Genomic DNA, 71,818 nt, shown 5'->3' with positions numbered 1-71,818 from the left:
TAAAACTGATTCAGGCAGCCGTGCGTCTCCCGCTCTACAGCCGTCTAACAAATTCCCATCTCAAAGGTAAACACCCAGAGCCCAGAGTGGTTGCCTGGGTAGCAGGGAGCGTTGTTTGGCCGATCCTGGGCCTGGGAAAGCAGGCTCCATGCAGAAAGAAGCTATCTGTGTGATAGGACGAGTCTTATTGAGCGGTGGGCTAAAGATTCGACTGTAATGCCGCTGCGTTGGAATGGTGAAAAATTCACGCGCGGGTGAAAGACGCCACTGCTCGGCATGTCATTCCGCTCCATCTGACTTCTGCGCGGGCTGCTCGACACCCCCTGTACTCGCCCTAGTCCGTCGCTGAGAGGGGGCGGGGTGTAAATTGTCTGCTACTCTAATGAGCGAGCGCTCGTCAGTGTGTATTTACACACACTCTACACACACGCACACACAGAGAGAGAGAGAGAGAGAGAGAGAGAGATCTGTGGAAAACGCAGGCCTTCACAATATGTATGTACTGCATATAACTATCCTCATGCATACATGGTGCTCCTCACTCACGCATGTCCCCTGGTTTGCTTATCTGTTTGGCAGCATTCATATGAGTGTGTGTATATGTCTCCAGGTGAAGCGAGGTGGTTCGTGTGTGTGTGTATCTAGTATGCATGCTGAATCCCAAGAAGCTGACCTGTCAGTCATAAGAGAGTTGGAGAGCTTGTTGGCCTCTGATAAGTGCGTTTATGGAAAAGGCCTGCTCACCTTTATCTGCCCATTGCAGCTCAGTTTGCCAATACAGGGATTGAGCTGAAGGTGTGTGTGTGTGTGTGTGTGTGTGTGTGCGCGCGCGCGGGGGTGAGGTGTGTGAGATAAAAGACGTGCCCCTCCGCCTTACCTGGCTTGCGTGAGCCACCCCCCCCCCCATCCCACCCCCACAGCACCAGAGCAACACCACCAAGACCGTCCGCCAGGCTGTGACCCGATCTGACCTGCTCGCGGCCGGTGCCGCTGGGATGACCACGACACCCGGGATAAAATGGTTCCCTTATCTACCAGCACCGCCGGAGGGTCCGGGTGGCAGGCGCATCGCCGGTGCAGAAAGTGGAACAGGGGCAGCGTCCCCCCGGTGAAATCATTCCGACGGCAGCTGTGTGGAGGGTTTCTGCCTAGCTAGTTTTAATTTGCTTATTTTACTCCATATTGTGGAACAGTCCTCTCTGCACATTCTGCACAACCTCTGATTATTTCTCTAATGAAGGTTTATACACAGCCTTTGCGCATAGCAGGTTTCGAACGTGTAAAATATTCCATGGTCACGTAGGTTCTAGTGGAGTATGCCTTTCGTTCCCCAGGTTATGTGGAGAGTCCCAGAAAACAGTGCGTGTATTTTTCTCTGTCTGTGTGTTTGATGAAAACCCTGGCACCACAGAGAACATCTATTACACGCCCACTCAACTGTCTGTCTGTCTGTCTCTGTTCCTTCCTCTGTTTGTTCACTCACTTATGGTGTTTTCCTTCTCATTATCCACAGGAGATAATGACAATATTTCTCTCTATCACTGCCTCATCGGATCTCTCTCTCTCTCTCTCTCGCTCTCTCTCTCTCTCGCTCTCTCTCTCTCTCTCTCTCTCTCTCTCTCTCTCTCTCTCTCTCTCTCTCTCTCTCTCTTTTTATCTGGACACCGGCTACGGTAGCGGCACCGTAAGCAGTGAAGAATCACAACTCACAATCACGGCCCCGATCCGCCGTCAGGCTGCTGTGCTGTTCGAGGGTTGCGGGGAGACACCACAAGCGAAAAGTATGCTGGCATCCGCCCCTTCGCGGCGGAGCAACGTGGCCGTGTTTCATGTTCTCTGACTGGGGAATTTAATTTATGGGCATGACGGTGTGCGTGAGAGAGCCTTAGACACACATACGCACGCATACACAGAGAAGCAGACGGAAACGCACAAAAGCCCTGGCAAGTGTCCACAAAATAAAGTGACACACACAAACGTGCGCGCGTACACGCTACACACGCTTCACAAAGTGCACACGCAGAGGCTTCGCAAATCTGATGTTAATTCTGGCACGCATCTCCAGCGATTAAACATCAGGTAATTTTCTTTCTTTTCTTTACGTCGCCATGTCTTTTACTCCGCTCTCCCTTTCCCTCGACAGCCCCGGTCTTCCGCTGGCTCCCGTTTAGGAAAGGCCCATTCATTTTAACACTCTTCATTTTTTCTTTAATCCTTAGCTTAACCCTGACCATTTAAATATTCACGAAATATTCAAACGAAAGGGTGCACGTTTGCACGTCCGACCTTGTCGTAATCCGCGGCTGTAATCTGCTGTATGCGCGGCGCTACAGTCGGCGGCGCTGGGGAGAGGCGACGCTCCCGCGCTCCCCGCCCGGGTTCCGGCACCACGGAAGGGAAAGAAATGGCGGAGAAATGAGCGTGGAAGAGGGATGAGTTAAAACTCGGGGAAGCCGTTAATTAAGACGTGAAGGCGTTCAGGCAGCGAAGGAGCTGTGGTAGACGGGAAACTGTAGGTTTAGAAATCCGCACCGGGAGACAGAGATGGGGGCAGGTTGTCAGAAACAAAACAGAGATGTGAGTTTTATTCCCAGGGTAGACGTAGTCAATCTCTCTGGATCCGAGAGAACCATATTAAAATAGAATTATATAACGTCGGAAGAAGCCAGGGACGGACTGTGACCGGCCTTTCTTTTGCGTCCATGATTGTTCTTTCCCTTGGCTCTCCCTGCCCTGTTATTTTTCATCACCCCCCCCCCCCTCCCCCACACACACACACACACACACACACGCACTCACACACACCTCCACTCCATCCCCCCTCCCCGGGTTGGCTCACAGAGCGGGTGCCTTTGGGAGAGGCTGACGCGCCAGGGGCCGGAGCGAGCGCCCACGTCTTCGGAGGCGGAAGGCAGAGAGGACGGGGTGCTCCCCGCAAGCAGCCATATGGATGCCGGACGGCTTGTCAGGAGGAGAGGGGGGGGGGATGGGATCGCTCCCGCCAGGCGGAGAAAAGCAGGGGAGGTGCTGAGGCGGCGAGAGAACAGCATTCCCGAGGAAGCACTGGGAGCCTCTCAGCGGGGAGACGCGCGGACACGTTTCAACTGAGATAGTAAAACAACCTCGGGAAAAACTGGGAGAGATGAAGAGAGAGTGAGTGGGGGGGGGGGGGGCTTTCTTAGCTGAAAGACAACCCACTAGCATTGTTATGACACTGCTTTTGAAATCTCTGTACACAACTGAAGCTCCAGCACTGTGATTATCCAATCTGTTTGACGTGCTCCCTTTTCAGAGGGCAGCTTTTCTTGTGCTTTTATAGTTCAAGAAGCTTTGATCCAGCTGGATAAAGAGGTAAATCCCAAACCCATAAAAACCCAGTGAGAACATATTTAAGATATTAGGAGATCAGCCGCTATAAATAAATAAATAAAATAAAATAAAATAAAAGGATTATGGGATTTTTTTTTTCTGGTCCAGTATCGGTTTTTCATTCCAGCGCAGTGGCATTTCCAAGGAACTTAAGTTACGTTCGCATGAAATGACCCGCCACAAAAACGGCATTGTCCGTTGTGCCGAGGATCGTGTGAACATGGGCCGGGCCGGGCCACGCGGGCGTAGTGTGTTGCCCGGGGCTGCTTTCACCGCTGCCTTCGGGTCTTCCCGACGTCGAGGGCGTCCCATCGAACACGAAGCCGTGCTCATGTTTAATGGCCGACTGCCGCAGGACAGAGCTCAGGTTTGGAGCGTGCCTCTTACTCTCGCCGGTACACGTCTCTCCCATTCTGTCTCTCTCTTGATCATTTGTGTCTCACAGAGGCTCCTTCTCTTAGCAGAATAAGACTGACTCCTTATTAAGAATTAACTTTAAGCTTTACATACCTAATTATGGCAGGGTGGGGAAAAACAGAAGCTGATATGAACATGTTTACCATTTTGGCGTGGAGATCGTATAAACAACAACAACATCACATCAGAAGGATAATAAAGACTGGTTAGTTTTGGTGTCCTAATGGGCCGGTAGAAGGTAGCAGGAATCCTCCAGCAACCTTAACAACGGTGTCAGGGCCGACCTATTTTGGGCCAGACCTTTAGAGCCTTCTGGGGTCACGATAAATATGAGAGGAAGCAGAAGACAATAGGGGCTTCTTCCTTTGTTTTCTCAGCAGTGCCATCGATTATGTGCCACGTAGCCTCTCCAAGGCAGCCCGGCACAGATCGCCCGGTGCAAGAACCCTGAGCCAGGCCGGGCCAGAGGGGGGGAGTCCAGGCTTCCTCGCTGTCTTCAGGACACAGGACCGCGGGGGCCTGGCAAGGCGGTCTAGGACACTGGGCTCTCGACCAGCAAACATGGCCCCCGATTCGCAGACCTCGGATAAACCCCGCCCCCCCCGAAGTAGGTCACTGCTGAGGAGAGCTGACCTGCCGAAATGCAAAATTCCAATTCTTTATCCCCCCCACCCCGTTCGATGTCATTGTTTTGCTAACGAACAGGCTAAAAATAAAAGACAACCGAGAGAACAAGAGGCGGAAACGGGTGGAAAGAAAGATGGTGGGTGGAGGCCGGCTGGCGAGTGCGAAGGAAAGTTGGATGAGGCCACGACTCCTGGATTCCTGCGCTGCGTGTAGGATTGTTGTAGTTTGGGTTGAGGATGTGTGACGTGAGCCTCATCTTCAGGCAGGGTGTTACAGCAGGAAACCCAGGGAGGCCTCCACACAGCCCAGCCGCGCCCCCAGTGGGACGCTGGGTAATCCCTCTGAGACGCGACCTGGAGAGGATGTAATCGAAGCCGGCTTGACAGGAGCAAAGGAATGCAAGATTGGGGATTTGAGAAAAGGGTGAGGATGTGTGTGTGTGTGTGTGTGTGTGTGTGTGTGTGTGTGTGAGTGTATGTGTGTGTTTGGAGGAGGGGGGGTATGCATACACAGGAAATGGCAGATGGTTCATTTCCTGTGGGTAAGACAGGGGTAAGGCAGCTAAAGACAAAACCAGCATGGAAGTTGGACTCTTGGGGAGGTAGGCCAAAGCACCAAGAGCAGAGGAACACACACACACACACAGACATACACACTAACACATGTGGACGCACACGCATACGCACGCACACACACAAACACGCGTGTGCACACACACAGAAAAGCCAGGGAGCTGCCTGTAGGGCTGTCTGTGTCGCTCTTTTCTGACTTCCCCAGAGCTCAAAGGCTATGCCGTTGCTTGGATGTCTGTCTCCCAGGGAGAGAGGGCTGATGAGAGACAGGAACACCGAACAAGGGGAGAGACGTGGTGCGATAGAAATGCCGGCTTAAAATTCGTGAATAGTATTCTGATATTTTTGCTTCCATCTATATGCAGCTCGTCCCTTTGATGTCCCCGGTAAAACAACATGCCGGAAGGCTGGATAAGGCACGCTCCAGGGTTTGGCATCTACGCGGGTTCGGATGTTGTAGACGTGGGTGCAACTGGCCCGAGCTGGTCCCTGCTGACACATTGCTGGTGACCACAAACACTGCACGCTCATCACTGATTGCAAACAACAAAGCACACACTTAGAATCACCACACATCATCTGACACTAAGTCAGCAATGTATACTTCTCCCCACCACACACTCGTCACCACCCACGCTCATAACCATGCAAACATCACAGCACACTCCACAACACGATGACTACTAACACACCCCAGGCACACCTACCACCGCACGCCAGGGTTTAATATAAGCACGGGCCTCATAGCTCAGGGCCAGTACCAAAGTAAGTCAGTTGATTGCTCAGTCGCTGTGATAGTGTTTTGCCAATCAGCCAATCAGAGTCACGAGTCAGTTTACTTGTGAAGCTAAGTGATTGAAATAGTTTCTCAAAACGTTCACTGATTTTAAAAGACAAATGCTAGCATAGCTAGCTGCAGTTCGTGGCGTACTATTAAATCGCACTTAACTAGCTAGAGCGCTGAGTGCTAGGCCTCATTAACTCTCCCTGAGATGAGAATACTTGTCCGTGTTTTGACACATGCCGTGTTCTTCATTTCAGAGGACTGTCGATAGGCAGCGACATGTTAAAGGAAGTTTAGCAAGATAGTGGAGATTCAAAACTTATAAAACGTAATAGGGATGTTTGTGTGTGTGTATGTGTGTATGTGTGTGTGTGTGTTTGTCAAAACCAGGAATGTTAGGGTTTAATCAGAAATCAAAAGAGGACCTTTTACAGGTCAAAAATGCACAAACGTGAAATGCAAGGTTCTCCTCTGACTCATCATCATAGCAACAGACAAAAGCGACATTCAATTCTGTCCGGTTAAGGCACGTATCCGTTCATTTCCCCCCAATTTCCCTGCATTTCCAGGAAAATCAGACATTTCAACGCGATTGCATGACTCTCATCAGTGAATCTGAGTGCCATGTGTAGAATGATTTAACTTTTAAACGACATTTTAGGAATAAACTGCATTCTATCGTTTAGGTAATATAACCCAAGTGAGACATTATTCTGCAAGATGTTATGAATTTTGATCTACGATGATTATGTAACACATTGCTCATGGGACTTCCTGCAACTACAACAAACCTCATCTTGTATAATGTATACATGGTTAATAAATTAACGGTTTTATGGAAGTCTTTTTTTGCTGTTTTGTTTCCCCAGGCCTGTAAAAATATTCAATGAGCTAGTAAAACTGTGATTTACTGGGCCGGGTAGCCACCGGAGGAAAAATGTTATATTGGGCACTGCCACACACTCCTCAACACCACACACACTCTCCTCATCACTATGCAACCAATGCCACACACTCATGACCATATGTATTCATAGCCATCACATGCTGACTGCCATTTCCTCCACACAGTTGCCACACGCTCTTAACCCCCACCACACACACACTCACACACACACACACACAGGCATGCACACTCATCACCACACGCGCTCATAACCACCACACAACATCGACCACCACTTTTGGTGCCACACATATGGCACGACACACTTTTCATCACTCACTCCTCACAACACACACACACATACGCACACACGCACGCATGCACGCTCATCACCACTACGCAATCACCTCCACACACTCATCACACTTGGCAGCACTGCAGTGGAGATTTCTTTTTTGGCTGGATATTTTTCGCTTGGTCAGTTAAATATATGACTTCTGCTTCTTCTGTCCGCCCACATCGGAGACAGGCGCTGGGCTTTATCAGCCTCAGAGTAATGACCGCAGGTCAAACCAACTCTGTCCGTGTAATTGCATTGCTCGGGACAGGAAAGGCACACACTATCTGAGTACTTACGAACTGACTCACACCAGAGGCTCTGCACACTCACTAGATCACTTAGATGTCGGAGTCCAGCAGAAACTAATCCGTCCGCTCCCTTTTGGCAGTCCAGCTTTGTGTTCTCGCCCTCGCCCGCTTCATGTTTTTTGAGGTCAGACGAGACACCGAACCAAATCTGAGCTTGAATATAACCATTGTCTGTTCACATGTGACCGCATGAGAGGTGGAGGCGTGGGTGGGGTTTGGGGGGGACGTAGCCTCACAGCTTGTCCCAGCACAGCGCTGCGGTCCCCCCTGGGCGCGCATCGCTCCTGTGTAATCACCCGTATCGGGGCGGGAGCATCCCTCAGGGGCCGTAGCAGCCACGGAAATGACCGAGGATGCAGGGCGTGATGGCGATGACTGTCATCTCTCTTTATTGCCCTTGCCGTGGCCAGCGGGGAGACGTTAAAAATCGATCGCGGGCTGCCACGCCCCCCCCCCCACCCCAACCACCACCCCCACCCAACCACTACAGCCGACACCCTCATCCCGGCACCCTGCAGAAGAAACTGCAGCAGCTACAGGGGTGGAGAGAGGAGGCAGAGCCCAGGGAGAAGAGAGAGAGAGAGTGGCAAAGAGCAGAGTGAAAAAAGAGAGAGAGGGATAAAACAGGCGTTGGGAGAGAAAGGAAAGACAGAGAGGGGGGTATGTTGGTGGAGCGAGATAGGGAGCATCCAATTCCTCCCCGCTGTCGCCGTAATCTGACGGCGGGGCTGCCGCCCTGATCCGTATCGGACGGCGCTTTTAATTGATCTGGGCCGCGGTGTGTGTGCGCGTAGGCGGGGATTAGGACTTATCACTGCCGACGGGAGGGGCTTCGGCAAGGATCACAATCGCTGATGATCACACCCTGTCACCCTTGTCGAAATGGATCCCGAGTGTGGTGCATGTGCGTGCGTGCGTGCGTGTGTGTGTGTGTGTGTGTGTGTGTGTGTGTCAGACTAGCAAGGTAAAAAGCTTTCAGCTGAGTCATTAATCCCCTCCGTGTGTGGTGTGTGCGTGTGTGTGTTTGCACGTGTGTGTGTGTGTGTGAGAGAGTGTGCGCACGCACACGTATACGCCCATCCCACAGGCTATTTGTGGTCCTCGGAGGACCGGTGCTCTGCCTTTAATCACCGCCTCTTATGTTGTCCTGATTTATGAGAGCGGCACTCGATCTCTAGTCCTGGAAAAGACCGGCTCGAGACCCACACCTGACCGGGGGGGTGTGTGTGTGTGTGTGATTGGAGCCCACCAGGGCTGCGTGCTGACAGGGGGTCACCTGAGCCGCTCATGCCTCACTCCTCCAGTCCATCCCAGCAAGTCGGATTCGCTCAGTCGGATTTTAACCTCCCAGTTGCAGTACGAGGTACCGGAACGCGCGCACAAGAGCCTCGGGCCCATTACAGTGAGCCTTCTCTCCGTTCCCGTGTGAAGATGCCCGTGGTGGTGATCAGGGACAGTACAGGGGCCGAACTGCGGCGACGCTCGGCGGGTCCCGCTGGTGCCGATTGGCACGACAGCTCCTGCCTCTACCCTGTCAGTGAGATTCGATTCACGTCTAGAATGCTTTTCAGAGAGTTCTTCCTATGTAGTAGAATGCCAGCTCTACTTCAAACAGTAGAGATAGAGAGAGAGAGAGAGAGAGAGAGAGAGAAAGAGGGATGGAGAAAAACAACTATGGCAATGGAAGCCAGTTGGTTAAGCTTCAAAGCACGCAAGGCCACGGTGTTCCTGCTGGAGAAAGATGGCAAATCCCTCCCTCCCCTGCGAGGTACGGGATGGTAGGGATTTCCTGTGAGGAGCGCGAAGGCTGCGCGGGGGCGGCCGGGGGAACAGAGGTTCACTTAACAGTGCGGCGCTCTGTATCAAAGAGAGCGCAGCCAGACACAGACCGGCGCGGCTGGACCGAGATGACTGACACGTCCCCCGAGCTCTGGCAGGGCCTTTCTGCTTCGGCTCCGTCTTGCTCTTCCTTTGTGTTTTTTCTTTCCTTCCTGTCTTTGGCTCATCATTTAAATGAGTCGTTTGGAGGAGAAGCAAAAATCGCTTAGCGGGGGTGGGGTGTATGCCCTCTTTCACTACCCCCGCCCACCCCTGAAGCTATCCTCATTCAGACCGTGATGGACAGTACACCACAGCGCTAAAGCCTTTTGAATCACGCGGTTCAGTCCCCGGAGCCAACCCCCCCGCCCCCTTGATGTTTGTGGTCTCCTGAGTTTTCAGCATGTAACCCAGAGGGTAACGGACTGTACCATTACCCCGCGGGTGGGTAGATGTGGACGGAGGGGAGGGTAGTTAAATGGGAGCTGCTCACAGAAGACAGTCATGTCTGACATTTAGTTAAGACGTAAACTGAGAAAGGTAAACATTAAAGACATATTCCACATCCCCTTCTGTCAGAGGAGCTCACGTCGAACAAAGTGCTCCGACTGTTTGATCACGGATCCCTGGTAGCAGCAGGGGCTGGTCACCGAATCACGATCGACAAGCTATTGATCCTCAAACACTGCAGATAATTCAATTAAAACTACCTTATGACTCCCGGTATGACGCATTAGGGCTCGGCAGACCAATCACAAGCCTTTATTACTACATGGCATATTACTACATGGCCTTCCACTCATGTACACACACACACACACACACACACACACACTCCAGACATGCCCTCTTTCTGTGACATGCGAGTGTGCACGTGCTGCGAATGTCCTGCTATAAAAACACATTTCTGGGCGCGCGAAGGCATCCGTGCACGCCGATGTTTGCCATTTTCTCTCTGCTCCATGGCTTCCATCCACACAGCAAGATTGATTTTGAGAGCCCTGACTGTGTTTGCCCTCTTCCATAAGGAATATGTATTATTCAGCAGCCAGTTTTTCCCCTTCTTCTTCTGCTTCTTCTTTTCATAAATGCATGCTCACACTATTACTGGCCAATGGAGCAAAATCAGGCGGAAAGAGAGGATGGGGAACTGTTAGAGGCAGTCTTTTGTGCCGCGCACACGCGCGCGCGTGTGTGTCTGTGTGTGTGTGTCTTCTTCCCCACTGAGAGCAGTGAATTTGGAGTTGTGGTTGCAGAGAGAACGGAACAGACTGCAGCATTGCAGGATGCTGCCAACTGGACAATCAGTCGCCCCATTCCGGCCTGGCCCCTCTCTGTCCCCTCTGCTCCTAATGTCCACAGCAAGCCAGCTGCTCAGGGAAATATACAGGGCAGAGCCGCATAAACACACCCCCACACACACACACACACACACACACACACACACACACACACACACTCGCACACAAACTCAGAGTCCCAGGCTTTGTCTCGAAGCCAAACAGGGAATGCCTAGGCATTTAGGCATTTAGGTGAGCATCTTTTGTGTGTGTGTGTGTGTGTGTGTGTGTGTGTGTGTGTGGTTGAGAGCATGTGTATGCGTCCATGTGCGTGCTCAAGCGTTGATAATCGTAGCATTTTTTTGTGCATCCATGCAACTAGACTTCGACTAGATCACAATAGCGATTCGCCTGTTTGTGCTTTGGTTCAAGTGCTTGGGGTCTGTGCACGCATGCGCAAATGCGGCCAAGCGTTTGTGTGTGTCCTGGGGGGCTTCCACCCGATCCAGAGCGCCGCGAAAATCAACCGTCCCGTGGGGACGGCACAACCGTCGACGCGGCTACGCCCGCACGCCCACGCAAGCAGATGGCCGAGCAGATGATCCTCGCTCGCCCCGCGTCCCCAACACACCCTCCGCATTTCTTTCCTGCCGCCTGCTTCCAGGCCTGTCCCTCGGCCCAGGCCTGCTGCTCTGTCTCCGCCCCGCGCGGGACGAACACCAGGAGCCAGCCCAGGGCCGCGGGAAGGGCCCGGCGCGAAGGAGCCCTCGGGGAACCCCCCCAAACAACCCGACCTTCCTGAATGGCACTTGAAAAAGCTAGGGGTGTGCAAAAGATAAAACAAACAATTACACATCCAAACTTGTCCGGCGGTAAGCCTCTCAAAGTTCTTAACTCTGTATTGATCAAAGGGAGCAGCAAATCCATGAGTTGTTCTGGGCTACTGATCGTGACTGAGGAGCCAGTCGATGGGAGTCCGCCGTGATCTATGCGGCTTCCTGCCGTGCCGATAAACGAGGCGCCTGATTAGCCGTGGGATGAGAGCGGGAACGTCACGGGGCTTTTTTGATCACCGAGTGCTTCCTTCTGGAGATGAGGGTGTCCGTCTTAGATCCTTGTCAGGAGATGGTTTTTGGTTTGGCTGCTTGCCCAGGCCGAGAAGCCCAAAATATGGCCGTCATCTGTAGGCATGCTTAATGAGACTGCAGATGTGATGAGAGAGCAGTTTTTTGGCGATTGGAGTGGCCATGAGAGTGACCAGAAACACCACAGCTCTCTATCTCCAGAGACTGGGAGTCAGAGATTGCAATGTTGGATGTTCTGGATTGTTACCAATCAAGAATTGCTTCCAAACTACATGCACAAGCACAAACACACACTCAAAAGCACACACACAAACATGTACACAAACACGCATACACGTATGCACACATGAAGAGAGCACCACTATGCGTTCTCCCACCAGTCTGAGAAGATCTGGCAGCTCTCTGCCATGACACCCAACGCCTAGGTTGATCTTCAGAAGTGACTCGGCCACCTGCCATGTTCACACTCACGCTTCCGTGTGGAAGTGCGAGCGTATAACCCTGAAAGAAGCCTGCTAGGTTTCTCCGCCTTAAAGATCACAGAGGAAGATCCGAATGGCTATTGGGAACGCTGCCGCATCTAATTACAGGAGTGGAGTTTGCAAGACCCAGCAGTCTTCCACGGCAGCCTCCAGATGGATCGGCGCCAGAGCGTCAGGAAGAGTGACAGCAGCCAAACTCCGGTCGGAGCTGTTTATTATCACAGCGACAAAAGTCGGGCCGATGCAATCCAAACCATTTCAACTGTTTTGCAGCCGGAGGACACAATAAAATGGAAATAAAAGTAAGAGCCATTGGCTTTGTTGAAAGAGAATTGAGCAGAAAGTTTCCCCATCTGGAGGGCTCAACGCATACTCATTAAAATTATATACTTATTTATATATTCATGTATATTTATGTATTGTGTTATTCTAGATGCATATTCAGAACGCTTATAATTAAACATTAATATATGCATTGTAGATAGTGTAAAGTAGTATAACAGGCATATAGATGGCTGGACGTCACATGGGTGTCTGAATGTCACGTGACTGTGTCCCAACTCTGAACTGCATCATTTGTTAAGCAGGTTGAGAATGTCCAGTCCTCGTAGTCTGGTTTGTATCAATCATTAACCTCTATGCCCACTTTGTCCACAATCCTGTGCAGTTAGGCATCAGCCATCACGGTGTCCTATCATGGACTTGAGCCTGGGGTCTGGGCCCTGGGGTCTGTCTGTGATTGATGAACTCTGTCAAGAGCGGGGACGGCTCTGAAAAGTCATCGTTCAAGTTGTTTTTTTCTGCAGTCCGTCCTGCCTCTGACTCCGAAGACGCAGCAGGGTAGGGCCGGACGAACACCTTTAAGCTCACGTTTCCCCGAGCTTCAGGCGCCCCGGTCTGCTGCAAACGCATCCATCAATCACGGTTGACAGCCCCGCTCCCCTTTGATCTCTTTCTCTCTCTTTCTCTCTCTCCCTCCCTCCCCCTCTCACTCGCCCTTAGACGTGGACAGAGAGGCCTCAGTGCCCTCCGAAACGTCGGACGCCCACGAGCGTGGCCCGGGGACCCCGTTGCCGCGGCGATCGCGGAGGGGACGGCCGTGACCCCTCGACCCGCCCAACGTGAGCTCGGGATAATGAGGCGGCAAGGAAGAACGCTCGAGGTGGATCTGGTGCAGCCTACCCATGTCATAATGAGCAGCGCCAGTGCTGGACAGACTCTTAAGCATGGCAATGAAAAGCGGAGGGGACAGGAAACATAACAAAAAGAATTCTCCGCATTACGAGGAGCTGGTGGGGAACGTTGGAAGAAGGAGCAACGGCTCCTGACGTATTGAGGTCACGGCTTGTGTGGTCTCCCTGCTGCAACTCTGACCCCTCAGCATTAAGGACGAGATTCGTTATAGGGAAGAGGACAGGAGATGCCTCTGTCGCCATGGAAGGTGACTCGCTGAGGGAGAAGCCGCCGTAAACATCCGAACGGTCTCACCTTCCGACACATGCTAAGGCTATCACTTGTTATACACCCACGCGCGGACCGACTTTTCGCGTCTGCTGCTAACAATGAGGACACGTCGCGCAGGGCTGGGATTTCAAGCATGGCCAGCTTGTCATTCTCCGCCTCCACGCAGGACAAAGGGAGGGAGAGGGAGCTATAACGTAACTGAAGGAGGAAGGAAGGAACCGTGCGTTTGTGCATGCCCGCACGTGTGGCGGAACAGGGTGTGTGGCAAGGAGAATGTTCGCTTCGGAGCAGTGGGACTTGTCAGTCCCAGAGCGCTGTCAGCCGCGGACTCCGGTGACAGCTGTGTCACACCCTGGGTGAGCTGCCTCGTCCCCCGCCCCTGTGAACATTACAGCGATCACTGTCTTCAGCCGCACGGAGAAGCCGCCCGGGACCCGTGCCTCCAAGCTAGGGATGTGGACGGACACCTCTCTCACTCAGCCACAGAACCCACGACGCACGAGCTCAGAGAGGAAAGCCTATTTTTTCCCACATGCAATATTCAATAGGTTTAGCGGACTACTAGGAATAGATTGGTAAATAAACTGAGAGCGCAATTAACTGGAGTTCTGCAGGGCTATGTCTTGGGACCGGCTTTTGTCATGCTTTGCAGGACTGCAGCTTATTGGCATTCATTGCAAATGGCATTGGCAGGCTTGATTTTTGCGGTACTTGCCAGTCTCCAGCAGTCACAAAGGGACAAATGCTAGTGAATAGAAGTGAAGTGAATAAGGGAAAGAACCCAGACCCCCCCCGGCAGAAGCTGTGTCAGCAGCAGGGCTCCGATTTCTGGGATAAGAAGCCCGGACTCCTTCTGAAAGATACTAAACAGGATCCAGTTTTCTAGGCTTTGCAGGCTAAGCACATACATGAAGACATTTGTCTGAGCCCCAGTATCAAAATGCCATTTGACCTGGCACCAACCGTTAGATTAAGAATCTACAGGAGGAAGTCATCATTCTAATGCACGTTTTATAGATTGGCAGAGACCACAACGTGATGGTCCTGAAGGGTCTTGGGTTGCGCTTTTTCACAGCATGGACTTTTTTTTAATGTGTCATGGAGCCACCTCTTTTGAATTATTTCCATTTTTTGAAAAACTTGGTGATTATTATTTTTAACTCAGTTCATGTCTTCCTTTTTTTTTTTAAATACATTTTCTGAAATTGTATCACAATTCATCAAAGTGTATTTTTTTACTTTAAGCCCACATGCAAAAAAAACTCAAATTCAGTTCAGCAAAAGGTGTCTCAGTTTATAAACTTTGTTTATAATGGAACTTTGCCTTCAAAACAGGAATAAATCAACTACATAGTCACTAATAATGACCACCAATGAGATACTGAATTATACTGCACTGACCGCCCCACCCCCCTACACACACACACACACACAAACACACATACTTTTTTGTACAGTTGTTACTAATTACAGTTGTTAACATATTTGCTAACAGTGTTTTCAGTAGATAGCACTAGTGTCTAGTTTATGGTCAGGCATGACCATGTGTTTACCTGACTTGGGTGTTTTGAAGGTGAAGCTTCATTAAGAACAAAGTTTAACAATTTTTGAGTCAACAGTCTGCTTTGCCTGAGATGTTTTTTTGTTTTTTTTTCCAAACTGATTTTGAGGTTCTGGATTTGTGTCTAAGGTTTTAAAAAATGTGATATAACCACAGAATATGAATGTTTTAGCAATTTTAAAACAACTTTAAGACACGACGTAGGTTAAAATTCTAAATTAAATGAAAATAAAATAAATCACTAAGTTCACTTTTTGATTCATTTATGTATAATTTTTTGCTTTGCTTGCCAGTCTGCTGGTCATTTATTTATCCAGGTTAGTCCAACTGAGACTGCGGTCACTTTTACAATGAAACCCTGCGCAAGTTGCTAAAATCATTATTCAAAAAAGCTAGAAAGAGTCGGTGATCGTGTTCTTTCATTCTGGCATTTCAAGAGACAAGAGGGAGTGGATTTTAAAATGGGTGAGCCTCGATCAAACACAATTGTTCCAGGTCCTCGCCGTTGTTTCTTCCCGTTGTGTCCAAATAAAGGTTAACAACGTTAACTGACAATCTACCAAGCCGAGAGACACTAAGTGAAACGCAAGCAGTCAGACCTGGCCAACTGTGAACGACCCATTTCGCTGACAAGATACCATTAATTAGCATTAGCATATCGCCGAGACACGCACTAACAGGAAGCGCAGTCTCCTTAATAACCTGCGTGGGTGACATTTGAGGTTTACCGCTTTCCCATCTGCAGTGCATTGTCTTCCAATTAGCCAACAGAAAAGGTGTGTATTGAGGAGCTGACTGAGACAGAGGAGGATTGATAAGCAAACCTACGCCATCGGGGGGTCCCCTCGCAGGGCAGTGAGACTGCGTGGGGGTCGCAGGGGCCAGCCTCCACAACATACCCTTCACACTCGCGCACACACACACACACACACACACACACACTCATTCACCTTCATTGAGCTGGAGCTCTCTCAGAGCCTGATAATAGCCATCCTCGGTGGGGCCGTGATTGCATCAAGCCTTTGATCTGACCGCTAATCGCTGATGACAGACAGGCTACCGAAGGTGCCACTTCCTTGCTCGATGCGGGGGCCTCTTTTCCTGTTCCCCCACAGAGAGAGAGAGAGTGAAATAGAGAGCGAAAGAGAAAGGGAGAGAGAGCGCGAGAGAGAGCATAGAGGCATGGGCTTTAGCAAGCTCGATTTAATCAGGTTCCTCACGGGAGTCCAGATAAATCCACATTAGCCCAGCCCAGGATTAACGAGAGAGGAGAGATCGGGCGTAAACTCGTTAAGGTGATAGTGAGCTAGAGAGGCAGCGACTCTGGGGCTATCTCGCCAGTGTAAAACACGCACATGCATGAGCACATTTATGCTGGTGCAGAAATTGCACTGATGGAATTTTATTTTATAGACACAGATTAATATCAGGTTGCTCGCGCACCTTTACAGCATGCATATGCTTTTAAGAGTGTCATAAAACTGAGATTATGAACTAAGCGAAACATACTGATTCAGCAGGCACATGAACGCAGAATCAAGTTGATAACTATTTTGTGTTGTGGTTTTTTTTGTTTTTTTTTTGCTCATTAATATTTTGCTTGCTTGCTCATACATTTAATAACACAGAGACAACAATAGCCTCAAAACCGCTAGAGTGCACACTCTCTCTCTCACAAACACACACACACACACACACACACACAGCTCATACACGCCATGTGGCATCTGTGCTGAGAGGCTGATGAGTGAAATAATCCTATGTCACACTCACTTAAACCTACGCAAATGGATGCTTAAAGAACCCCGGAGCCTGTCACTGTCCATTACCTTCCCTTGCCTCTCCTAGACTCCATCTGCGTTTCTCCTGGTGCCGAGGCCCTGCGGGAGGTCGGGTCCCCCCCACCACCCCACCACACCCCGACTGTCCCCGAGCATCCGCACGCTGTTCGGCTGAGGTGAGCACAATATCTGAGTCGCAGCAGGTTTGAGCGCCAGTGCAGGGCGCTCGCTGCTAACCGCGTTAACAGGTTTCAGCTGGGACCAAGGTCCGCCATCTCCCCAGTACACCAATCAGTCTCTCTCTCTCCGGTTCCTTCTTCTCTTTGACTGAACAGAGCGAACTGCTGGTTCTGTCCTTTCCCTACTACTGCTTGAGCTGACCCCCCCCACACACACACATACACACACACACACACACACGACCCCACTGTTGGTTGGACACTGATGAATACTGAGTTGTTGACAAAAGGAAACCTATGGACCTATGGACCAAACTGCTGGCATGCAGTAATCAGGGTGTTTGGATTTGGGAATGGGAGTGAACATGTACACCCTCTGACACACACGTGCATACACACGCGCATAGAACAGCAAAGGTCACTCCTTTTTATTTCCGACTTCAACAATGGCCTTTTTTGGTCATACCACAGTGGATCATAAACTGGCTAATTTATCATGTCATGATAGGACACAACTGGCTTCGCTTTTGTACGAGGAAATGTGATATTGTGCTGTGACAAGAAAGAACTGCTGCTAATTTAGGGGTCTTGCTATTTGGCGACCATGCACATATGCTCCATGTTATATGCCACGTCAAAAATGAAAATGAGGTCTTATTTTTGATGCACTCAAGTCTTTCGTGATTCATTTTGCAGGCCAGGACGGGCTGCTTACATCAGTCAGACCTACAAAGCTGGTGGTCAACGTTAACTTATTCGCTTCAGCGCAATTTCATGTGATCGTTTATCAAAGTCGCTGATCTCTCGTGGTTCGCGGCACCGATCGCTCTTATTTTTTTACAGACTCAGCTCGCGGCGGCCGCTTAATTTGTGCGCGCTCTTTAATGCGTCGCGTTATGCGGAACGACCGACGCCTCCAGCGCCGCGTGCTGCGTGCGCTGTACCTGCGCGTGGCTCCTGCAAATTGCTCAGCACTGCGCGCTGACTCTTGACACCACAGGAACAGAACGAGCGCCTAATCCGAATACCCGCCGTCGGCATACCAATATTTAGCGCTGAGCTCGAACTCTTATCTTGCCCTCGCGGTGGACTAAGTGTTCTCGGACCGACTTGCGCGAGAGAAGATGGACGTCTCTTTACCCTGTGTTGACGGACAGTCGCTTTATTGGTGGTGGTTGCAGGGTTTGGGTGTAACATAGCTCGGCGGTGTAGGGTGCAATGAAGTGAAGGCCTGTAAATGGAGCGCGACTCTGTGGAGAAACGGCTGAAGCCAAAGACGGCTGTCTGCTCAGCCCTGATCACACACCGCAGAGAGCTACAGGAGAGAGAGAGAGAGAGAGAGAGAGAGAGAGAGAGAGAGAGAGAGAGAGAGAGAGAGAGAGAGAGAGAGAGAGAGAGAGAGAGAGAGAGAGAGAGAGAGAGAGAGAGAGAGAGAGAGAGAGAGAGAGAGAGAGAGAGAGACTGATCACACACCGCAGAGAGCTACAGGAGAGAGAGAGAGAGAGAGAGAGAGAGAGAGAGAGAGAGAGAGAGAGACTGATCACACACCGCAGAGAGCTACAGGAGAGAGAGAGAGAGAGAGAGAGAGAGAGAGAGCGCGTGCGTGCCTGTGTTTGAGTTGAGCCACAAGACATAGCACATCCTGGAAGGAAACAGAGAAACTCAGCAAAACGAACAACAGCTATTATCAGTATGCTAATAATATAATAGTACAGTCATTTTTAAAAAGCACTCCCCACATGCCTGCTCCTATTAGCCGCACACTTATTGGCCCCACAGCTTCTGTCAACTTAATAGACATGTTATAGATGTCATAAATGTATAACTCTTGAAACTCCTATTGTGGGTTCAGAATCTCAGAGGTGTACATTAGTAAAGAGAAGCATGGCCTTTCGGGTAGTTATGCCCAACGCTCTGCTAATGAGCTTTTCTGACTCACTAGCAGAGCTGCCGGTTTTCATGGCGTAAGCCCTTAGACCAAACACCCCAGACAGCACTGGATTTTATAGTACCAGTGCCATTTCCAGTGTGGCTAAGTTTGTGTCAATTAAATTGCATTTAAAATTGTAAACAGAGTGTGTGTGTTTGGTGTGATGTGCACGTATGGGTATGTATTCCCTGTGATACACACAATTAAAGAACGTGAAACAGTAGGGAAATTCCTCTTTTTCAGAAGACAGACCGGCGTTTTCATAAATACCTCTACCTCTTCCTGTGAGAGTCCAAGGTTATCGCTGATCCGGGAGGTCAAGGAACAGAGACGGAAGGCTTCCCAGTGACAACCTGCTTTTGGAATGTAAGCAACATCTGGACGGAACCCAGGAACAGACTACATCCTTCAATCCTAAACCCCATCCCAGCCCGTGTCATGGAGCCTTTGATCCAGATGCGCCCGAATGAAAAGGGACCGGTTAAATAAAAAGAGCCGGTAAGGCCGTCAACGGGCTCGGACCTGATTTTTGCTGTTTTCCAAGGCATAAGTCACTTCCTGTGCTCTTCATAAGGCCTTGAGGAAAATCCAAACTACTTTAGAATGTGGCATGTTTCCTAAACAGAGGAGCGGATCCTCAAAGAGTGTCATTGGAAAACCCCAGGACAGCTGCAAGCTCTGACAGCTCTGTACCCAGCAGCTCTGTACACCGCGGTGTCCCGGAGGACGCTGTTTGCGGGCTTGTGTGTGTTGATGTTGCTGAGGAAATGGGCAACCACTGTTGTACAACAAAAAACCTCCCCCGACCTTTTCGGAACAGGTGATGAAAAACAGAAAAGAGCCCCTTTCCTCTACTGTCTGAGCCTCTACCGCTGAGACAGAGGGCCCAGTGTTGCCAAGCAGACCCACATGCAGCAACTCAATCACCATGCAGCCATCCATGGAAACAGGCAGCTGCGAGTGTTTTTGTGTGTGTGTGTGTGTGTGTGTGTGTGTGTGTGTGTGTGCGTGTGCGTGTGCGTGTCCATCAAGTGCGGCCCACTCTGCCATCGGTCAGAGGACTGACACATCATCACCTGTTGGAGCGGGTGTGTGCCGCTGGAGAGCGCGCACTTGGCAGGTGTGTGCACTCGTGTCACTCTTCCGACCCTCGAACAGACGGCTGCCACCACCTCCAGAGTGGCTGCAAGCCTGCGCAATGCTAAAACTGAAAGCAGGAAAAGCATAAACGAAACATTAAAAAAACGCCCTCGCACTCAAATCTCCGAAGTTGATTTGCTTTATGACTGCTTATGGAAAGGTGTGCAATTTTTGGTTTTTGTTCTAGTTCTTGGTTTGTTTGGTTTTTTTGTTGTTGTTTTTTTTGCAGCTAATATACGGCTTTTACTGCCGTGTCACCGAGAATGTGTCTACTGAAGAACATGAAAGGTGACAAACAAACTTTGATACTTTTTTTTGTCAATATTTGATTGTTTTTGTTGCAGCAGTTGTGTTCAGTTCTAACATTATGGTGGATTGTGCATCTTGTATATATATAGAGCTTTATACTGTGTTGTTAGGCAGCTGTTTCATTATATAAAATGTATATATGCTTTCCGTGTGAGGTGGCTATCAATAGCAGTATACTGGTGCTGACGTTCAGAAACTCGCTTTCAGCACTGAATGATACCCAATGAATATCAGACTCTCTCGCTCTCTCTCTCTCTCTCTCTCTCTCTCTCTCTCTCTCTCTCTCTCTCTCTCTCTCTATATATATATATATATATATATATATATATATATATATATATATATATACACACACACACATATATATGTGTGTGTGTGTGTGTGTGTGTGTGTGTGTGTGTGTGTGTGTGTAAGAATCTCTTTCTGCTCACTCTTCTTCTAGTTTTCTTTCCCCCAGTGCCTTCTTATACACAAACGATGTGAGTTGCATAATCCTCCCCCACACCCACCAATCCCCAATAATGCCATCATGAACTGTATAGTTATTTACTCTGTAGCTCAGTGTGTTGGAGCTCCTGTACCCTCACAAACAGCCAGGTCCCCTACTGTACCAAAACTGGGACAGATCATGTCAACATATGACAACAGTATTATTATTTAATTGTAGACATGTGTCAGATGGCATTATTTGCATGTGAAAAGAAAATCTTGAGAGTCACGTGAGAGAAACAGTTGACAGGGAGAAACAGACAGTTTTATGTCTACAAGCCATTGCAGTATGTAAGATTTGTGGACTCCTTGGTTTTAAATGCACTTTGCTTCACTTGCTGCTTGCTACCCCAGTGAGTATTCCTATGGCAGAATCTAAAGTTTGATCCAGCATTGCAGGTTAGTAATATTAGCCAGCCAAACAGACTTCTTCGTTACAAAGGTTCAGTAGCACATGTCTGTTACTGCAGTATGAGATTTAGGTATCTTGTGCAGGTAGGGGCAGTCAGGGCCAAACATAACTTTGCCTAGGGCCCTGAGAAGATTAGGGCCAGCACTGCTCTCTCTCTCTCTCTCTCTCTCTCTCTCTCTCTCTCTCTCTCTCTCTCTCTCTGTAAGGGGTTTGTCTTTCTCTCCCTCCATGCCTTGGCTGCAGCATGTCTGAGTCTTATGTAACACCCCCCCACCCCCCGGGCACATCTACCTTTTTACGCAGAGACAGCTTGACAAATAAGTGATGACTGCTCACATTTTTAATTTAGGAGACTGATGAAAAATTAACCATGGCGATGCAAGACCTTGATTTAAAAAACAACCCACCCACTCTGCTCTGCCCCGCCATCACTAATCCCTCTGCTCTCGTTGGCGCTCCGTCTGACTGAAGCCAGATCAATGCGTGGCCAGTGGCGAGCCCAAAGAGCTGAGCCAACGGCGGGAGACAGACCGGGTAGGTAGGCTGCTCGTTGGACTGCTCAAACGTACTTTTGTAGCACCATCCACACACACACATACACCACCATCCAGAATGACTCCTGTGGCCATCCTTCATCTTTAGCCTGGCTGACCATTAAGAGTGCTGGATCAGAGCTAAGCAGAACCGATGCTTCCATCTGGGTCAACGTCAAAGACGACGAGTGCACACACCTTTTGGTTTTTTTATTCCTCCTATTCCAGCTACATACTGCATTGAGCGTGTGTGTGTGTGTGGGGGGGGAGTGTAAGGAATACAGAGAGGGAGAGAGAGAGAGAGAGAGAGAGAGAGAGAGAGAGAGGGAGGGAGAGAGAGAGAGAGAGAGAGAGAGAGAGGGAGAGCCTAACTTTTGTGTATTGGCAGTTGCGATTTGAATGATGTGGATTGAGCATATTGCGCTGCTCTTGGAGTACCCGTTTGTAACATGCCACAGGCGTTATTTTACAGTTTATATGTGTGTGTGTGTGTGTGTTTGTGTGTGTGTGTGTGTGTATGTGTGTGTGTGTGTGTGTGTGTGTATGCGAGTGCGATTAAATGTGCCTACCCAGGCTGGCTCACGGCACAGATCTAGGACTCTTAAGAGTCCTCCTTAACCGCCGGTTCTGACTGGAGACCCTCGAGGGCTGGCTCGGGCGGCCCGGGCCAGTGGGTGACCTTTCCGGGCTGCCGCTGTCCCGCCTCCAGCCTCCCCGCCCCAGGGTGTCCCCCACAGGCATCAGTGAGCGTGGGTTACCCAGACCCATTCGGGTTGCTCTGGTTGTTTTTAGCACTGAGCAAAGAGCAGGGCCTCTGGGGTAGTTCAACCTGACGTGCTGAGGGTGCAGTAGCCTCCCCACCGCCGGCCCACCTCTGCCCACACCCATCTTCCTCCAACCAGCTGTTCTTCATCAATTTTTCTCATTGCCACAGCTGCAAACGTGAATAATCCATGATTTCGCCGGTCGAGAAGGTGGGCTCGCTCCAGCTCCCGCTTCTCTGCTCTCTCTTTCCCCTGCCCCCTGAGGCAGAATTTCAGCAGGCTTCACTCATTGTTTAACACGCCGGTTTCTCCAGACAGAACGTGCCAGGACTGTGCCAGGAGATGGGGGGGGTGGAGGACAGCGTATCGGCCCATCACAAACAGGAGCGGAGGAAACGCACAGAGCAGGGCTCTTTTACCCTCAGCACACACTCACACGCTTAGGAAAAACATGTAGAGGAAGAACGTAGGACAGAGGAAAAGAAAGAAAGAAACAGGAGAGAAAAAAAGACGTCTTACTTTGCCGCCGCAATCAGTGAATCCCATGTGGACAATCGGAGCGGGTGAGGAGCACAGGCGATCTGAACAGAACAAAGACGAAGGTGTGAGTGCGAGAGAGAGACAGCGCGAGACGGAGCACGAGAGAGGGCCTAATAATGACCGAGCCAGGGCATGATGTGAGATGTAAAGTGACAGCAGACAAGTCATCCATTATTTATAGCCTGCGAGCTGGAGTATTTATTTTTTTTTCCAGCAGGCCCTAGTGGTGAGGGATCGTGGCACAAAACAAGCAGCCAGTCACGGTCCATTCCTGTGACTGTCAGGCCTGTCCGCCGCCACCGCTTGCGTTAGCGCGAGAGCGGGGCACTCGGGAGACTGCTGCCGTCCGCCCGCCCGTCCTCAGTCATACTACCCTGGGGCGTAAGCCCCCGAAACCCTGCAAAGGAAGAAAGGAAGAAAGAAAAACCATGGCTCTGCAGGTCTTTGCAGAACATCTGGAGTAAGCAGAAACACGAGGAGGTTAGCACTACTAACCTGGCAGACACCTCAGTGGATGGGCACACAGGCTCTCACTTTCCACGCGTGCCTTCTCGCGCACTGGAATAAAACTGCAGCATGCGTGTACTTCTGCCACTCAGACTTTAAAGAATTCCCATTCACCGGGGTGTCCTCAGACTTCTAAAGGAGGCCCCTGACATACAAATTAGAACTAAAACTCAAAATCTAGACTTTACCGCTGAAAAGAAGGCCCACACTTTGGAACCGCATAACATCACAGCCAAATTAATTACACTGCCGTTGCAGCAGAGTTTTATATAATGCTAAACCTGCATCTATGTACGCGTTCCCTCAGCAGATGTCCCTTGAGGTAAAACTTTGCTTTTTTTTTATGTCCAACTTTATCTGGCTAATTAAATGACCATGTCTTTGCCAGGGAAATCCCAGGTGTGGTTTCCTTGCTGTACTGCCCTGAAGCCACCTCATTTATTCGAGCAAACAACCGACTGCTATCCGGAATAATGCCTGATGTAAACCACTCTCAACACCATGGGCTTCCCAATGAACAGGCGTTACGGCGACTCAAAACTATCGGGAAATTGCGGCCGTTTTCAGTGGAGTTATAGTTTCGTGGCAAGATTACAAGCGCCAATTATATTACTGAGTGCTTTCTTGCTGAATTCAGTGGAATCTAATAACTACCATTCTTTTAGCTGAATAAGTGACTGCAGGGTGAAACGTATTTATTCAAGCGTATGGCAGGCAAATGCGAACCATGTGTGAGATGAAGGTTGTTTCTCAGACATTAGGCCCGCTAGCCGCACACACACTGCTACCTGTGACATGCTACCTGTGATTTTCTGTGCACGTAACGAATGTTCACAAGTGTTCAAAGGATGCAAGTCTGTCTGACGGTGGGATGTCAAAGCTCGAACATTGTTTTTGGTCCTGAATTCTCTCATTTGAATTCTGTCATGTGTGTTGGTACAATATTTGAGAGCTACATTCCTAAAAGGTAACACCACTTTTACAAAAAGACCATTTATAAATGACGACGATGTTTATCAAGACCATCCCATCTTTATGATAGATTACAGTCACCAGTATACAGATGTGGCAAAAACACACAGAGAACAATGGCCACATGGAGCTTGTCACTAGTTTAATGGTGATAATCTGTTATTCTTGAACATATCTTCACTTGAATACGTCTTCGATCGAAATGGCCATTTTCCTGAAGCGCCTGGCTCAGAGAGTTATAGTGCTGTTTCTTGGTCAGAGGGAGCTGGTCAGCGCATTGTCCGAGCGGCCGATCTAAATCTGTCGGCCCATCTGGGACTGCTTGCTGTGGGATTAGAGCAGCACATGCTGTGCCGGACGAGCAGAGAGTGCAGATGAGACCTGCTGGCGACGACAAGCTAGCGCCACCAGCCAGCCAGGGTCATCATTCACATTAGGATTCATTCATTTTGCCTGTCTGTCTCTTTCTCTCTCCGTGGATATAAAGTAAATGCGCCGGCGTCCCTGGGCTACTAATGTCTGTACCAGGCAGCGTGAGTCCTGCGAGATTGCTGGTTTCCAAAAGATTCTACTGTGGAAATGAATATAGTGATCTGTAAATGGTTGCGATCACTGCTATCGCTTGTCAGTCAGCAAAAATGGTGCCTTCCTTTTATGACCACCTAGATAGTCTATCCTTCAAATAAACCCCTGTAGGAAGCAGTGTTGGTGTCTAGGTAAATTTTTCACAGTCAAAATGAAGCATGACATCCTCCTCGCATAAAATTCCTAAAAGTGATGGAAATAGGAGAGGACAAAATCATTTCTACAGTATGTCAGATTCATTTGATAAATGTTGAAATTCTTTGTATAAGGTTGTAGATTCCCAAATGATATGGTTAAAGTTTGATATATCAGACACAGCCCTGTTGTCTTACGAACAAGTAGTTGGCTGCAAAGCCATTTAGCAAACACAAATGAAACCATGTTTGAATCCTGCCTCAGTGTTCACTCATGTCCCTTGAGTCTGTGGTTCACTGGCGGGACAGAAAAAAAAAACCCATCCCTAAAGAAGAGAAGAGGGCCGATTCTACAGTGGTGGTCCTGTCAATCGAGACAATATTGCACCCCGTGGGATTCGAGACTGCTGCACTAAACATGGGAGGAATGAGGCTGTTAAAAAAACCAACTCTATTAATAATTCATCCTGACATCTTCAAATAGTGGCAGAGTTTCACCATCAAACAGTGACAGATTCTGACTTATTTGGATGATGATGCATCACTCAGTGTTTTCTAAAACACTGTAATCTCTTATCCCGCATACCTTGGGGACCCCCGACCACCGCATATCTTTGCTAAGAGCTGTGACAAGGTGTGTTTATTTGTACGAATTCCACTGAGTGGGAGGGGCATCGCAGGACGGATGTAACACAATACCGGCACTTGCCCTAATCTGAACCACTTGCACTGGATCGTGTCTGACAAAAAAAAAAAAAAAAGCATACTGATGTGTGATTGAGCCCAAAGACTGGCTTATGAACATCTGGGTTAGGAACATCTGGGTTAGATTACTTTGACACACACACACACAAAAAAAACCACTGCAGAAAACATAAAAGAACCGAGAAAATAGTAGACTTATCCCCTGAGACAACGTCATCAGCCTGACAGCACAGTAATGACCATTTCACCTTCAATGAATACAGAAAACATGGATTGTAAGACCTGGTGTAGGTGTAGAATCACTGTCAGAACACAAATCTGGCAGCCTGCTCTCTTTACCTACCACAAGGACAAAAAACCCCTTTAGGAAAAGCATGTACATTGTATCTCAGTGGCACCTGATGGTTCCTGAATCTGGAGACTAGTAATTAACCACACACACCCCAGGTTAAGAATATAGCACGTCCAACAGAGAAGCCCCACATCTGCAGAGGAAGCAATAAGCACGGTCACGTTTCTGAAATAGATCTGCTCCTGAAGAAGCCAGAGGACCTGCAGCAGAGTGGTACCCTTGAACCCTATGCAGCCAATGCCTGCTCACCCACCTTGAGGGATTTTCATTACAGCAGAATACTGTATGGAAAGACTGGCACTTTAATATTGTCCTACTGAAGATACTGAAGTTATATATATATATATATATATTCAGTCTATATGAACAAAGGTATGTGGACATCCGTCCACACCCATTGCTACCCAGTATATAAATCTAAATATACACTGCCTGGCCAAAAAAAAAAAGGTCACACACTCTAACATTTCGTTGGACTGCCTTTAGCTTTGATTATGGCACGCATTCACTGTGGCATTGTTTCCACAAGCTTCTGCAATGTCACAACATTTTTGTCCCCAAGATCTTATATTGATGACGGGAGATTTGGACCACTGCGCAAAGTCTTCTCCAATACATCCCAAAGATTCTCATTGGGGTTCAGGTCTGGACTCTGTGGTGGCCAATCCATGTGTGAAAATGATGTCTCATGCTCCCTGAGTTTGAGCCCGATGAATCCTGACATTGTCATCTTGGAATATGCCCGTGCCATCAGGGAAGAAAAAAATCCATTGATGGAATAACCTGTTCGTTCAGTATATTCAGGTAGTCAGCTGACCTCATTATTTGGGCACATAATGTTGCTGAACCTAGACCTGACCAACTGCAGCAACCCCAGATCATAGCACTGCCCCCACAGGCTTGTATGGTAGGCACTAGGCATGATGGGTGCATCACTTCAGTGCCTCTCTTCTTACCCTGATGCGCTCATCACTCTGGAACAAGGTAAATCTGGACTCATCAAACCACATGACCTTCTTCCATTGCTCCAGAGTCCAATATTTATGCTCCTTAGCAAATTGAAGCTGTTAGCCTCACTGACAAGTGGTTTTCTTAAGGCTACACAGTTGTCCCTTGAGTTCCCATTGCATTGTGCATGTGGAAATGCTCTGACTTTCACTATTAAACATATCCCTGAGTTCTACTGTTGTTTTTCTACGATTTGATTTCACCACACATTTAAGTGATTGCTGATCACGATGATTCAAGATTTTTTCAGACCACATTCCTTCCTTGAAGATGATGTTTCCCCACTGTCCTTCCACTTTTTAATAATGCGATTTTAGTAGTTTCAGCAATCTCCTTAGACATTTTCTCTGCTTGATGCATGCCAATATTTTGACCCTTCTGAAACAGATTAACATCTTTTCCACGACCACAGGATATGTCTTTCGACATGGTTGTTTAACAAATGAGAAGCTACTCACTGCATGTTAGGGTTAAATAACTTGTTGCCAGCTGAAACATAATCACCCATGCAGTAATTATCCAATGGAAGGCTCTTACCTATTTGCTTAGTTAAATCCAGGTGGTGACCTTTTTTTTGGCCAGGCAGTGTATGTTACTAGTATGAGCTCTGTGAATTTAAGCATGGCACACCCGTCAGATGCGATGTGTGCCACAAGTCCGTGTGTTACATTTCTGCTCAGCTAGATCTGACTCAGTCAACTGTAAATGCTATTAATGCGAAATGGAGGCATCTACATGCAACAACAGATCAGCCATGAATCGGCAGACCACGCAGCCTCATCGACTGCTGAAGCACATTAAAAACCCTTTGTTGTATCACTCACAGCAGCGCTCCAAACTAGCTCTGGAAACAACTTCAGCCGAGGAACTGTGCACCAAGAGCTTCATGAAATGGGTTTCCATGGCCAAGCAGCTGCATACAAGCCTGAGATCACTACCTTAAACAGCAAGCATCATAGAAATGTGTTCTATGGAGTGATAAATCACACCTTATTTAATGAGCAAAGTGGAAGACCTGGCGGAGAGCATGCCAAGAGGCCGGAGCACTGTGGCTGAAAAGTCAGGGCCATTCTGCCAAATATGGATTTCTGAACTCTTCCTAACTCTTCCAAAAGTTAAACTGTTCATATTGTTTTTGTTTAATGAATATGAACTTTTGTTTTATTTGAGGTCTGAAAACACTGCAAATGTTTGTTATTTTGACCCGTTGTCATTTTCTGCAAATAAATGCTCTAAATGACAATATTTGTATTTGGAGTTTGGGAGAAATGTTGTAAGAAGTTAATGGAATAACACATGCAGTGGTAACATTTTGTTCAGAGTTGTACATTATAGTTTATATTATATTTGTGTGTGTGTGTGTGTGTGTGTGTGTGTGTGTGTGTGTGTGTGTGTGTATGTGTCTATCTATATCCAAAGAAGATTCCAAGTGAGCAATTGCAATGTACTGTAGGAAGAGACGTAGAGATGTTCAAAATTGTACTGAAGCACACAGAGTTTCCAGAGAAAGAGGACGTTTCTCAAAGAGGTCCTTCATCAGCTGTGCAGGTGACGTGTGAAGCACTTTTATATATATATTTGTGTACTTTGTGTACCTTGCATTTATAAGGTACACAAGGGTGAACAATTATAGTCCCGTAGTCCATCTGTGTGCATCCACAGTCAGCCGCCCTCTGTCCTGATCTGCACCGGTCAGAAGCTGACCAGAGAATCACATCACTGCTGACTGGATGCTATTCGGTTGGCAGACCATTCTCTACACAGCAGTGATACTGTCACGGTAATGGCATGGCCAGACGTGGCTACGAGTGCACCGGGCACAGCGGAGTTGCTGGAGCTGTTACACGTGGTAGTGTCACTGCTGGGTTGACAGCGTACAGCCCCACACAGATACCCAGGCAACAGTAGCCTCGAGGTCAGAATCTGACCACTGAGGCAGGCCTAGAGGATGACTAATGCAAACTGTCCATGGCTACAGTCGCTACACACACACACACACAAACACACACACACACACAAACACACACACACACACACATAGTGGCATGGATCACATTCAGTCCTGATCTTTAGGGAACACATACCAACAGCTGGGCATCTGCCGCCTCAGAGCAAACTGACAGCCCTGGCATGCTTTCGTACAAGCCAAAACGGCTCATATCTGTCTGCAGCGTCTTTCGCAGTTACATATAGTATGGTATATGGATATGGTTTTTGATTTTAACCTATTTGTAAGCATACATTTAATGTATCATTACATTTAATATAATCGTTATAATAATGTCCATTACACCCACTGAAACTGTTGTGTGTTGTGTTAATAGGCCTATAATAAACTGACCTTTCATGGATATCACATTTTTGAAACTGAAATATGCATTGCATGCAGATGCCATTTTAGAACTATAAGACGCTAATGTAGGCCGAATACGAGAACCGTTAAATTGCATCATAATTTGATTCACTCAGACTCCAGAACCTGTATCGCATGAAAGAACACTTCCGTTTCATGTAGCCTTGCTGAGGTTGCCCGTCGTTTTCCGATCCTGGTAAATTCTTCAGCGTCCTGTCAAATTAAGATGCAATCTCGAGACAACAGACTTGTTTCATTTTAACTGTGCATCAGCCTTGCAAATTAGGCACGAGAGAAAGCCCCCCCATTTTAATTTCAACTCCCGACGTTGACGTTTCTTTTCTAATTGACCCCCGGGTCAAATAGGGACTGAGATAATATTTTGTTAAAATATTCTCATTTCCTGGGGAGGCGCATTTCCATATAACTTCGCTTCATGCTTAATTTATAACTTTTCCTTACAATTACCATGCAAACGACGTCTTTACTGTCGGCGCTTCTCCCACAGAACAGTTTAGTAAATATCAAACTGTATTTATAATTAATAAACCTACACTCGGGCCCCTCTTTTATCCTTTATGTTAATAATTTACCAGTTAAAGAGACTTGGTGGGATCTCTTTCTTAAGAAATGCTCTTTGATTATCCGATCCAGACGGGTGTCACCGTTTTCGCTTCCACGTTCAGCACAAACAAGCGCTCGTTCACGCGCCTCGGTCGCGCGCCGTCGCGAGTTCACGTTGAAGACGCCGAGGTTTACCCGGTCGGCGGCTCGCGCCGGTGCAGAGCCCAGATGTTTGTAGTTTGTGTCGAATTCTCGTCCTAAACGTTGCAAATCGTGCTCTGTTGGATGGGAAAGCACTTTAATGTCCAACCGTCTAACACACAGCTGAGGTCGTTCGCACCTGACTGAAGCCACTGATCTTCTATCACCCAGCTGACTGCAATCAACATGGAAGGGCAGAAAATGAACATCAAAGCGCAAAACCCCTTCCGTTAATGAAAAGTCATTTCCATTTTTGATGCAGAATTGGCTGACTGCTAAACCACAGGAGCAACTTCGTTAACATTTAAATATTCCTTTTATACATAATTCGGCGCTAATTACTTTGTTTAACCGCTGAATAAACTGATGAAGATAAGTTTTATTTGACATGTTACACCAAATAAATAAATAAACAAAAGATAGCGTTGTCTTCGTTAAACGTACTAGATAAGCACACATCAATCCGATCATCTCTCTTCTTTACTTACTCAAATTCTTTTGTTTGGGAATAACACATCTGTTTACTTTCCACGCCGGTTTATTTGTTCCCTAACTTGGCATAACCAAGCACCCCCTACCGCTCTAACCCCCGCCCGTTACACCCAAACCTCTCGTCAAGCCATCCCCTTTTCTTCTTTAATAAACGATCGTAGGTCCCTGGGGGGCGTAGGCCAATCCTGGTCCCTGTGGAGCGCGCATTATTCCCGTTGAGAAAGTGGGCATGTAGTTGCCGGACGAGGAACGCCGCCTCCTTCTCAGACACCTTTTTTCTGGACTTGCCCAAACGTACCAGATGCCCCGCGACTGTTAGCCAGTGAACGGCTCTCCCCGCCCGCCGCCGGTGCAACGAGAGAATCAACGGAAGAGCGATAAAGACGGGAGGGAGTTGCGCGTAAGAGCGCATAGAGGTGGGACGTAAGTGGTGCTTTCGCGGCGGCCGGTGCTGACACGGATTCGGGCCGTGGAAGAGAACGGAGCATCACTGAGCTGAAGGCGGCGATACCGAATCCCTCCTGAACAGACCGTCGAGTCGTGGATTTTGTTCACCGCGGAGAAATGAATCGAGCCGACACGGATTGACTGTCTTAATTGCTGCTAATTGGAGCAGTTCGAATTGTGACAAAACGTTAATCGCCGGAGGGGAAAAAAAAAGTTTAGAACTCAGAGGACAGACACCTCGTAAATGCTTTCGGATCATCAGAAAGACTGAAGCTGTCGTTATCGGTGACGTTAGATATTACTTTTAATTGCCCTGTGATTTTTCTTGGCTTGGAGAGAGGTTAGTCTAAAAGCGAGATTTCTCAAGAGCAGTCGTGCAGACGAAACGACGGAGCGTGTGCTTTTTGGGGCGCGCAGTTTTAAGGACTCCTGGTGGCAAGTGTACGAAGATTTAAGAAAGATGCTGAGGTTTTACGTCGTTCTGTGCCTTTTGGGAGCAGGTAAGACGATTGATTTCTGAACAGCAGTGCTCTGCAGTCTAAAACTACCTCAGTATTATCCATTGCTTTCTTCCCCGGGTGCGTTGCGTCAAACCAGGTTCCACGATAAGATTAATGCGATCTGTTTCATTTATTGCCAGAACAGGAACATCTGTCTTCTGTTAAGGGCTGTCTCTTGTCATCACTCAGATGATTCTCATTTTTAACCATTTGTCCAGTTACTCAGTCTTGAGCAGCACTGCGCCAAAGGTTCACGATGCCAGTCTGCGGATTCAACTTGGACATCACCGTAGTTCATTACTTAATATTGCACGTTTGAACATGCAGTGTGTTTTCATGCGGTATTTTCACGCGTATTTTCACTCCCCTAGAAACAAAACTGTGTAGACCTCTCGCGCTGGCTTGGTATTAGAGCTCGTGTGATTATGAGGTACTGGAGCTCTCGTCTGATAATTCAGCACGCTGCATGCGAATGGGAATGCGTGTTTTGCTGAAGTAGGTTTCCGTAGCACAGGAAAGTACATGTATCGCTGATGTGCAAACTTCGCTTGTGTGTGTGTGTGTGTGTGCGTAACGGAGAGATAGAGAGAGAGAGAGAGAGAGAGAGAGAGAGAGAGAGAGAGAGAGAGAGAGAGAGAGAGAGAGAGACTGACTAACTTTTATGTATCAGCACTTGCGATTTGGATGTTGATCAAGCACATCGCGCGGAGCTCAGCGTACCCGTTTGCAACGTTGCACGGGCGTTCTTTTACAGCTCACGAGACATGTCTGTGTAAACAAACACACCACGGTTGTATATTTCCCTATTGCGGCCATTGCACCCCCATATTGTGCTAATTAACATGGTAAAACCATCCCTCTATTTAAAGCACCTCAAAATATTCCAGAGGTAAATTTGCCTCGGGATGAACTACAAATGAGTTGATTAAAAAGTAGTTGTTTTTGCAGTAAAAACACACTTAATATAATGTAACCCCTCAGGTTTTTCGTTTGACTCTTTGTGCAATATATACCTGTCGACCTTTCTGGCAAAAAAGGACATATATGACCAAGAGCCAAAGTGTGACCACGTAAAGCCTCCGCCGACGAGGGCAGATGCGCGGGGAAAGCGCGCGTTAAAAGCGAAGTCCAATGGGCACAGAAAGTGCCCTTATCACAGGGTACAGCCTCGCGGAAAGTAGAAGCACCTCTTAATAACAAGGAGAATTTCATGCAACGGGGCCGCCTTATTCAAACGGAATAATGCAACAGCATTAAAGGAGCATCAGTCGTGCCTTCGCACGCGAACTGAGGTGTGACAATTACTCTGCGGGCTCAGACAGAATGAGCGATATCTTTAGGGTTGCGGGGGTATTAACTTAAGGGATGACCGTGACGATGCTGACTGGTTCATTATTTTAGTTTGATAGCGTTTCGCGGACCATTACGCGCACGGAAAATGTTCGGCCACCGCGTGCTGCGGTGTGCGAACGGATGCTTTGTTTTGAGCGCGAGCGCGAGAAGGTGCGCCAGCCGGCGTGCAGTGCGCGGGAGCGTCCGGACAATAGAGGAGCGAGAATTATGGTCACGATAATTTGGTAACCGATGGGGTAGTAATATATAAAAGGCGAGAAAAGTCCGCCGGCATAATTGGAGATCACGTATAGTCCATCCACAGTGTGCTGCACGCTTTATTGCACCAGGGCGGCGCTGTGCGAACCCTGTGCTATGGGTTGCTATCACAAAAAAGTGGAATTCTTCATTGTGGATAACTAGCCTGTTTTCTACCTACACGTTGTTTCCACGCCTTTTAACAAATGTTTGATTAAAATGTTGTATTGCTAACGCCCACCGGAAAGCGTCACTTTCCGCAATTACCACTGCGCAGCCAGGAGTCAGGCACAAGAAGTAGTATGAATTAAAGTGTATGAATTTAAAAAAATGTTTAACCTGCGCTTTCTCTCTGTCTCTTTGATCAATGAGACCAGATCATGGACACGGACGGAATCAGTAATTAAATTTAAAATGTGGAATCAGAATACGCGCCGTCGGCGAGCCTCAAACTGGAAAATATTAGAAGGAAATGTAATAAAATGCCTTTGAAAAAGTAGCACGAGTTAGCTGTGGGCAGCATCTTCCTAGATGCTTAAATAAACACACACGCGCGCGCTCCCCGAGGCTAAGGTAGGCTAGGTGCTTATCATTGACTATATGACTACCCACCACCTCGGTGTTGAATATGAAATATTGGTGTTAAAAAGGGTGCACTTTAAAGTCTTGTGCTAAAAGACAGCATAAAACTCTTTCATCCCTTGTATTTTACATGTGGTTTTTCAATCAGATGCCACCACGTGTGTGTGTGTGTGTGTGTGTGTGTGTGTGTGTGTGTGTGTGTGTGGGTGGGTGCGAGGGAGGGAGGTAAGGTGGTAGCAGACCCAGGCTATTCGTTGACAGACTGCAAGCAGCTGCTTAGGGAGGAGCACTGAGCTTCCCACATGCTCCCAGATGGTCTCCACTACTCAACTCACCTGACATCTATACAAGCCTGGAGTAGTGACAGGCAGCACACTGTTGACTCACCACACACTGCACATTCCCAGATCCACAGCTAACGGATGCACGCTGCACCCCACATTCATGCCTGGAGTTCTCTGTCTACCTTTTGCCTTCTCTCTCTCTCTCTCTCTCTCTCTCTCTCTATCTATCTATCTATCTATCTATCTATCTATCTATCTATCTATCTATCTATCTATCTATCTATCTATCTATCTATCTATCTATCTCTAGCTCTCTCTCAGGCATATACAGTACATATAACATCATCCATATAGAGACATGCACACAAACACAGCACACATGCACACACCTTAGCTTTTGTACTCACCTTTTTTCTACTCGCTACCTTGTGCATGCAAGCACACACCCACGCACCCACCCACCCACCGACACACACACACACACGCGCGCGCGCGCACGCGTGCGCAGCTGGGCGCTATCTGACAACACCGGTGCTCAGAACTACTAGCGAAGAGCAGCATTTGAGGCAGAACATGACAGAGACTTGGAGAAAAACAGACTGTTCACACACTGCCTCTGTGACACACATTCATATGTATGCCCGAACCAAAGCACTCAGCGCTCCTGCCTCCCATCCATAATTTGCTTTCTCGGAATGTCCCCAAGCATCCTGGCGGTATTCTGTGGCGCGCCGACATCAGTATTCCGAGTAATCTTGGGCGAGGGAGTTTTTGGAACCTTTAGCTTAGGGTTGCTGTCTCTTAGAGGCTAAGTTCAAAAGAAATGTACAAAGATCACACCCCCACCCCCCACCCCTCGCCTCCACCCCCACCCGCTGCTTGCTTATTCCTCTGCCCCATCACCATGCAGTCCTGAACCTTGTAAAGTTCAGAGGAAATTTATCGCTCTGCTTTGCTGTCTCCCGCGTCTCTCTGGAGGTGTGGGCTCTCCACCCAAGCACTTTATACGGATAAACAGACAGCTGGATAGGAATGGCCAGATGAAACCGACGGATAGAAAGGCAAAGACTAATTGTTGCGCGTGCATCTGGTTAACCCTACAGACGCGCACATCAGAGGCGAGGCGGTCCCAGGAGGGTCGCGGGTCCATGCCTCATGCATTCTGGGTTCTGGGCTGTTCGATTGTGTGATGGCTGGACCACCCCACACCCTTACCTTTGACTCTCAAGTCCCTCGCTGGTTACAGAGATCAGGCTGTCTGTCAGCCCTGGGGGCGGGGCGGGGCGGGGCGGGGATTACAGGAGCGTCGGCTGTGTGGGGCACGTATGTGTCATGGCAGGGAAATGATGAGATAAGCGACGTGACGATGCCGAGAATCCTGATTTTCCTCCTTTCCTCTTCCTTTTTGTGCCCTGCGACTCACCCTCTTCCTCTCTCTCCCTCCATCTGGTTCTCTTAAGCAAAGTCTAACTGGCAGAAAAAAGGAAAAGTTGGAAGGCAAATAAGCTGGATGATGACTGTGACTCTGTGTGTGTGTGTGTGTGTGTGTGTGTGTGTGTGTGTGTGTGTGTGTGTGTGTGTAAGTGTGTGTGTGTGTGTGTGTGTGTGAGTGTGTGTGTGTGTGTGTGTGTGTGTGTGTGTGTGTATGAGTGTATGTGAGTGTGTGTGTGTGTGTGTGTGTGTGTGTGTGTACGTACACATGCGCCAGTGACATCCAGAGCTCACAATAGCGCCGATGCAGCAGATTTCGCCTGGTGCGGGAAGACTGCTGCATTATTTAGGAGGCGTTCCCATGGCAAAGATGTGGATGAGTTTTGGCCTACTTTGATAGTCTAGCGCTCTGCCAGAACTCCGTGCAGAGGGTCTGCTGGCACGCATGCACATACACACACGCATGCACATACACACACACATACGCACGTGTACACACACTCAGCCTAAAGGTCAGATTTGTTTACGGTAGCGAGCGAACCATACAAACAATCCCTCCCCCACCAACATAAAGAGTACATATACCAGGCATGTTGCAGGAATTTACACTGGGTAGATGGCTAGAACGGCTTAAACCTGCCACGTAGATCTGAGCGGTGCTGCGACTATAGCGTGTCGAAAAATAAACCCCTCTCTCGAACCCCAGATGCCAAACGAGGCAGCAGCATCTAATTTGGGGCGAGCAGGCATGTCCGCGCCCGGAGCCAAATCCACTTGCGCGCCGTGTGTCATTTAGCACACGAGGTCTGTATCCACGGAGACGTGATGGCAAGTGTCAGGGAACGTCCCCCCCCCACGGAGGAGATGCTCCAGAATCGGTTTTCCCCGTGCTTCCCCTGGACTTGTTATCCTGCCGCAACTTCTCGACCATCAGGCCTGCGTGTACGGCAGTTGGGTGGGTGAGGGGTTTGTACAACAATAGCTGCCTCTGTCTCCAGCTTGCTGCACACACATTCTCCCTGTTGTTTACTCCTCCACAATCATAAGACAATGAACCCAGGGGCCTTAGTAGTGTTGTTCCACCGCATGCCTACAGCCGCCTCCCGGCACACAAATGCGCACACGCACGCACGCACAAAGAGCAATAAACCCCGCAGGGTAATGGAGGGTAAGACAGAAGGGCCGTGTGGACACGCGGCCCTAAAGAAGTGGACACTGTGCGTGAGGTGCACTCGGTACAGGACAATAGCAAGCGCAGCTCCCGTGGCCACGTGTGGGGGAGCCACAGGATGCACCCATCCTCTCTTCCTTTCCCTCTTTCATGTTACTTTCTTTTGCTCTTTTTTGCTTTCTTTGGCCTCTTCCTCTCATCTCGTCCCTGCCCTCAGTCATCCTTGACTCCTGTTGCTCAGGCGTGGAGACAAAGGAGAAACTGTGCTCCCTTCCTGCTCCCACTCGAGGGCGATGATGTCATAGTGGGTCAGTGTTCTGTTTCATTAAAATGGGCGGCTTGTCCTCGGCGGCTTCCCAGTGACTCATAAAACTCAGAATGTCTCAGGATCTCAGACTCTCGGCTTTTTACGAACGCAAAGACTCTCGGCGTTTCTTAAGTCGGATCATGAGTCGTCTGATCACACTTCCGTACCGGGAGTTATAATTTTAACCACATGCTCAAGTCTTTAATACTCTTAATATATTCTTTATATAGCGGGCCGAGAGACAGGAAGTGCGTTTGCCCAGAGATAAGTGATTAGATAATGTTATCTCCCAAGACTTGCATCCATTGCCAAGTTAAAGGGTGTGTTTGCACTGCGATTTGCTTCCTAGCCCGCAAAGAGGGTAGAGGCAATTGGTATGGTTAATTTTTAGCAAATCATTAAAACAATGCCCCGGGAGAGAACCACTTTCAAATGGTATCCTGATATTTTTAGAAGCCCGTGACTTGCAAAAAAATGGCATGGCCAGTGCTGAAAAAGCATCACCCCACCACGGCACCGCATTGCATACTAAGGGTGTTGCCGGAGCCAGGATGCTGCTGTCCCCGTGGTTGGTCCGGTCAGATCAGGCTCCTCCAAGACTGAATTTCATATCTCCCGCCGGGACACAGAAAGTGACGGCAAATTGAAATCTTTCTTCAGTGTTGCAGCAGTATCTGTGCTCGCGTTATCTTCCTGAGGCGGGGCGCCTGAACCTTGGATTAAAGATGGCCTGGGTGCCCAGGGACGCTTTCCTCTAAGGGAAAATCCATTCAGTTACGAACCCTATCTGTTTATTTATCTGCCTGTTTACTAGTTTAATATTAGATATAGCTGCTCTTCCAGAGAAGGCCATCAAGTTTCAATAGGCCGAGGGTTTTTATTATGGTGCATGCTGAGCGTATGCTCACGGTTGGTTTTGCTGTTTGTTGTAATTATAGATAAACATTCCTACATCAATTATGCCCAGAGGACTGGCTACGGAGGGTTGTTTTTGCCTGTCTGCAGCGTGGGTATGTCCAGTAAGCAGTCAGGCTAAGCCAGGCTGAGGATTTCTCACGGTTAAGGCTGTGTGCCCTTTGCAGAGTGATTAGTCAAAGCCTCATTGCCTAATTAACAATCGCGTGGTGTCACCTCGGTCGCCTCGGGGAAAACAACAGCGCCTCGTGAAGACCGCAAGGCCTCATCCTGACACGCCGCTGCATTTGCACGGTTTTTGCTGCCTAGTCGCTGCTTAGCACCAATTTCTCATCTGAACTTTTTAATGGTCTGTTTCTAGATGCCCTCCCCAGTGCCAGGAATCGATCTGGATATGTCTTGCACTACTTTCACCACCAAGTGCACTACAAACACATACTTGCACTTATAGTTACTGGTTACTTTATTAAGCACATCAACCATAAAAATGCATTTAATTGGTGGGTGCTTACAGACTGTAGTGAATAGCAAATGTTGGCGTGCGCCGCTTACTCGGCTCCACCCCCTACCCCAGTTCTCACTGCCGATTGAGTCATGTTTGGGGGGGATGGACCAATCTCAGCACAGGGACATGGTGACATGCCAATGGCATGGTAGTGGGTGACACTGTTTCTGTCACTGGAGTTTTCACGCTCGCCATTGTCACCGATGAACTCGGGGATCTGTCACCCAAAAATATCCAGCCAACTCCAGCCCTGTAGTCAGACATTGACCATTGGCGAAGAGCGTGAGGGTGAATAACGTGATCCGTGGATAGTAAGAGATAGGATTCTACCAAAGTGGGCGATGAGCGTGCATCGCTTTGCTAACCTTAGGTTGGCACACCGGTAACGTGAGCGGCGGATGGGTTTCGCACGGAGAGAGAGCCCCCGGTGACCGGCGTCCTGCAAGGCGAGAGGTTTGGACCCGGGGCGGCGGGGGGGGTTTGCGGTGGAATGCGAGTGCAAATATTATCCCAGCGATTCAGCCGTAAAGCACAACACAGGGGCCTCCCGGGCCGTGGCTTCTCCGGTTTGCTACGGTGAGCGGTCCATCTGCTTTTGCTGTTTTGTTTCCGCTCAGCCGGACTGAGGTTGTCAGATTTCTGTTTTTGATAACGCACCCCCCCCCCCCAACCCACACATGCACTTTTTTCTCTTTTTTTTTTATTAGTTTCTCTTTGACCCCGCCAACCCTCCCTCCACCCCCACCGTTTCTGGGATGTTGCAACATGGGTTTGGAAACGACGCCAAGAGAAAAAGCAGCCACTTTGCTATCAGCTGAAGCATGTCAATCAGGAACCATCAATCTGGCCCTTATATCCCCCCCTCTACCCAAACCCGCCGGTACTGCAAACACGATCATTTTATCGAGCGCAGCACAGATATGAGAAACGGGACTCAGCCAGGGAGGTGGGGGAGGGGGCATTGAGGAAAGGTGTCGACAAAAGATGAAGAATACAAAAAAAAACATTTAGCAAGAAGTGTACGGGAACCTCAGGAGCACTTTTACAAAATGACGTGCCCGCGCCGAGCAGAAAGCAGTAGAGCAGGGGAGGAGGTCAAAGAGATTAACTTCCAACGGCTTAGCTCAGAAAGTAATGGAAACCCTTGTCCCAAAGCAAAGGGACCCTTTTCTTCGCTGGAAGAGGGAAGAACAAAGCCCCGGGCACCAAGATACACCCCACCTGAAATAGGAGACGGAGAACAACACGGGGCATTTCGACACCTCGGGACGAAAGAAGGAGAATGCAACATAGCTGTAACTAAGTAGATGTTGACAGGTTCTTGAAGCGTGATGGGGTGGGTGAAAAAGAGCTGAGGAAAGAGTAGGTTTCGATGGCCTGAATGCGATCCCGCACCTCTCGCGGAGGGGAAGTCAAGGCCGCGCAGGGCCCCAAGCCCTAATCTGGGGAGGCTTTCCACAATCCCTTCTGCTACAGCAGTTTTCCGAACCCAGCCTTGCACCCAGCGGGAGACAGAGGAGTTACTAATGGACTGTGTCTGGTGCAGCACGCAAGTATCCAAACTCTGCCAATTCCCGGGGGGGAGAGGAGGAAATGCTAGCATACACACACACAAACACGCACACACACACATACGCACACCCCACAAAGAGATACCTCAGCCTTGCTGTACAGGATGTTGGCTGTTTACGTTTGAAATTCTGTCCTCAGAATTGACGGGCTATAGGTGTTGGTGTGGAAAAGAGGGAAAGAGCATAGGGAGAGAGAGAGAGAGAGAGAGAGAGAGAGAGAGAGAGAGAGAGAGAGAGAGAGTGTGAAAGTAACTCCAAATGATGTCGACTAATGGACAAAGGGCAAGAGAAGTTCGATTAGCAGCAACGCGTGTAGCCAGGTGCCACACGCGCAAAAGCATCTGGGAGCTCACAAGTCCTGAGGGCACACGGAGTCTGCTCACACACAGCTCCAGCCACAGACGGAGGCGTGGGAGGGCGGGACCCCACCCCGCTGAAAGCAACGGCCGCATCTATCATCCAGCCTGGTGCAAGGGCCCATTTTCTCCCCGACGCTCCCGATATCTGTTATGTGCGGGGTGTCTCAGAGGCCGCCATTTATCCAGGCACTAATTACGCTGGACAGACAGCGTAATTAGACATACAGATAAACGGGCGGTGGGAGAAGTGGGTTGGCAGACGTGGACGAGGGGGTCGTACGAGGAGAGGCGATTGGTCTGCTCTTCCCACGCAGTGGGGAGATCGAGGTTGAGGGGGCGGGGAGAGAGGCGTGGTCATGACGAGGTCTCGCCCACTCTTTAGGCTTGCTTGTCTTGTTCGCCACCCATAAGCAGCCTCCCTTCACGAACGAGGTGGGGCCATGCCGTGGTGGGCTGGGCTGGGTGAATGCTGGATGGACACTCAGGCAATTTTAGCCGCTCTTCTTGAATGGAAGCAATATAGAGAGAGGAGAGGTGAGAGAGAGGGAGGGGGAGAGAGAGAGAGAGAGAGAGAGAGAGAGCGAGAGAGAGAGAGAGAGCGAGCGAGAGAGGGAGTGGAAATCTTGCTGTCTCTGCATTGTTCCAGGGAGGCATGCTCTAGCACGCCGGTCTCGAGCTAGCTCTACCAGCTTTGTGCAACTTCAGGCAGCACACCGAGAGGATAGACTGATTTATGAGCATCCCCTGAAAACAGGGCAGGGATGTAAATGCTTGAAAGAAAAAAACAACATTTTTCTGAGAATGTATGAAACTGAAGCCTTGCGGAAGAGTGGGCAAGTTCGCTTCAGTATTTGATGAGGCTTTTGGAAAGTTTTATGTAGCCACATTGTGGGGCACCAGTGACAGTACGCAGCAAAACTGCTAGTGTACTCGCATCCACCAAAGATGAATCTAAACTGACCCGTACAAGAGCTTAGAGAATATGTCTTCATGTGCTTGGGGTGGGGGGTCAGTCGTGGGGCAGCATGTGGGCGTGTCATACGCACATGCTATTTCAACGGGTGAGCTCAGTTGGGCTGACAGATGATCCGCTAATTGTCCCATTCAATCACAGGCTAGTTAAGCAGGCTGATGGGCGAGTGCGAGCCAATCAGAGCGGCCCATGGGGCCAGGAGGAGGCAGGGAGGAGCGCCAAGCCTCCGCTCCGGCCGATTAGCCCTTTCAGCCGCCCCGCGGAGCCTCGGGTGCACTCCCGCTGACTGCTGCTCTGGGAAGTGTCGGGAATTGGCGTGAAAAAGGCGCTGGAGCAGGGTGGGTGGCCAGGGCCGCCGGGCGGACGGACGTGGGAGGCTCTTTTCAAGGACATGGCTGACGTCGGCCCCCTTAGCACTGGGGCGCAGCGGTGCCGAGGCCTTTGTTATGCTAATGCTCTTAGCGAGCACGCCAAAGAGGAGCTGATTTGACTAGAGAGGAGAAGAGGGAACAGGAGAATTCTGAGAAGTTTTTTTCCATCGACGAGGCTCAGCTCTCCCTGTGGCGGGCATTGCGTTTGCGCTGAAAGTGCTTGGCTGTGAGCTGAGGTCTCCGGAGGTGTCGAGCCTATAATTCACTTCCTTGAGCTTCCTTGAGGACACTGCTGGTTGTTTAGCACGGCGGAGGCAGAAGGAAGGTCCATTAGCACTTCCCTCACACAAGGCTGGGGACAAACCAGCACTAGAACTGAACAGTCATCATCCCCACCAAACAAGCAGTCTCTTTCTCTCTCTCTCTCTCTCTCTCTCTCTCTCTCTGTTTTAGCCTCTTTCTCACTGTAACCCCCATGTTTTCCACCTCTCCAGGACGCCACAGTCTAGTGTTTCGTGTTAACATGAGCCAGCCTCATCGAATACCCATAACACAGGCCTCTGATAGTGTGTGCTTCACACCAATTAGCGACTTGCTTTTTTCTGCATGCGGAGGTGACGATGGCCTGTCTCTGACCAGCCACCTTGCCACCGGAGGGTGTGTGTGCTCTCGCTGGCCTGCATCCCCACCGTCCGCATTCGTTAGGTAGCGGCGTAATTAGCGCCAGCAGAGGCTAGCAGCGCAGACGCGCTGGCAGATCAATGACGTAAGCCAGAAGGCATAATAAGAGCAACACTTGGAACAACCCCCCCCCCCACCCATGTAAAGTTCACACATCCAGCATCGATGGATGATTTCTACTGCAAATTAGCGCCTCAATACGGCCCGTAAAATGTGGCAAGCGTTCTCCTGGCTACAAGTTTAGAGGCCATTAAAATAAGACTTGTCTTTTCCTCTCCACATTGGCAGAAGTCGCTTCCCTCCTGGCAGGGCTGTTAACAAATGATTCTGTCCTCTGTCTCCCTCTCTCTCTCTCCCTCTCTCTCTCCCTCCCTCCTACTGTCTTTTTTCTTCCACTCCTTTCATTTCTGCCCCCTTCCTACCCCCACCCCCGCCCCTGCTCTTTCCGTTGAAATAATTCAATCTGTCCGATATCACATAATCACCTGGGATTTATTTTTTTTCCCCAGCTCAACTTTATCGCTCTCGCTCTCTTCCTCCAGTGGCCGCGACCCATCCAACCTCCTGAAAGAGAAGGAGTCTCGGGGGTTGGGGAGGAGGTTAGGGGTGGCGGATAGCTCCCTGAGGAGCAGGGAGAGGGGTGTGTGTTTGCCGTTCTCACTAGGCACATGTGAACAAGCAGCCAGGCACACCGAGAGAGGTTCAACACCCCCCCACCCCCCCACACACACACCATTTCCTTCTTCTAGGCTCTGTGAGAAACGAAGCGAAAGCGAGAGGAGAGAGTGAAAGGATGAGAAACCCACACAAAAGAGAAAGAAAGTGAACCGTGTGAAGCAAAAGAAAGAGAAAAAAAAACAACAAACGCAAAGCCGTACTGGATGGTGGAGTAGAGAGAAGGGCCAGGGCCCCTTCTCCCAGACCCACCGTCCCCTATAAGAACTGCCCAGGAGTGCTCTTATGGCTAATTAAAATCCAATATGTTTCACGCCTGGCAGCCAATTGTTCCCTGGGCTTGTTTTCCCATTCCAGAAGCTCCGCAGTCTACCTAATCTTCCGAGCAGCCCCGGGTCGAAAGGTCAAGCCAAGACTCTGACCGCTGCTCATGGGGGTGGGGGGGGGGGGGGGTAGGAATTCGAGGTGAGGAGGGCCCTCTATGTTTATCTTTCCCTCCTATTCTTTAGGTTTTCTCTCTCTCTCTCTCTCTCTCTCTCTCTCTCTGGGCTCATCTCCCTCTCTCCCTCCCTCCCTCCTCCTTGCCCGGTTCCTAATCCGTCCTCCTGATTGTTCTAAGCTGATTTCAGGCTGGCCCTTGGGAGGAGACGGGCTTCTGGAGTCGGTTTTAATTAAGATTTAAAAGCAGCCTCCCTCAAGAAAGGAGATTGAGTGGTTCTGAGATGCGGACAGGGAGGCTGCTCCTCTGGACGGAGGGAGGGGAGCGGATGGATGCGAGCAGAACAGATTGCGCGGAGAAGAGTTGGGGGGGAGGAAAGTACATTTTCAGCGTTGCTGTCTCACCTTCGCTGTTATCCTCCTCATTTCCCCATCCTTTGTGCTGTAGAAATTCTCACACCGCTGCTGGTGTGGATAAGCCAAATGGCCCCTTCCCCCCCTCCTATCAATCTCTACAGATTGATCTGGACTTCTGGAGATTCAGACTCATATCCTGCGAAGCTGGTATTGGATCGGTACGGGGGCCACAGGCAGGCAATCTCCAGGTTATCTGGCCGGTTCGTTAAATGATCAATAGTGGCATCTGATGGTTTAAGAGTCCATCGTGCTTCACGACATCTACGATGCCAGCGCCCGGGAACCACATTCGGCCCACGAATGAGGTTTGTTTATTTCGGCTGCCAAACTGGAGATGGCAGGAAGAGTTTTAAATGATTTCCTCTGCACACTGTTCTTGTCATGTTCGTTTGGAGAAACCAAGAGATTGTTTCTCTGTTCCTCTCTGTCTCCCTCTCTCTCCACCTATCTCGCGTTCTCTCGGCCTCTTCCCCACCCTCTAGTACATGGACATCCCCCAATGGACACCCCAAGACGTCCTTGTTAGACACTTAATTAAAAGGCTTATCACGGTGAGACACGCCGAGACACTCCAGCGTGCGGCTGGACATCAGAGATACTGGCCCCGCTGCCAAGCCTTCATTTATAACTGCTGTCTGAGCAACTGTGTGGCTGAACAGTACGTGTGGGTCCGCGTGGGTGTGTGTGTGTGAGGATGCAGGGACGGGACAGGACGTGTGTGGGACAGAACATGCACTTTTAAGGGTTGTACTGCATCAACATCTTAGGCAGTATAGTTACAAGAGGGGTCGCGCGCACACGTGTGTGTGCACGTGTGTGAAAACATCCACATCTGTCGTGTTTTTTACCCCCTGCCAACGCGCACACACACACACACACACACACACACACAGACCCGCACCCATTGCATCTATTCTTCACACCTCATCCATGCTCTGTTAACTGTCAAAAGCTGGTAACGACGGAGCGCGCTAAAGTGACCCACAATGAAGTGTTTAAGTTCATCAGCAGGGTTCACGCCCGCTAGGTGCAGGAAGGGGCAGGGCGGTCCGGCGGGTCAGCCGGCACCCCGCCCACGGCATTCTTCCACAGGGCCGGGCTGCGATCGACACACAGGAACCATATGTCCAAACGCGCCAGTCAATGGAGCAGGCCAACTGGAAGGACAAAGGCCTTTTCACCCAGTACAGACTGGGAAAACGCGGTGATTCCATGCCACAAACACTAGGACCAGTCAACAGGAAGATAGAGAGGGAGACAGAAAGGGAGATGGAGAGAGAGAGAGAGAGAGAGAGAGAGAGAGAAAGCTTGGTCCTTTCCGTCACATTAACTGCAAACAATTCTGCTTCAGAGCCTTGAGGCCCCTTTTCTGTCTGTTTTTTCTTTCCTTTTTTCCCTTCTTCCCCTTCTCCGTTTTGCCTGATCCCAAAAGCCCCAGGAGATTCACCAAAGCTGCACGGCGGTTCCCGCCGGTCAGAGCCTCCGCTAATAATGTCTGAGATATATAACGGCGGATTTGGTGAGGCGGCTCCTCCGAAGTTCCCGGGGCCATCCGCGCTCTCTCGGGGGCCTGCTGTTTTCAAAGGGCCGCCATAAACTCTTGTGTGGGGGGAGGTTGAGATGAGCGCAGTGGATCCTGAAGCACGAGGTGGTGACAGGTTGGGAGGAAGGGATAATGGTCGAGTAAAGATGTGGAGAGAGCACAATGGCGATCGGGGCTCCAGGGAGAGCCATAGATTAGTCGGGTGTCATGACGCCGCAGCGATTGATATCCGAGGAGAGGGGACAAAAGGTTAAACGTTACCAGGAGACAGCACGGAGACACCAGCCTGCGCTACGTACGGCGCGGCGACCGCCCACGCCATGGGTCACGCTGAAGAGTGATGGAGCGGCCTAGCGGCGGGTGGAGGGAGGTGATAGAGCCAGGGAGGGAAAACGGGGCAAGCGAGGCCGGTGCCTCCACCACGCCCTGGGGTCGCGGCGTTCCCATCGCATCCGTGCGACTCTGTCAGCGGAAGGCGGGTCTGCGGCGAGCACGAGTTCATCGACTCATCGCCCATGTTTTGCTCTCCCGGGGCCTTCAAGTGCTGTTGTGGTCAGAGGGGAGGGCGCGACCCAACACGCGTGCAAAAAGCACACCATAGAGTCTCGGATCAGCTCCAGATCCTCTGACATCACAGCCGCTTCCATTAGGAGCAACGTGTATTATTTCTATGCTCCTCCTCCTTGCTCCTCTTCTGTTCTCCAGAGTGCTTGTTAAATAATTAATTGATTAATTAGTTATCTCATTAATCATTTATTCATTAATCAGGGCCTGATTTTTATAGAGGAAACGGTGTAATCCGGAGAAAAAAAACCCTGACTATACATTTCAGCCTAATTACGCTGCTTTGCTAATCAACGCTAAAGAAATGGAGTTTCAGGAAATTACTTTCGTGTGCCTACTTTTCCACTACACAAAGCAGGATGTACTGAGGTGGGCAAGCAACCATTTTTTCTTCAATTCCTCCTCTCACCGTATTTTATTCCTGTGCTCTGATAGTTCTCAGTCATCAGAATTTTTTTTTTTTTTTTTAAAGAGCATTTCAGATCCAGGATAATCAGATTAGCATAAAACCTGATGGTTTAACTAAAAACTGCAGTTTTTCTTCCCTGTTCTCCACAGGGAAGAAAGCCACAAGTACCAGCCAGAGGTTTACATAAATAGTGCCCCCCACCCTCACACACACACACACACACACACACACACACACCCACACACACACATCGTGCTGAACTGCTTTGGGGCCTTATGGAGGTGCTTGTTGTCTTCCTTACCCTTGACACACACACACACCCCTTCCCCATGCAGACTGCAGTGGGATTCTTTTAATATTTGCCATCTTTATGGTCTCTCTTTCTTACTGTCTGTCTCAATTCTCTCTCTCTCCTCTGTCGTATCTTTCCTTCCCTCATACTCGAAAAAGCAGAGTGCACAATGGAGGCTGAGGGGGCACCAAATGAGAAATTGAATAGACCGATGCCAGTTCCGCATTAACCTCAAAAGCTCTGAAAAGGACGTCCATTAAACAGCCTTAATGAGATGCTCACTGAAGCCACCTCTGTTTATTTTCAAAGGCGGCGGGCGGAAGAGAGGCGCGCATGTGCGGCAGCCTCGGCGCAAGCCAAGCTCTGGACAGCGCTGCCTTTCATTCCTTCACGAACGCAAAAAAAAAGCCGCCGCACGGGAGCGTCCGTGGCCTTCTGTCTCCGTAATGAGACGCACGCATACGTTCGCGCATACATCAGTCCCTCATTAAAATTAATTATAATACAGAGAGAGAGAAGAAGAAGAAAAGGATTAGGTATAAAACGCACTTTCCCCCCCACCCCCTTCCAATTGCGGAGTGCCACAGGGGCCTCCACTGGGCTCAATTAGGAAGTGTGGGCCGCAAATCCCCAGACTAAATTAATTGATACCTCGGGGCATTGAGCCTGACATCCCAGTGGCTCAGCCTAAGCAGCGCATTCCCTTTGTTTTCATTTCCCCGTGCCTTTGAGGGGTTGTGTGCGGAAGCGACACTGAGTCTGGGAGAAGGAGGAGGCCTGCTCTAGTGTGATCTTCTCATTGTCTTTATGGATTTTTAATCGTGCCGTCTTATTTCTCGCGTCGCGTTTTCTCCTCACTCATTGTTTACTCTGATATCTCCACCCGAGGAGCGAGTCAGCCGTGAATATGAGAAACGGCGTTTATTTATTTATTTGTCATCGTTCTCTTCTTTCATTTGTTTTCCCATTTTCTTTGTGGCGAACGCCGCCTGCCGCGGGTCGAGCTGAACGCGGACGGCGCGTCGGGTTTTTCCGAGCGCGGGCCGTTCTCTCGCGTCCTCAAAAGAGCACGTGGGGCTAACGGTCTAAAAGTGCCATAAATCACGCAAAGAGACTCTTCGTGAGCACAGAAAGAGAGACGTGGAGCGACAGGCAGAGACAGAGAGTGCCAGGAGCCTTGCGCAGAAAGTACCAGGGGGCAGGCATCAGTGAAATGACACAACTGGCTCAATCAATGTCACATTAAGACAGTTGCCGGTTGTGTACAGGTGCTCTCATCCTTCTCTTTCCTTTTCTCGTCTCTCCTGTCTCGTGTATTTTTTTTTTTTATTCTCGCCTCTGTCTCCGCACCGGAGTGTCAGCCGTCTGCAAGGGAGGCCGCTCCGTCCCAGAAGTCACGGGAAGCGTGTGACGGAGCTGGCGTCAGAGCGTGTGACGGAGCTGGCGTCAGAGCGTGTGACGGAGCTGGCGAAGACTTGAACACAGAGAACACAAGCCTGACGCTCAGGCCCCTGCGCAGTGACACGCTGGCATCGGCGTGACACACGTTCTAAAATGTCAGTACACACACGGACGTATGCATGCAGACACTCAGGACTGCGGTGGAAAAAACAAACACACACACTCACACTCCACTGGCTTCATGGCTAATTGTTAGGTCCGCATCCTCTGGCGAAGACGAGGGCGGATGATGTGGCCCGACGATGCGATCGGTGTGACTGACGCGGTGACGACATAATTGGAACATTGTGGGGGAGGGGAGAGAGAGAGAGAGAGAGAGAGAGTGAGTGAAGGGATAAACTGAGGGTTGACAGCCCAGCAATACCACCTTGATTAGACCTCCATCAACTTGTCTTCAGCACAGGGGATCGTTTGGAGTCCTCAGTCTGTCAGGAGCCCATTCTCCACACCGTCCCTCATCGCCAGCCACACCTACACCCGCCACAGGTGTGGCCGCGTGTCCTTTTCTCCGCACAGTCCCAGGCTCTCCCTCAAGCAGGCTGACAGACTCACTCCAACCCCTGTAATTTTCATGCCCACAGAGGAAGAGCCATGCATAGCTAGCGAGAAGGAGAGGACTTGGTGCGAGGGAGACTGGGAGGAGTATGGCATCAAGCACAGAGAAGGCAAATCAGCAACTGGTCACGCCTTCTATAACTCCGAGACGGGGGGTGTGTGTGTGGGGTTGTGAGAGATGATGCCTAGTGATGGCGCTGAGTGGGGGGGGGGGGGGGGGGGGGCTTACGTCGGGATGGGCGGGGCAGGGCAGACGGACGGACGGACGGACGGGCTGGGCTGCCGCCAGAGGAGCCTCAGCTCATGCCGCGGGGCTGACAAAGGAGCAGAGAGGGAGGCTGGGGGGATTAGCGCAGCGCGCTAGCACTCTTAAAAAGCCGTTAGGCTGCAATTTAGACACCAAACAACCCTGAAAGGGAGAAGAGAGAGAGAGAGAGAGAGAGAGAGAGAGAGAGAGGGGAAGGAAGAGAAAAGACGACAGGAATGTGGGGGGGGTGAGAGAGCGAGAGAGAGTGAGAGAGAGAGAGAGAGCAAGTGATGGAGTGAAACAGAGAGGAGGAGAGAGAGAGGGATGATTTGTTCCAGGTTCTGAAAGACGGGAACAAGAGCAGGTGGTCCCCTGGCTTGGACAATTGGACAATGAGGGGATTCTGCTTAGGAGATCTGCATGAGGCTCTTCACCACAGAACCCAGACATGTGCACAAGGCTTTCTGCCCAACAGATACTTTTCTATCGCAGCTCAACACACACTCCTCCCACCCACAGTCTCTCTCACACACACACACACACACACAAAACACCCTGCACAATGAGAGTGAGACAAAAGGGCCCTGTGAAATGGAGCTCACTCTCTATAGCCTGGGTTTAGTGGCCGAATGTAAATCTATTCTGTCACTTTTCTTCTCTTGGCACGAATCTCTCCCTCATCTGCCTCTCTTCATCTCTCTCTCTCTGTCTCCCTCTCTATTTTGACCCGCTTTCTTTCTCTCTCTCTCTCTCTCTCTCTCTCTCTCTCTCTCTCTCCATTACTCTATGCTGAGATGGAAGCAGAAGTAAGAAGTAGCCCTACCGGCGGAAACCGGGCCCTAAATTCCCAGGTTGCCTTTGCGTCTCTCATTTCGCGAGCTGTTGAATTATTCCCGTGGCGGGCCGAGGAAGATTCGTGCCGGACAGTTTCCCTCTGAGATGCTGGTGTCCGAGCATAATGGATATCAGGACAGGAATCGCAGTCTCGGCCTCTCTGTCTAGCTGTGCCACTGGGGTTCATACCACTCTCAGTGTATATATACTGTGTGTGTTTGTGTGCATGTGTTTGTGTGTGTGTGTGTGTGTTTGTGTGTGTGTTTGTGTGTGTGTGTGTGTGTGTGTTTGTGTGTGTGTGTTCCTGAACGGTAGATACATGCTGGAGCTCTGCGGAGAATCGTCATTGCGTAGGTGAAGTGGTCGCGGGGGGTGAGCAACGCGCACGGTTTGGGGGCCGCGGGGGAGGGGGGTCTTGGTTGTGATTGACACAGGGTTCGAGCACCCAGGCAGGATGGGGGACGTCTCGGCACTTAAATGCTGCCATCGCTGCGGCAGTAAACACACCAGACCAGGAGGACGAAATAAGGGCTGACACAAGAGGAGTACTGTGATTTATCTGTCTCTGAGAGAAGGAAGCCACAAGTACCAGCCAGAGGTTTACATAAATAGTGCCACACACACACACACACACACACACACACACTTTCCCCTAACGCCATCAAGGCTCTGTGTGCATTCTCGGGAGGCTACGGTCTGAGAGGGATCATTGCTAACATCTGTCCATCCATTCTGCTGTGATGAAATATACAGCACTTACCTCAGATGGGCCATGGGTTCTAAAAGTGGCATGGAGAAACCAGGGGTGAGAGAGAGAGAGAGAGAGAGAGAGAGAGAAGGAATAAAACTCTGTAATATGGCATGCTCGATTCGGGTCGGGTCCACCGCTGCACTCTGCTTGGCCCGAGTGATGGGGAAGAAGCAAAGTCAGAAGTCAGAGTAGCTGCTAAATGTGCCCTTCAATCCCCACAGCAGGCCTGCCCTATTTACAGCACAACGCAACACACACACACACACACACACACACACACACTGCCATCCGGACCCGTGAAATGATATTCCATTTTGAAAAATCCGGATTAAAGTGTATCGGGCCAAGCGTGGTTTGACCTTGTTACTAGTGGGTGGGGGAGACACAGGCGTGCACATTCACACACTGTCACACACACACACACACACACACATACGCGCCTACAAGAGGGAAAGCGCTCCGATACAGCTAGGAGACTGTTCATTCTTGCTTTGTGCTCGGTCAACTCGGGCCTTGTTCTTTCAAAGCTGCTGTGAGCGGATTCCTGATTATTCCAGAGACGCGGTGAGCCTCCCGTCGCTCAGAACGCAGACTGTCGTCCTTAGACCTGCTCGCAGGCGCCCGTCAAACAGGCCTTATAACAGCTAACGCAGCGTTCTCTCACGGCTTACAGGACGCTGTCAGAGGATCGGGATGCTTCGGGACCCCCCCCTTCCTCTCCCTCGTACATCCTCCTCCTCCTCATCAGGGCTGTGCTCACACAATTAGGCCCCAAACACAACTTCGAAGAATTGGCTAATTCAGCAAGGAGGAATTATTCCAATTTGAAATGAGTCATTAACCAGCAGAGATCTGTGCTTGGGATTTTCTCTGGAAAGAGATTTGGAGAGGAATGAATTACTCCCGCAGTGTGAACCTGTTTTGTGTGTGTGTGCGTGTTACAGGACTTACATTTTTGGCTTGGTATACATGTGATGGTGGCATGAATACGGTGCGAATGTGTCGTAGTGTTGGTGGGAGGGCCTTGGGTAAGTGTGCATACCGTACTAACACTCCAGTGTTGTCTATAAAGGAAGAAGAGTGACTGTGTGAATCCCTCAAAGATGAGGCTGTTTGCAAGAATTATCGCAGGCTGTAAACGTTTAGATTGCAGTCAATGGGTTTGCAGTGCCTGATGCAAAGGGCAGAATCCCCGATGCACCGTACAATTAGACAGTCCATGAAAAGACACAATAGCTCATGAAGTAGAGCACAGGAAATGGCTGGAGAGAAGAAACACATGCACACGCACACACACACACACCTTGAAAAGCCTTTTGATATAGGATGAGGAATAAGACCTTCCACCGTAGAGGTATTCTTTTACACACACCCACACGCACTCTCTCTCTCACACACTCCCTACTTCCTCTTCTCCGGGTCTGCGAGAACTGACTGGAGGATCAAGAAGACGTGCTGAAAAATCTGCACTGGCTCAGACCAGAGTGGGAACATGGTGCCTGGCCATGGGGGGCTTGGGGGGGGTAGAAGAAGAGAAGTAGAAGAAAATGGTGTGACATAAAGACAAAGAGAAAATAGAGAGAGTTAGGAGTGTGCGTGTGTGTGTGGGGGGGGGGGGGGTATTCTGTCTTTGCAGTAGCACCCATCTTTGAGTGGGTAATTGAGTGGGGACCAAACACTGCCAGCCAAGTTCGGAAGCCCCTTTTCAACAGCAAGGGGGAAAAAAGGGCAAAGAAGAGAATGATTGAGAGAAATGGAGAAAGAGCAGGAGAGTTGGGGAGAAAATCCCACTCCCCCTCTGGGGCAGGCGGGGCGGGGTGAGGGTGGGGTGGGGATTGGGGCTATTGAAAAGCTATTAAACTTGCATTTAGCAGGATTGATTGGAAACGAAGAGGCCTATTAAAAGCATGCGACAGGAGGACAATAGCGTGTCTCTGGCCACCGTATGTTACCATGCTTTCTCCGCCTTGGGCCGCCCTGCTTAGCACCCCCTCCACCCCCTCCACCCTGCGTGTTTAAGCGCCCCGGGCCCGGAGACAGGGGCCTGAGAGGGCTCAAGGCGGGATGAATGGACCTAGCTTTGTCCCCAACTGGATCCTCAGTCTATTATTTAACCACACAGGGGAAGAAGAAGAAGAAAAAGAGTGAAAGAAGGGCGTAACAAAACTGGGGGAAGGTCGTTTTCCTTTTACGCCACCACCCACACCACCACCTCTCCGAAACATCCATGAAATAGAGCTATCCGAACAAACCCCCCCACCCCACCGCCACGAACACTCCACAACAATCACCTTTCTTCCTCGGAATGGGTTGGGTACCTCAGGGCAGTGGCCGCAAAAACAGCCGTGCTGATATCCTGTGTGGGTCTGGCTCTCGTGTGTGGGTGTGGGTGTGGGTGTGAGGGAGAGAGCCTGGGAGATGGAAAGCGAGCTAGCACTTGAGTGAGTGAAACTAGAATTAGTCTTGCAAAGGCATTTTAATGTGTTTTCGTTGGTGAATTGATTAAGACAAAAGGGAACTGTGCCTGCATGTATAATCTCACAGCAGAAATGTGAGAGGGATCGTGAGTGAGACAGAGAATTGGGAGGGATGGAGAGAGAGAGAGAGAGAGAGAGAGAGAGAGAGAGAGAGAGAGAGAGAGAATGGTAAGAGAAACAAATAGAAAGAAAGCAGTAAAAAGGCAGATGCTAGCTGCAGCCTCCCACTCTCTCTCTCGCTCTCTCTCTCCCTACAACTGACCACAACTGATGGCTCTCAAGGGACTCCCAACACTGCTTTGATTGTCTAACATCCATTTTTACGAAAGGCACGCCATGGCTAGCCATGCACTAGCCTTGTGGAAAAGCGCCTGATTTCCTCCCACCCCCTCCAGCGGGGTATCGCCGCACTTGTCAGTGCACACGGTCCACCATATGGGAGCGAGGCACGAGGTAAATAAGTCATGAACAGCTGACACCCCCCGACGGCAGCCGGTACGGGAAAACGCTGCGCCGCACGCAGCGCGATGCCGCCTCGGGCTCGGCCTTGCCTCACTCCGCCAGCGGAGAATGATGCAACGTTAGCGCTGCTGGCGTCAACCGGATAGCCCCCCCAAAACTCCCACCGAACCGCAACGCCCCACGCTCGTATGGGATGAGGTTGGCGCCGTCGCTCATACGCCGTTTCGGCGCGAGAAGCCGAGGTCAGCTGGGCACGGTGGGCCGGCTGTCCCCCAAGATGCGACGGGATGCCCGCCGCCTTTCTGCTGACTCCACGCTGACGTCCCCTGCGCCTTCCCGTCCTACTCATGTTGTAAAATGTCTTGACCCTGAAGCTCTGGAGCGAGCAGCGCGTCACGTCGCCCAAGAGCTCATCTAACAGACAGAGTCAGTGAGGCAGATAAGGGGACAAAAGATGGAAAAAAGAAACCATTAGCATTATAAGACCGGTGATGTTTTAGACTGAAAGTCACTGGACTGCTCACATAATGAACGCAACCAATGTGTCTAAATAATTCTCTTTTTTTTTTTAGTTGGTAAAATGGTAAATGGTCACCAAATGATCACCAAAGTGCAATTGTTTCTTCCTGACCCCCCCCACCCATTGTTCCAACAGTGACTGAGGCAGCCTACTTTTCCCAGCAACCCCAAGACCAGGTAGTGGTGGCTGGCCAATCAGTGACCTTGCCCTGTGTCATCGTGGGATATCGAGGCATGGTGCAGTGGACCAAAGATGGCTTGGCCCTTGGTGGGGAACGAGACCTACCCGGTAGGAGGTTCACAATCTTATTTTAAATCCGAATAACGGGTGTATATAAATAATTATCATTGCTTCACGCTGGATACATCCTGGGCGAATCCAAAGCATATTTAAACCAGGTTAAAATTCATCTCTAGTCCTCGGGGTTGTGCATATGTAACATCACTATGGTAACCCAAGGGGGAGCGCATTAATAAAAGCCAAGTTTGTTCTCATCATCACCGTAATTATTTCAATTATAGACCAGAAGACAAAGCTCATTGCAGAGCCAGCAGGTAAAGGTCACGCTATACTAACCGTTGCTCAGAAGGAGTGTGTTTGTGTGTGGGAGGAACACCGCGGGCTGGGCCTCTGGTGGGCTGCTTTATCGAGATGTGTGATAAAAGGCAAACAAACCCATTTAATTTGTCTAATCGTCTCAGCTGTCTGGTCTGGCTTGGGACCGGCGCGAGGAATCAATCAGCCGAACTCTGACATTTAAAGCGATTTTCTCAGTGGCTCTGGGCATTGCTATGTGGCCAGCTGATACCATCTCTGGGGGAAGGGGTGTGCGTGTGTGGCGTACACACGAGGCGACGCACGCGCCTCTCGAAACGTCAGCCCGGCCATTAGCCAGCCTCCCTATTCCTGTGCCCGGGTCTGAAGCGTGGATGTGTGTGTCCCTGTCTGTCCCTGTGCCAGGCTGGACGCGCTACTCCCTGATGGGAGATCCTCTGTCAGGAGAGCACAGCTTGGTGATCGACACGGCCGAGCTGGCAGACGACGCCATCTACGAATGCCAGGCCACGCAGGCAGCTCTGCGATCCCATCGGGCCAAGCTCACCGTGCTGGGTAAGTGTGTATGTGTGTGTGTGTGTGTGTGTGTGAGAGAGAGAGAGAGAGAGAGAGAGAGAGAGAGAGAAAGAGAGAGAAAGATTGAGAAGTCCTCTACCACATACCTCTCCAGTAAGTAATTATTAACTGCAGGGGGAATCACAACATTCCTCATTCCTCAGTACCCAATTTCATTAGCACCATTTAAAACGCCGCCTGAAATGTGAAACACTGCAACTTTCAATTTCCCTGCGTAAACACTTTCTCGCGTGCCCCGCCCCCCGGTAAGTCATAATTTATTCTCAATTTTAAATCATTCCCTGGCAGTATTTTTTTTTTAAACCAAGCAAAACTAACTTGATGGAGCGGCCAAAGGAAAAAAAATGCCTCCCAACGCATCACGGCGACCAATAATCCCCACTGTGAAGGGCCGGGGTAATGTGATTGCTGCAGTCACAAATGATGCGAGCAGGCGGCTCAAATTCCGAGTCTGCACAGTTAGCACATTCTACGGTGACTTGCAGCTTTTGCGTTAACGTGACGTGAATGATCTGCGTATTCACCCGCCATTTAGCGTGTGGGGTATGTACGCGTTGGTGGTAACCGGGTTGGGGTGGCGAGGGCAACTCACTGGGGATTTCGAGGCTGTGCAGCATTGCTGACACCTGGTGGCTGACGGTGGAACATAACTGAGCTGTGATATTTAATTAGTCTTTTTTTGTTTGCCTTTAACATGGCAAATGACAGTGTGTGTGGTTGTGGTATGAATCACCATGTAAATCACAAGAGATTCATTTTAGTGTTCATTTAAGTCCATACTGGAGTTTGGACTGAAATGACTGGTTTCCTCAGGGACTACGGCAGAGAGAGCACGACCAGTTTGGTCCGCTGTGGTCAAATTGGGCCGTAAGAGAAACGCAGGTTTATTTTTAAGACAGTCTTGAAGGGCTGACCAACCTCGCTCTGTCCGGCCTTGCTTGCCGGAAGCTGAAACAGCCGCTGCGTGTCTCCCGTGTGCTAACGAGCGTGGGTGACGGGCGGGCTGCGTCAACAACAAGCAGACTTTGTGTTCGCCATGACTTCTGGTGAAGTTCCCTGCTAGGAGAGGAAGAAATCTCACGTGCTGGAAACAGAGCACGCGTGTGTGTGTGTGTGTGTGTGTGTGTGTGTGTGTATGGGGGGCGGAGGGAGGGTGGGCAGTGAATGCATCCATATGAGACCAGAATGTTCCGACAAGCAGTCAGCAGCTGGGCCCACAGTTGAGGGAATAGGGATGAAAACTGAAGTCACCTCGTGCTCCGATTTTATTAGCATCCGGGCTGGAGCGACAGAATCTGGAAGAATCTGGGCAGGTGAGGAAACGGGATGCAGGGCCATACTTAACCATACTGACCCGCTCCATCTGGGTGGACAGGCTGCCTGGACACCAGCCACCAGGGGGCAGGACCCTTCCCAAGAGCAGACCTGCACCTGAGCATGAGCTACAGCTGCCGTTAAGGGTCTTGTGTGAAACAGATCGTACATGGAGAGGCAGCTCCCACAGAGGGGTCAAAACTCAACCCATCGCCCCTTCGCGTTTAGACTCACGTAGGATTTCTGTCCTTGCAGTGCCGCCTTCGGACCCGGTCGTGGAGGGGGGCCCCGTGGTGCGTCTGAAGGCTCACGCCCCCCACAACCTCACCTGTCGGGCTTCGGGGGCCAAGCCTGCCGCGGAGATCACCTGGTACCGGGATGGCGAGGTCATGCACACCGCCATCTACTCGAAGGTGAGCCCATTGACAGCCTGCGGATCTGAAGGGGCTGACACGCGGAGTGGTCACGGCTCGGCGCTTTCGGCCTGCGGCTTTCAGCTGTTTTCATCTCCACCACTGCACTGCACCCAAAAAAAGTTGTAACACTGGAAACTCTCCCTCTGTCTCTGTCTCTCTTGCGCTCTCTCTCTCGCTCTCTCTCCTCTGCACATCTCATGCATTTCTGTCACTGAGGTGTTACTCTTTTAGCTTCTCTGTCTCTCCTTCCATTGCACTCGCTCTCCTGGCACTATCACAACACCCCGCGCCTCTTCCCATATTCCTCCTCTCACTTTCTCATCCCCCCCCCCCCATCTTTACCTCTCCCTCTATCGGTATCTCTCTCTCTCTCCTTCCTCTCTCCCCCTCTTTCGGTATCTCTCCCTCTCTTTCTCTCGCTCTCCCCGGCACTCCTGCATAAATGGAGCATGTCGAGGTGCAGACAGGCACAAGCATTTGATACAGTGGAGTTTCTGCAGCGAGCAGAGGCAGAGAGAGAGAGCAATCGGGAGAGCGAGAGCATGAGGGAGGGGAAGGAGAGAGAGAGAGAGAGAGAGAGAGAGAGAGAGAGAGAGAGAGAGAGAGAGAGAGAGAGGAGAAATCATCCACAACAATAGTGAAACACAATGGGGCGCGCGGCGGAGCGTGAACCCGGCAGCAGTCGTGAAAGTGTCACGTTTGTCATGCTCTCTGACCGTGCTAAACTGCGCTAAACTCCACGTTTAACAAAAGGCAGGAGCTGGCAGCCACGCACACACACAAAGGCAGGAGAGAGAGAGAGAGAGAGAGAAAGAAAGGGAAAGACAAAGACAGATAAGGAAGACAAAAGAGAGAAACATGAGGCATGAGAAAGGGTGTTGACATGGAGCAACGCTACTCGGTCCGGCATAAAAAACCCGCAGCCGAGTCACATGCGAGACGGCCAGGGAGCGGCCCCGAGCATCGATCGGCCCCTGCCGTTCCCTCCCATAATGCCCCTGCTCACTCTCCGCTCACCCCGGGGCGAGCGGCGGCTCGGCCAGGGCAGCGCACGGGGCTGTGCATGCGCTTCATTTATAAAAACTGCCACGGACGAGCGGGAGGCACATGGAGGGGATGAGTCATCAATAAGGAAAGGCCACCATGAAAGATGAGTGGGCGAGTTGATTAATCCGTCGCGTTTTAGCCATGGGGTGGGGGTGGGTGGGGGTTGGGGGTTGGGGGTGGGGTGGGGGGGTCGATGCGGCGCATCACATCAAGGGACGTGATGGAACACTTTTCAGAAGACAGCATTGCTAAGAGCAAGGCTTGTGTGGCAGTTCATAAAATTTTAATGCGTACACTAAAAATAAAATAAAGTGATTAGACATTATAGTGTTTTCTGGAAGTTGGCGTTTGAATAACCGAGTAACAGATGAATAGGTGATTGAATGCAAAGGGTGGTGTGTGTTGTGCTGATTAGTGGTGTGTCGTATTGATTGGTTGTGTGTTGGAGTGATTGCATAGCGGCCCGGTCTATTTCCGCAGATGCTGATGGAGGACGGGAAGAGGGAGACAGCAGTCAGCTTGTTGCCCATGGAGCCTGAAGACAGGGACTCCGGGCGCACCTACACCTGCAGGGTCCTAAATCCCGCCGCGCCCGCCGGTCGCCAGACCTCCGTCACCATCAACGTCCAGCGTGAGTGCCCGCCCACCTTCTCCGGCAAACATGCTATCCAAGGGCAAAGTTATAATTACTGGCCACTATCACCGCAAGCGCGTAGGTTGAGAACAGAAGATGAGCTACATCAATGCATTCTGGTCCCAACAAACGCTCCTTTTAGGCCTCTGAAGCTCCAAATAATGCTTTTCAGATCTGTCTCCGAGCTGCATTTAAGACCAAGGATACAGTTCCATCTGTAACGCTGCAGACCGGCATAACTGGCCTTTGTCTGGTTGGCTACGTCAGATCCGACACGAGCTAATTATCAAGGTTTTCGCGAGTCCTTGGGTTTGGATCGGGCAGGTTAGAAAGGGGAGAAGGCGACGTTTGTGCTGTGCTCGGCCGCGCATGACGCCTGAGCCGCTGTGTTCCAGACCCACCCTCCGTGACCCTCTCGGTCCAGCCGCAGACGGTGCTGGAGGGGGCGAAAGTGCTGTTCATCTGCTCCGCCACAGCCAACCCTGAGATCACAGGCTACAGGTAAAAGGCCAGGCTGCCATCCTGTAATCCCAGATTACCACGGCATCAGAGCGAGATGGAGATAAAATCCTGGATAGGATTAGGATTACCGGCAATATGCCACGCTCTGGGCTGATTCTGCATAGCGCAGTCGTGTAACAGGAAAAAAAACCAAAAAAACCTAAGCATGTCGCTCATTAATCATGTTATGTAGTTAAGGCTGTATTATCTGAAGGGGACAGTGTATGAATATTAAATATAATTAATCACGTAATAAATATAGAAGTACAATGTTCCAAAATAATATTGTTTAAACTGAGTATTTAATTCAGGCTTCGGCTGTCCTTTTCCTAAAAGGTGGTCCAAAGGTGGCGTTCCCATCTCCGAAGCCAAAGGAAACACTCTGGAGGTGACGGTGGACCACTCCTACTTTACAGACCCCGTCTCCTGCGAGGTGTCCAACTCTGTGGGCAGCACCAACGTCAGCACTCTGGTGGACGTGCAGTGTAAGTCCCACACGGACTTTAACGTGCCTTCGCTCGCGCGGTGCGGGCCAGCTCTGTCGGCACGCCGATAAAAATCCGTTCTCAAAGCACGAGGGTTCGGATCTGCGTCTTGCTGCTCCCGAGCACTGTCCTTCAGACATCATGAGGAGCGTTGAGGCACGCGGCATAAACAGATTAAATACATTCTTTGCATGTGTACAGCAATTCATGAACACTTTTATACTGCTGTATAAAATATCACTTAAACGTGACAAGCAACATGCGACCCTTATCTCAAAGCTTAAATGGCTGTGAAGACTTGAGACTGTGTCTAATTTTCCTCTACACTGGTCTTGATTTGAAAGGTGTATTTCAGAGACGTTGACAGAGTGCTCACTTTTTAAGGCAGCAGCCAAGCATGACATAATAGACTTTGGGTTCAGTGATGCACGCGCGTTCTCAAAAACACACGGGTGCACAGCTGGCGTCAAAAGCCCGGCTTTTGTGTTGAATGGCGAATGAAACGCTCTGTGTTTATGTGCGTGCGCGAGCATGTGAGGTGTATCTTAAGCCTGCCTATCTCCCCTCTCTCTGCCCCACACCAGTCGGCCCGAGGTTGCTGTCCGAGCCCAAACCGCTCACGGTGGACACAGGCATGGATGGTGCCTTCACGTGCTCGTGGACTGGAAACCCTCCCCTCACCCTGGCCTGGACCAAGCATGGCTCCAGTGTGGTATGCTGCCCACCTCCTCATCAATCAATCAATCAATCAATCTCTCTCTCTCTCTCCCTGTCTCCTGATATGGGTGCAATGCTCTTCGATGCTCCGGCCCACAACCCATCTCAGATTGTAGGGACGATCTATATCGATCCGGGATGTGACGTTAAAGAGCATAACACCGGGCTTGACCGGTGCCGAGAGCTCGGGTTTCGTCTTAGGGGCAGACGTGGAGCGAGTTGCTGCCATCTCGGGTTCTGTTTGCGCACAGAAGCGAGGTGGTCCTGCAGAGGGGGCTCACGCTGGCCTGCCACAGACATCCACTCCCTCGTGGCCACCATGGCAGGCTGCCCGATCACGTTCCGCAAAGTGCCTGCAAAAGCAAACAAGGAATGAGGGGGTGGTGTGGGAAGGGGGATAGAGGAAGCGGAGCGGGAAAGAAAGACACCCGGGTCTAACAGCCGGCGCGGTGTGCTAAAGCAACTGGTTATTGTCGCCCTGTCCGCTTGCCCTGCGCGAGAGCGTCGCCGGCTAAATCCCCCCGGCGGCGCGCTCAGTCCGTCGTCACGAGATGTGGGATTATTTGGCTAATTCGACAAACGAACGACAAATCGAGGCCAGTGCTAAACGGATTATTCGGAGTTTTGGCGTGGGGGTGGGGGTGGCGCTAACGGGCGAGAACGCGCGGCGAGGAGGCGCGGCGCTCGCTCTCGCGCCCGGCCGCTCCCGGAACTCCGCAGCGCCGTCGCGGTAAGTTTAATTAGAAGTGTGTCAGCGCGGAGGACGAGGCGTAGCGCGCCTTAGACTGTAATTAAGATGGCTGCGGGCGAAATTACAGCTGAAGTCGAAGGTCTCCCCTCGGTATTGGTGGCAGTGGACTCGCTCCAGCGTGAGGAGGCGGCTATGAAACGGATGACTGGTGTTAATGGTAATGACTTTCTCGCGGGGCTGCAGCACTGTCTGAAATAAAACCGCGCTACTGGGTTCCCCCCGATTCCCGATGGAAATATCGACGTAGCGATAAAGCCGTTCAACGCCTGTCCAGAAGAAGTGGTTTTATATTAACAGAATTGTAACTATATTCCACAGTCGCTCCACGTACGCATCCCAGTTGTGGGGACATTTTCAGTCGAGTAGAATAACAACGATGTCCAACAGTCAAGCATTCCTCTTCACACTCTAGCCCAACCCTCTGATTCATCCTTTTTTTTTTTTTTTTTTTTTTTTTTTCCGCAAAGCCATCAACAAGTTTATTTGATAGGGTTACTATACAGTATAATTTTGCCCAGACCCAGCATTCAGCCAGGTATGAATGCTGCGGGCCTTTTTGAAGCCCGCAAAGAGCATTACCCGGCGTGCGGCTCCCGTTGGACGCAGAATCTTTTTGACGCGCGCGTGAATCCGAGCTTGCAGAGGGGCTCGCGCGCTGCCGTGCTGGCACTGACGACAGCCCTCCCTGAACCGCAGGTGCTGAGCAACAGCAACACGCTGCAACTCAAGGCCGTCACCCAGGAAGACGCCGGAACCTACACCTGCAAAGCCATCGTGCCCCGGATCGGCGTCGCCGAAAGAGACGTCGTCCTCACCGTCAACGGTGAGCAGCTCTCGCCGACTTTTTCGCCCTCTCATTAATGTCATTAATGGTGTGCAAATGAGTGTATGTGTTAGAAAAAGTGACTGCTCGCGCTATTCTGGGGCGCGCGATACTCTCCTGTGGCGCAACTGCTACCCTCACTCATTAAACCTCTTCGCACCTCTGTTTCCTGCATCTCCGCCACACACACACACACACACACACACACACACACGCACACATACGTTTCTGCCTGCACCTCTCTCTCACTCTCTTCTCTCTCTCTCTCTCACACACACCGCAGGTCCACCCATCATCACGGCTGAAGCCACACAGCAGGCTGTCAAGCATTCCAAGGGCAAGCTGGAGTGTCTGGTGGGAAGCAGCCCTCCCCCTGACAAAATCGTAAGTGTGCTTCCACCATAAGACAGTTCTCTTCTGCCTGTGTGTGTGTGTGTGTGTGTGTGTGTGTGTGTGTTTGTGTGTGTGTTTGTTTGTTGGGTGTCTTTGTTAGGTATCTTACACTCAGTGCAGCCTCATTCTTGACGAGCCTTTTCCCCAAGCAGTCTCTTTTTTCTGAATTTTTCTATGCCTGTGTGTGTGTGTGAGAGAGTGTGTGAGGGCAAGAAAATGTGTGTGTGTGTGTGTGTGTGTGTGTGTCCCTGTTCCACACCCAACCTGCTTCATCCCCCCTGCCAAGATCTTAAGTCATCCTCTTCTCTCTTCTTCTGTGTTTCTCCATTACTGCCTTTTGCCTGTTTGTGTGAGGCACGCGCGCACACACACACACACACATACACACACACACACACACACACACACACACACACACACAGACAGCACCCTATTAGAGGCTGCTAGATGAGCCAGTTACTCCACCCCTCACACCCCTACAGTCTGCAGAGGTCAGATGTGTTGGGGTCAGGCTCCATAAGCAGGGGGCTAGGCCCCCGGGCCCCTCCGGACTCTCCGCCCACACAGGCGCACACACCAGACCCCAGCCTGCCGCCTGGCAATTAGCACTCAGCTTCCATAACCCCCATCACCTCTTCAACGTGGGCTAGCCTCTTGCCAGATAATAAGGGTCTAAGGTTGGGAAGAGAGAGAAAGAGTGAAAGGTAAGACAAGGATAAAGAGGGGAGAGAGACAGGGAGAAGAAACGGAGGATGAAAAAGAGGACAGGCGAAGGAGACGCAGAGACTCACAACAAGAGAAAGAGGATGTAAAAGAGAGAGAGAGAGAGAGAGAGAGAGATGAGTGTTTTTGTCTGGATGTAGGGCTGTTATCCCATCAGTCCGGGGCCAGCGCTGGGAGACAGTGCGCCCCGCCACCCCCACCCCTCATCCGGACGGAGACACAACACACGCTTCACCTCTCCACCCCTCTCACCAGACCACCTAGCACAGACACCTCTGAGCGGTTTTGTGATTCTCCACTGACCTGCTGAAAAACAGCAGCTGCCCACCCCTGTCCCTGTCTGCAACGCTCTCCTCCCAGCCCCCGTTCCATAGCAACTCGCCATGCTGGTGTTAAGAGTTCATTCATCCACAAGAGCGGAAGAAAAAGCATCACTTCAGACACTGAATGCTCTGTGTGTGTGTGTCTGTGCGCGCGCGTGCGTGCGTGTGCGTGCGTGCATGATCATTTATATTGGGGTGGTTAGTCTAGAGCAAATATCCCCACATGAATCAACCTTTAATTAAAATGGATTTGATGTTGTGCTACAACCACACAGTGCTCCTTTGTATGGAACTGCACAAAGTACGCCACCTCGTTTAGTGTTTCGTTGTTCGAGACCACGCCCACTCGTTGCCTGGAAACCGCCTGTTTTCAAACAGAGCCGGGAACTCCGCCCTCTCCCCCGCCCCAGGTGTGGACGTTCGGGGACATGATCCTGGCGTCCGGCTCCTCCGGACGCTTCTCCGTGCAGACAGTGAACAGTGACCGCGGGGTGCTGTCCTCCCTCATCCTGTCCGAGACGCTGCCGCAGGACTTCCAGCTGCGTTACAACTGCACGGCCTGGAACCGCTTTGGATCAGGCACCGCGTTGGTCACCCTCAAAGAGCAAGGTGAGGGGTCCTCAGCAACCAGCCCCAGGGAGTTTCACTGACAACTGACTGACTGACTTACTGACTCGGCGAGACTGAAAGACAGATTTAAGACCCTTCCTCTTAAGGCCCTTCCTCTGTGATCAGTATTTCACTCTCTCAGGCCGGGGAAGGGCCACTCAGCTAAGGAAGAAGAAAATACAATTACGCACGGGCATGTAGCTTCTGGGGCTCAAGATGAGATGGTTGTATGGAGCAGTTTGGGAAAATACGCCAGGGAAGTCCAATTTTACCCACAAAGCCCTGGCACAGCTGCGGGTTGTCATTCCACCCAAGCAGGTGCACGCGTGCTACGGCTAATCAATTGTTTGAAGACTGAGATTACCTGATTAAATAAGTGCAATGCAGCCAGGGCTCCTTGGCTGGGAGGAAACCCTGAAGTCACGCCGGCGCTTTGGGGATAAGATCGGACACCCCTGATGTAAGGGTTTCATTTATTACATCGGGCCACATGAAAGCACTTTTCTGCTGCCATTTACATTAAATGAATCGTGACAGGTGGCTTCTCTGGAGTCAGCTCAGTGCAGGAAGCTGGAAAGAGACAGCCCCCCCCCAAAAAAAAGGCTCTCCAGCACTGTGCTTATCTTAATTATGCACCAGCGAATCAATATCATTTAATCAGGAGATGGTGTACTTAATGAATACATCTGCCCCATAACACGGATATAGATTTTGAGCCCGAATCAATTAGTTTTACAGGGTGAGGGGTGTCCCCCGCACTCCGCTCGGTGGCGGGAGCCTGGAGGTTCTCGAAGGCAGGTTGGAGAGCCCGCACTTGCTTCCATAAGAGGGAGGAGCCAGAAACTGGGTCCTCACCGGGCAACTGGTGGGACGGCACGGTTTCCACGGGGGCCGTCAAGACTGCCATCTTGTGATATCTAATTAGAGCAGCTTTGACAGGGGCGGTGCGCGCTCGTACCCGCTCACAACCATTCCTGTGACCATTAGAGACAATCACCAGGCTCCCAGAACGGCACAGTGCGGTCGGACATAGTGAGCGAGGCTGCTTTCCGCAGCTCCAGAGAATGCGCCCTGTGGCCCCCTTCTCCCAACCTATAATGAAATGGAAATCACTCTTAGCTCTCTCTATTTTACGAGACGGTGATTGGCATTAGAGACCACCAAGCAATCCGGCCGGGCGTGATTAACAATTAAGACGTGGAAGCGCGAAGTAATGGCTTTAAAACCGACTTTGCAGTTCTATGAAACGTAGCCTTCAGTCCCTCACACAGCGTGGTTTGCCCGAAGCACTGGATCAGGCAGGGAACTGTGGGATATTTCCCTGCATACCTTTCTTTGTGATTGACGGGTAAACATCGCGATTCTCACTATGTTCCAGAGGCCCTCCCCATACTCATCATCGTCGGCGCATCAGTTGGCGGGGGCTGCGTCTTCATCGTCTGCATCATCACCCTAGTGTCTATCGGCTGCCGGCACATGGCAAAAGGTGAGGTTCGAAGGTCAGGGGTCGGCAACGGCCTCACTTTCACGTGCACGCTTACGGCGCGGTCAGAATTAGACCGTCCAACTAACAGGATAGCTCATTGTAAAGCCATGTCACTTTTCTGTTGCAGATTTGACCTTTGCACCTTTCCAGAACGCTTTGCAAAGCCATTTCCCTTGTTCACCTCCGACCCCTGTCCCCTCTGCTCTGCACGGCAGGTAAAAAGGGCAGCCGCCTGTCCAAGAGCGACATCCGCGTACAGATCGTGCACAGTGACCACAACACCTCCCGTGGAAACGACGATGAAGAGGATGTGAAGGAGCCCATGGTAAGACTCTTTTGAAACTCATTGCTAGCACGATAAAGCAAACTGGACCAAAACAGCTACACAGTGAAAACAGAGATGCATAGATTAATGAATGCATTGAAAATGCAGTGACATGTCCATAAAAACCACAGAACATGAGGTTTTTTGTCCATGCTGTGGAAGCGTTAATCTAAGACAACAGTCAGCGTTTGGGCCTCCTATTAAACATCCATGCCGGGCCACCCACTGCAAACCACATCATCCCGGTTCGTTCAGAGCCCAGCTGGGCCGTGTTGAGAAGCACCGGGGAGGGACGTGTGGAAGTCGCGACAGTGAGTAACCCAGCCGTGCCCGATTACCCACCCCACCCCCTTTAGGCTCCCAACAGCAGTGAGTCTCCCGGGACGTCACGCACGGAGCACAGCGATCTGCTCGAGGAGGAGGACGACGAGAGATCAGACATCAAGGTAACGCCTGACATGAATGATGCATGAATGTTTTTGTTAGAAAAATAGTTGGCTGATGAGCCACTTTCGGGGCCCAGATGGAGTCGGCGAAATCACGTTTAATGGGACTGCCTGGTATACATCTAGATTGGGTGAGAAGAGGATTTTAATGGCTACTGGGCTGCATGCAACAACTACTGCTATGAACAAATTAATTCTTAAATTGCTTGTGCTTCTCGTATTCACCAGTTTTCTCATATTCAGGATTTTCTCTTTGCTACAGACAAAAAAGTGGTCCAGACCTGTCATACAAGCCATGTAGAGCTGTTCCAAAGTAAAAGAAATGTATGCATTAACAGCTTGCATCTGTTTCATGCCCTTTAAGAGATACAGATTGTAGAAATTAAACTTGATGTATGCTAAATATGTTGCAATTATTCTTAACAGTATATGACTGATTCTCCCATGATCAGTGCTAAGGTGTGATGTGCCATGAGGTTCTGTGCAGCCATACCCCACAATGACTTTACATACAGTGTCCAGTTAGTCTCCAATAAGATATTTTATGCTATTTAACACTTTATGATGTTGATATTGACACTCAGTGTCCAGGGAAGCATCCTCCATTGTAACACTACAGTGCTGCGTTCATTATCATTACACCTATTGTCTCAATTGTTTTGTCATGCACTGCCATGCTTTATCTTTTTCCAAACGGGCAGGGATCTGAGACTTGCAAGGAACTGTTCAGCTACCATGTATGCAAATTCAAAATTGTCATGACCATGCACCCTTGTGCAAACAGCTGTGAAATTCTGTGCAAATGACGTATTACTGAATCTAGCACGGCAGTCGCGTGAGCTGACAAATATGTCTTTGCATGAGGCCTAATTTTTTGCAAACTCCACCCCCCATAAGTCCTGTACCTACCATAGTCACTGTTGATTATACACCATATAGCCAAAAGTATATGGACACCCCTCCTAAATACAGAATACTGGTGTTTCGGCCATTATCCATTGCCAACAGGTATATAAAATCAAACACTTCTCCATGCAGTCTCCTTAGCAAACATTAGAACAGGTCATAATGACGAGCACAGTGACTTTAAAGGGCAACACCAATGAAACTATTAAAAATGTCTCTTTGCCAGTAAATCTCTAAAATGAAGACTTTGGATTGCTTACAGCCACATGCCGTGACATCGACAAGTTAAAGTGACACAGCTTAAACTTGGCGAGCCTGCCCATATACGTAGCTAGAAAACGGCAACAGTTTTGCATGCCAGAATCTTGGGTTTCTTTGGTCTTGGGAGAAAGTAACAAAACTCACTTTGGCAAAATTAGCTTGGTACATCGTTTTCTCGTGGCCCTTTTATCTAACTGCATCAAAGGTGCCACAAAGTGCAGCTAACTTGTCCACAGAACCAGGGACAATATTATAGTCACAACTAGCCGATCTAAGTCACTGTAGCTACTTTATGTAACCTACCTAGCTAGTTTACATTGACCATGTCAGCCATTTTTAGGATTTGGCTAAACTGAAAGGTAATTTTGTGACTAAAACAATGAGTATGTCAAGTCTCCTAGACTCTGGCTCATACATATATGGATGAATAGAGCCCAGTTCTGGTACAGTTGCTGTCAACCTCAGCATTACTTAGCTGCTAGCCATAATGCTAATGTCTTTCCATAACCGGCTCGCGCAAGATTGCGTCACGACAACCCGCGGCAGTTAACTAGGAATCCGAAAAGAGTGCAAAGAAGGGAGGCGTGGCTAAAAAGCCGTTGGTGTTATCTTTTAAACATGGAGCTGTTCAAAGATGACAGCTTTTCCACGACTCAAATCCATATGAATGCCTGCGGTTTTGGAAAGGGATTTCCAACAAGGTCATATAGGGGTGATGGTCTGGTGTCCACATACTTAGTACATACATAGAGTATGAGCCGTGTGTTTTCATCTTCTCAACAGAATGCAGAGTGATGTCGAGTATGTAATATCTATACATCCTGTCTTTCTTCCATCCAGGACCCCACTAACGGCTACTACAATGTGCGGGGTCACGAGGACCGCCACATCTCCACCCGCGGCGGCTTCTCCGAATACACGCCCAACTCTCGGCCCGTCTACACACCTTCCCAGCTACCCTCGCCCAGCCCGCTGTACGGCCAGAGCTCCAACCAGTCGCGCCTCTATGACTTCTCCAACCGCTACGCCACCACAGCAGGGCCACGCACCGCCTACGAACAGCAGCAGCAGCAGACGCCCCTGCCTCCGCCTCCACAGCAGCAGAGCACCCCCGCCCTGTATACGCAGGAGACGCTCTACTCAGGCTCCGCCTACCTGCCCGCCCCCTACGGCCGCGCCTTCACTAGCTACGTCAAGCCAGCCTCCTTTGAGAAGGCGGAGCCGTACGAGCCCTCGGACCAGGCCGGCAAGGCGTCCGGCTCCTCCCGCTTCTCCTACGCCTCCTCCCAGCAGTCTGATTACGGGCGCCCCGCCCAGCAGCGTATGCAGACTCATGTGTGAACTATGCCACCGGAGCCAACTATGGGATGTTCACCAGGAGAAAAAAAAAAGACTCAGTTTGGAAATCCCTCTAGAACACGATTTAGGGACACAAGTCAGCTGGGTCGGGAATCAGACAACGGATGTCGGTGCCGTCCTTGGGGTTGCCATTTCTTAGATGAATATGGGATTTGAAGGAGTCTTTTCTCTGCTCACATTTAATGGTTGTCTCCTGACTATACAACCTAATTTAATTGTGTTTAGCCTTGTCTACAACCTAACCTTCTGGTGAATGATTGACACCCTTTTATTTCATTCGACTTGTTGCATTTCCACAAGTTGATAGGCGCAGTGCCCCTTCTGGAGCTCGTTGGGGTGGGGGCAATTGTGATCTTTGTGAACCGCTTACATGAACTAACCTTTGTAAATGAGAAATGTAGGACTCTATGCTGGACAACAATCCTCAAAAAAAATCTTAACAATTTAAAAAATGCAAAAAGTACACAAAAAAAAATGTCCTATTTGATGGCATGCTGAAGCACATTTGTTTGTCCATGACATGAGGAATGCCCAACGACAAAAGAATTTGAGCATGACAGCAGAAGAAAGCTAGTGGGAGCCCTGGGTCTTTTTCCCAAGCCTTCATCCGCTCTTCGGGTTGTTTGTCTGTTCTCGTGAGAGGGTGCTTTGGAAGAAAAAAAGAACTTGGCCAAATGCAAATCTCTGAAAGCTGTGAATGAGGCACTTTAAGTGCCTTTCTGTCTGTTGAGGGGAGCAGAGAATGACCAGCCAAAAACCAACACGCAGGCCAGAGACGAAAGTGGCGTCGTTTTGAAACTGTGCCCCCCAAAAAGCCGAGCCTGCGAATGGTCTTTGGGGGTGGGGGCAGTGCTGTCCAGAAGCACCTGTTCGAATGTGCCTCCACCGAGTGAAGTGGGTGGTGGTGGGCTGAAGGAGCTTCAGGATACACAGTGATACTTTACCAGCCGTCCCCGTGCACCTGTGAATCACTGGCCGAGCAGACTTGTCTGGTCATCCGATAACACAATCAAGTATCTTGAAAAATGTTTACAGAAAAAAAAGAGAAAAATCAAAACACAGTGCTCTGGATAAACGACAGGAGAAACTCCTCTCCTTCATGTCTGTTGCATGCAGATTACGTGTCTCTATGTGAACGTGCCAAACGTTTCTTTCCATGTTCATTCCTTATGTCACATTTTGCTTTACTGCACCAAACACAATTGGGTCATGGCAACCCAGAAGACTGGGTTCCTGTACTGCCATTTTCCTCAGGGCCAGGGTGGCTTGGCTCTGTTGGGAGGGGGAAAAAATGAAATTTCACAAAGTGAACTGTGTCGACAAACACAACATTGCTTGTCCTTATTTTTATACTTTATATAAGCCTTAATGTACAGCTTGTAAGCTGCTCTACTGTAAAGTACATTTATATTATAAATGTATATAAATATATATCCGAAGTGATTTTATTTCGTCCACAATCTTTTTACCCTTAGGCCTGAGTTCATCATTTATGTGGGAGAGTTCTCTTCCTTCAAGCCACAATTGTCCATTTTTAATTTTTTTTTTAAAATATTATGTATTAAGGTTTTCTTTGCTAAAATGAGCTATTGTTGCTTGTAACTTTGTACACATATTTATATTTAAATAAAATCATTTCAAATAAAAGCAGCTTCGACCGGCTTGATTTAGCACGCACGGGCGCGCCTTGCGAGGAGTCACGTGGGAGAAGGGCAAACAATAATGGCGAAATGGAGTTTGACGAGTACATAAATTAGCATCGCTGCCTTTGTAGATTCTTCGATTCCCGCGGCGGTGGGCGCGCTTTTTAATAAAGACGGATGAGGTTCCCTAGCCTCCCGCTGTCTGAGAATCAAGCAAAACTGGCACGCCATGTCTCTGCGCGCGCGGTGCCGGGGGGCTGGGTGGCATTACACCCCCCCCCGCGCTGTCGTTTCTCATTCTCGCGCAGGGCTCCGCTGTGAAGAGTGGGGTGGACACAGAGCCGCAGTCAGCGTTTCATTTGGGTCACATTCATATTTCATTCATCTGGACGGCATTAACGGAGCCAAAACGGCTCGAGAACAGAGCAGTCCGAGGCGTTAAAATGATCTAATGGTGGCACGAGGTTATGCTTCCTTCTCTCGGCATTTTTGCGGGATCCTGATGTATTTAACCCACCACATTCACAGTGTAAAACAATTCTTACGTCTGCGCAAATGAACGAATGGGAAACTTTTGTCCTTGAGACATTTCAAAACGGCCGTAGGTTGCCTGTAAGGGCGGACGTATAAGGTACATATTTTATATGCACTGTTATACATTTAAAAACCAACGTTAACAACTAAGCAGGTGCTTAGAACATGGATTTTGCAGAAAACTCTTTCCTTTCCTTCTAGGGTAACACAGGTTTTCCAGAGCAGCCAAAACTGGGTTTGTTAGATCACAATATCAGCTCTATCAAGCTTACCGCTCTCTTCCCACGTTTTTACTTCATTGCTGCATCCCCAAACCCACTAAAACCTGAGGCTTCAATTCTCGAGTCTTTGTCTGCATTCGAGATTGCATGAGCGGTCTCGTTCTCCTCTCAACCGTCCGAGTTATAGCTGCACAAACGGCTGACCAGTGCACGAACTTCTAACCTGGTTTTTCTTAGTATTCTAAGCTTGCCTTTAAAGAGTATAGATTTATAACTAGCAGTGAGAAATGCCCACCTGCATGAAGCTGTTTTTTTTTTTTGCCTATCTTCTTCTCATACAGAATTTTATACATACCATATTTTCATACATCTCTACAGTAGCACCCTGCATATGAAAAAAACAATGGATTACATCTTTGTCAGGCTTTTAATATTGATCCTGGCTTGCCTTTTGTAGCTCTCCTGTGTAGGGTTCTATTCACTCTGCATAGTCTT

General features: G+C 49.9%; 1 protein-coding gene across 3 annotated transcripts; it reads left to right on the top strand.

Annotated features, from left to right (window-relative positions):
• Positions 1–31,151: 31,151 nt before the first annotated feature.
• kirrel3l (kirre like nephrin family adhesion molecule 3, like) lies at positions 31,152–70,572 on the top strand. 3 transcript variants are annotated; one of them, XM_081699606.1, is made up of 16 exons: positions 31,155–31,890; positions 54,411–54,563; positions 55,236–55,385; positions 56,976–57,133; positions 58,664–58,814; positions 59,213–59,318; positions 59,655–59,803; positions 60,388–60,515; positions 61,968–62,094; positions 62,378–62,478; positions 63,944–64,142; positions 65,521–65,628; positions 65,844–65,953; positions 66,310–66,399; positions 66,662–66,723; positions 68,407–68,537. In XM_081699606.1, the coding sequence occupies exons 1-15, from the start codon at positions 31,851–31,853 to the stop codon at positions 66,698–66,700; spliced, it is 1,809 nt and encodes a 602-aa protein (XP_081555732.1). In that variant the 5' UTR covers positions 31,155–31,850; the 3' UTR covers positions 66,701–66,723; positions 68,407–68,537. The 3 variants fall into 3 exon arrangements, with proteins under 3 accessions (XP_081555731.1, XP_081555732.1, XP_035390127.1); XM_035534234.2 differs by lacking the exon at positions 66,662–66,723 and having other exon boundaries at positions 68,407–70,572; XM_081699605.1 differs by lacking the exons at positions 66,310–66,399; positions 66,662–66,723 and having other exon boundaries at positions 31,152–31,890; positions 68,407–70,572.
• The last annotated feature ends 1,246 nt before the right edge of the window (positions 70,573–71,818 follow it).

Source organism: Electrophorus electricus, chromosome 17 (assembly GCF_041902795.1).
Source record: "Electrophorus electricus isolate QZ-2024a chromosome 17, ASM4190279v1, whole genome shotgun sequence".
NCBI classification, from domain to species: domain Eukaryota; kingdom Metazoa; phylum Chordata; class Actinopteri; order Gymnotiformes; family Gymnotidae; genus Electrophorus; species Electrophorus electricus.
This window is presented reverse-complemented; position numbering and strand designations above follow the sequence as displayed.

Coding starts and splice junctions, on each gene's coding strand:
- kirrel3l (XM_035534234.2), top strand. CDS start 31,851: ATGCTGAGGTTTTACGTCGTTCTGTGCCTTTTGGGAGCAG. Junction 54,564..55,235: donor TGGGGAACGAGACCTACCCG/GTAGGAGGTTCA, acceptor TCCCTGTGCCAG/GCTGGACGCGCTACTCCCTG. Junction 62,095..62,377: donor CGTCGTCCTCACCGTCAACG/GTGAGCAGCTCT, acceptor CACACACCGCAG/GTCCACCCATCATCACGGCT.